Here is a 71,655-nt window from a genome sequence, read left to right on the forward strand (position 1 = left end):
CACCATAGCCTCATGGCAGCTTTGAGAAGCATTGAAAGATTCAGCCTGACAAGGTACTCGAAGAGCACCAAGACTACTCGGCGAATATCTCAAGACTACTCGAAGACTGCTGCATTCGACTATGAAGCGCTCGGGGGCTTGACGGGGATACATCCCCAGTACCCGCAAGGAAGGAAGAAGTCAGACTCCTACTAGGATTCCCTTGTAATCCGACTAGGACTAGTCCCGAGTACTCCTACTAGGACTCCTCCTTGTAATCCGACTAGTACTCTGCCCCCTGGAGTATATAAAGGATGGCAAAGGTACCTAGCTCGGCAGAGTCAGACCTCAAGATCATACCTCAACACACGATCCCTCAGGACCAGAACATACATCAATACAAACCAACACACAGGACGTAGGGTATTACGCGATCTAGCAGCCCAAACCTGTCTAAATCGTGTTCCTTGCGTCACCATTGATTCCTTGATTCTCGATGACCCTTACCGCATAAAAGACCACCTAGGGTACCCCCTAGGCGGGTTGCCAGTCTAAAACACTGACAGCCTTGTATGGCCGAAGGTGTCGAACACCCTTGAGTTGGTCACAAGCAGGAGAAAGACGGACCTACAGACCTGATCTAGTGATTGAAGCTGAAGAACAAGTGAAGATAATTCAGACACATCTCAAGGCCGCTCAGTCACGATAGAAAAATTACTCTGGTAGAAGGAGAAGACCCTTGTAGTTTTATATTGGTGATCATGCATACCTTCGAGTCTCCCTGACTAAACGTGTGCAACGGTTTGGGGTCAAAGGGAAATTGGCTCCCGCTACATTGGCCCCTATGAAATTCTGGAGATATGCGGGCCCGTCACATATCGGATAAAACTTCCCGAGAAGCTTTCAGCCATTCATGACATCTTCCATGTCTCTCAACTTAAGAAGTGTGTTCGAGTCCCGATAGAAATTTTGGGAGCAAGAGCATCTCGAAATCGAGCCTGATTATCCTATGCGGAGTATCCTATCAAGGTCCTCAATCGTAAGGAAAGATACACCCGAAGACAAGTTGTGAGGATGTATAAAATTCATTGGAGTAACCACACAGAAGATGAAGCGACTTGGGAAATGGAGGAATACCTTAATAATTACTTCCACAGTTTTCTTTTCGATCAGGGAGGTAAGGCACGCAAACCACACTAGTTCGTTCTTGTACTCAAATCTCAGAACAAGATTCCTTGGTAGGATGTAACAACCTAGCCTAATTAAACTATGTTTAATATTAAATAAAGCCATTAGAGCACAAAGAAGAACAATTGGCAGTTGTGAAGACAAGTAAAAAGACACTTTTGCCCTCACAAGCTAAACCACTGTTTAAGCCTTAACTCAAATTTTTTTTAAGAACTTAAAAATCTGTCCAACTAAGAGTTGTAGAACTCAACTTTTCTAACAACTTTTATTTTTGGTGTTTTGTCTGAATCCGAGTACAAGACCTTGAAAACCTCGAAATTTGAATGTGTCAATTTAGGAAAAATAGATGAAGTCCCAACTTTGGAGCTCTTTATCTTAAAACTTTACAATATAAACTCAACCTAAACCCTATACCAAAGTTTTAGAGATTCGAGACCTTAACAGCTTTTACTAAGGGAGCAAGGTTGAAATCTACACAGAAAGCTTTCAAAACCCATGTCAAAGTCGACCATTTTGGTCAACTCAGCCCAAGGCCTGCAACCCTTGGCTAAGTCTGGAATCAGTTCGACCAGGCATCTTGATGCGAGCTTATCTCTCAAAAGTTGGATAGAACATCACAAAACCCTTTATAAAAGTTTGAGAACTAAGTTTATACAACAACTTTGTCAATTGGGCTCTGGTCTAATTCGCATCAGAAGCTTTTTAAAATTTGGGCTCAAGTCAGCCAGAAACTCAAAAATCAGCCAAACCGTCATTTTTGCATAAGTCTGAAATTCGGCGTTCCTCCAAACTTTGAAGGTTTGTATCTTCAAATCTCCTATGAACTTGAACTCGGTTCAAATATGAAAGTTGAATTTGCATCTGAGGACTACAACTTTTGTAAAGGGAGTTAATGTTGCACAATCCAAGAATCGGGAGATGTAGGCGCTTGAAGACCGGCGTGGCGAAACGATGCCGCGGATCCGTTCACCGCTTGCCACATGGACGCTGCTCACCGGCGCAGCGCCTCCACCCGGTCTCCGGCCACGACAGGGAGACGCCTCGCGCGCCCCAAGGCCAGTGAGCGCACGGTCGCTCTATCGTCCTACGCAACCCCGCTCCGCCCGAGGGCACGCCCCGCCCTGAGCACGCGCACCCCCGCGAACACCTGCTCGGCGCCGCCGCCTCCACCAACCGCTGCCCAACCACGACCGCCCCACCCCACCTCGCCAGTGACGCGGCCCGGCAAAGCCGATATAGCTGCGCATGCTCGCTCCGCCCAACACCTGCTTGCATCACCTGCCGCGCTCTCGCGTGCCGCACCACTCTCCCTCCTCGGTCCGCCAATGGCGCCGCCACCATTAATGGCCGCCGCAGCGCCCCGACACCCTCTTGTCCCGTCCGCTAGCACCGTGATTCCGCCTCGCTCACCGCTCCGCCCCGGCCCTATAAAGGGACGCCCGGCGCCGCCTGTGCCCCCTTCCCCGCTCACCCTCGAACCTCACCGCACTCCCCTACTCTCACTCTCAGCTCCACCGCACACCCTCTCCGTGAAGCTCCTCCTTCCGCACTACCCCGCACCTCGTCAACACCACCACCAGCTTCGCCGCCACCTCGCGAAGCTCAACTGCTCACCCGTCGCCGCCTCCAGGCCCTAACGCCGCCGGAACACCCGCCGCCCAACGCCATCCCTGCTGCTCGTCGCCCATCGCTGTTCCGCCCCTACCAGACGTTTCCACGCTCCCAACCGCCGCCAATCAACTTCCGATGAGACCCCGCACTGTCGGTGTTTTACACCGGCAACCCGCCTAGGGGTACCCTACGTGGTCTTTTATGCGGTAAGGGTCTTCGAGAATCAAGGCATTAATGGTGACGCAAGGAACACGATTTAGACAGGTTCAGGCCGCTAGATCGCGTAATACCCTACATCCTGTGTTGGTTTGTATTGATGTATGTTCTGGTCCTGAGGGATCTGTTTTGAAGGGGGTCCCTGCCCAGCCTTATATACCCGGGAGGGCAAGGTTACAAGTCTGAGTCCTAATCAGGTACTATTACAGAGTTCTACTCGGTATCGTCCTAGTAGTTTTCCATAAACATACAAGACTAGTCCGAGTAGGATACACCCATCCTTGTTCTGATCACGTCCGAGTACGTCCCATAGTGGGCCGCCCAAGGCCTACTTGTGGGTCCGGGGAGTAGTCCCGACAAGCCCCCGAGTACTTTGTAGTCGTGCGCCATAGTCTTAGGTGCTGCAGGCACTACCCGAGTAGTTTTGCGGACTGAAGTGCCCGAGTACTGTCGCGTGGCTGGAAGGTACTCTTTCTGCAGCTTCGAGTTGTCTTCGTTTCGAGTAGTTTTTATATGGTAGTGCAATGTCAATCGCACTCCATATGGAGTAGCCCCCGAGCCTTAGGTTGAGTCGAAGACTCAGGCCTAGGGTCAAACCAGCTTTTGCCTATTTTACCCTCGAAGATCTTGAAAAAGAAAAAACTGACCAACGGGTACGGTACCCGCAGCCCCCGAGCACTTAGGCGATTCTTGTCGTTGAAGTGGTCATCAATCCGTTGACTGTAGTAGCCGTTGGGTGTTTATGGCGATTAATACGCGATTTGATCTGACCATTGTGCAATTGACGCATCGAATCCGGAGCCGGCGGAGATAAATCTGAAAAAACCCCTTTTCAGTTGTTGTGACGCCGCACAGGCACTTAGATCTGTTTCTTTCCTCCTCCTTTGTGCCTTCGCTCGCTGTGTCGCCGCCGCCGGTGCTGCCACCTCCACCACTGCAGCTTAGATCCGAGTGGAAACCTCTTAACTTGAGGTTGAGTCTTAACGGATGCGCTCCAAGAAGATAGGTAAGAAACCTGAGAAGATCCAAGGCAAGGCTCTGGCGACGAGCAAGGTTAGATCCAAGTAGGGGAAGGAGTTGGTGCTGCCGGCACCGAAGGTGGGGCTGACGAACCAGACAGCTCCGCCGCCGCCTGGGGCAACTTGGCAACACTTAGTGATGAAAGAAGAGGGATTCCAAGCGCTAGTTGACGCCAAGCTCCTTCAACCGAAGGAAATCGTGCAGCGGCGCCCTGCATTTCCCAATGCGTGGCAGTTTGAAGAACATCCGGCGGAAACGGTGATGCTTGCTCACTTCATGGAATGGGGACTGGCCGTGCCTACCTCCGACTTCTTCAGAGGTATTCTCGAGTACTATAATCTTCAGCTCGTCCACTTGAATCCCAATGGAGTACTGCACATGGCTATCATTGTTCATCTGTGCGAAGTTTTCCTAGGAGTACCTCCAAGTCTCGAGCTATTCAGGAAATTGTTCCGTTGCAAGCCTCAGCCGAGTGCCCAGCGGATGGAGGTCTTTGGAGGTGTCGGGTTCCAACTCAGGAACTCGAGTGCATATATTGAGTACAATCTGACCGACTCCCATGGGGATTGGAAGAAAAGGTGGTTCTACGTTGGGAACCATGATCCTCGCATGCCTGTGGTGACTGGTCACGCGCCCAAGCATGCGGAAAATTGGATAAGTGAGCCTGAGGATACCTTGGAACTTGATCTTCAGATGCAGCAAATCACTGAGTTGAAAGCACTCGATCTGACTGGGATCAACGTAGCAGCCAGCTTTCTGAAAAGAAGGGTCCAGCCACTTAAAAAACGCGCTCACCCGGGCAGTGAGTACAAAGGTCTGAAAGATCCTTCACGTATGTCCGAGAGGACATATCTGACGATGATGTGGAGGCGCTGCTGGCGAAATTCTTCAGGAATTATCAGGGAGTACCAGTAATCCCTGCGGCCCTTCGCCAGTATGAATCCTGGTACGAGCCAGAGGTGGTAAGTATTTCCTTCCTGACTTGTTTCCCTTTGACTTGTGATTCTTGTTGCTGACACCGATTTGCTGTTTTAGAAGTCCCGAGTACTTGATGGCTATGTGGCACAGTCGAAAGAAGAGTCAGAGGCCACCGTCGAGGAGTTAGAGGATGAACCTTCTCCCCCTGTCAAGAGGCGCAGAGTAGTCCGCAAGATGGCTGCGCCTAAGTCTGTTGCAACCACTGAAAAGTCTCGGGGTACCACGGTATGTAGTCGATGACTTGTATGTCACTGATGAACTCGAGATGTTTTATTGATGTGGTGAATCATGTCTTGGTTCATGAAGGCTGTAGATGAGACTGTTTTTGAAGAGATAGCCGCGTCCGACCCTGAAGTCGGTGAGGCGGCCGTTGACACATTGCCGGAGAAAGTGCTGTCAACAGCTGTGGTAGCCCCCGAGTTAACCATGCCAACTCCATCAGCTGCCATGCCGCCCACTGCTGATCAGGCGGTTCTGGGGCTGCCTGCTAGAGTAGCAAAGGAGGTGTCACCAGTACTTGCTACTGGCGCCTTGCTGTCAAACGTGATCACCAGCGGTAAGCGATGTCCTTGTCAAATGTAGTCATTTGAGTAGTACTGTAGTCTTGACTTCGGTTTTGTAGGTCTTGGTGAGAAAACGGCACCGGCGGCCATTCCCGCAGCTCCGAGTACTCGGCCACCTATTGCCGAGAAGAAACATGTGCGACTGCCTCCACGTTCAACTCGGTGAGCTCCCTTATCCATTTGAACGATGTTGCATTGTCTGGAAATCATGTAGTAACACTTTGGCGGTGCAGGGATGCAGAGGAAACTATCCCTATAGAAATAGGGGTAGTACCGGACCCTTTGGCCACAACATCTGTTCCTTTTGAGGACATGATTGTTGAAGAAGTTCCCGAGGTTGACCCGGGTCATCTTGGAGCTACGATGTCGATGCTTTAAGACGTGATTCGCTCAGTAGAGGAACCTGCTGCTGCATCAGGCTCGGGAAGTGCCGGCCTGTCCTCATCCTCTGGCGAAGTGCTGGCTGTAGTTGAGAAATCCAAGCAAGCGACTGCTCCAGGTAAATGCCTGTATTTTGTTATTGTAGTTGTAGTCGGTAGCTGATATGGTGAATGTTGTAGGTGCTGCTTTGGGTACAGTTCCTATTGTGGAGAGTACCCAAAGGCCGGTACTCAGCCCGCCTTCTGATTTGGAGCTTCAGAGGGCCATGGATGTGTTCCGGGGCGTCCAGGTAGATATTGCTGATGTTACTGCAGGACCCGAGTAGTCGTGAAGCGTGAAACTTACCACAACGTACTCTGACCTTTTCAGGAAAGAAACCACTAGCTGGAGCAGGAGTGCGCCCGCTTGAGAGAAGCGCTTCGGGTTCATGAAGTCCGGGCGAAATCCTTTGCCGTGGAACGCGCAGATCACGCCGTTCTGCAGGAGAAACTCGAGAGCCGCTATAAATCCTTGAACAAGAAGTATCAAGGTAAGCATTGCGACTACTTTGGGTGTGTCCAACTGTAGTTGGTTGTGGCCTGAGTTCTTTTTGCTTTGTAGAGCTCAAGAAACAGGAGGCGTCTGCAAGGAACCAGGTCATTGATTGGAGGAACGCTCATGACCGAGTGGCAAATGAAGCCGAACATCTTCGAGCCGCGCTCGCTGAAGCAGAAGCTGCATGCGAGCACCAGCGGGACCGAAAGATGCAGAACGGCGTGATGCTTGCCATGGCCATGGTGGCGTGCAGGGATCATGCCCAGACCTTGGGACGACTTCGTGGCGAACTCCAAGAACTGTCTGGAGCGGCCGAAGATTTGGTGAACGCCATAGGCCCCGTGGAAGGCGCAGGGCCGCAATCGCTAGTGGAGCGACTAAGAGCTGCCCCGAGTAAAGTAGCAGGACTTTGCAAGACTATTTGCAAACAGGTGCTTGCAGTTGTGAAGTCCTACTACCCGAGGGAAAACTTGGCGGCGGCTGGTGATGGCGTGGCTCGCAACTGCACAGAGGAGGCCTATGCGCAGTACCTTGAGGAGGCGGAGCCCATTGCAGCCAAGATGTCGGAGTTCGTCTCTTTAGAAGAACTTTGAGCTTTTTGTGTGTATTCTTATTCTTGTACCAAGTATGTTGATACTTCTGAATATCAAGATTTTGGAGTTTAGGGTTCGTTTGTCTTGCGAAAAAAAAGCTGTTGAATCCCGAATTGGTGCAACTCTGCTGTGCCCAACCCTTTGAGGGAGTAGCTCCACCTCGCCTGACCCCGAGTCCTGGGGTCGGATGCACCCGACCCCTCGCGGGTGGAACTCCGCCTCATCCGACCCCGAGTCCTGGGGTCGGAGGCGTCCGACCCCTCGCGGGTGGAACTCCGCCTCACCCGACCTTAGGTCCCAGGATCGGAGTAGTCAGAGCCCCCGTCGTGTAGGCTAAACTTGGCTTGTAGTAGTCCCAAGTATCAAGTAGTCGTAATGCTGTTTGAGTACTCGTCTTTTGAGGGACACGGATGTATTGTACTCGGCTGTCCTTTGTTGCCGTACGGGTGTACTGAGCTCTTTCGTCCGTTGCAGAGGTACGGGTGTACTGTGCTCCTTTGTCTGTTGCAGCATGAGTGCAGCCACATGGGTGGAGTCAGGAGTCATCAGACTCATTGATCACGGGTACACAGTAACTCTTGGGCCGGTGGTAAGTGGAGCTTTCGGCTATAAATAGAGCCATCTGGTGGGTGAGCCAACTCAAGCTCTTGAGTAGCAATGGATTGCCTGCGGTTGCTTCTTTTTGAGTGTAGAGAGCCAGCAAAGAGCGCACCGGTGATAGAAGATTCCTCGTAGATTAAGGCCACCTTGCCTCTACAGGCTCTTGCGCTCGTAGGGATAGCCGCGATGCTAGAAGAATCCTCGTAGGAGGGTTCGTCGCCTGCCTCATCTCGTAGCTACTGATCCAGCGGAGTACGCGCTGGAACTCGCAGCGAGTGATGGGTGATGAGTGCTGCGGTCTTCATCCCGCTCTGAAACATGGTGGAGGTGCGGCCGTAGAGCAGATAGGCTTTGCAAGGCTAGCAAAAGAGCAGCCTTGGTTCCCTCTAGGCGCGTCTTCTCGGTTTTGACGTTGCCGCTGTCCTGGTGATGGCGATAATGGAGTACCTGGACGTGCCTTGGGTAGGACACCAGGGGGTGGTTGCGTTTTGCGCAGCTTCCTTGCGTGTAGGCCCCTCCTGCGGTCGGCAGACCTGAGTGGCCTTGTGACATAGTAAAAGCCTGAGACTTAAATGCAGCCTGCCAGTAGGCAGTTGCTTGTAGTCTTTGTTGAGCTGAGTCCTTGTACTCGTATGTAATTTGATGTACTCTTGTTTCAATAAAGAAGAGTTGTTGTATTGATAGCGCGTTGAAGCGAACACCCCTTGAAGCCGATAGCCGAGTAGTCGTCCTGAGTAGTTGCCTGGAAGTGAGTACTCGAGTGCTGCTACAGGTAATAGCGACAAAGGTGTTCTATATTCCAAGAGTTTGGAACCTTTTCTCCTGAGAGCTCTTGGAGTCTGTAAGATCCAGGTCCTGTAACCTTTGATACGATGTAAGGGCCTTCCCATGGTGAATTGAGTTTGTGCAATCCTGATGTGTCTTGAATACGCTTAAGGACCATATCGCCCAAGTTAAAAGATCTTTCCTTGACGTTGTGATCGTGATAACGCCTTAAACCGTCAAGGTATCTGGCAGATTGCACCAGTGCTGCGCATCTTGCTTCTTCCAAACTGTTGATATCCGTTCGCCGTGTTTCTATGGCAAGCTCTTCGTCATATTGTTCGACGGATGGTGATTGCCACATGATGTCGGCGGGTAGTATGGCTTCTGAGCCATATACCAGGAAGTAAGGTGATAGCCCCGTAGTCTTGCATGGTTGGGTACGTAGGCCCCACAAGGCACTGGGTAACTCTTTGAGCCATCGACCACCTTTGGTGTTGCCGACGTCATGTAGTCGTTTCTTCAGAGCATTGAGTATCATGCCATTGGCACGCTCGACTTGACCGTTGGCTCGCGGATGAGCAACTGAGACATAGCGAACGTTGATGCCGCTGTTCTCGCAATATTCCCGGAAGTCATGATTGTTGAAGTTTGACCCGAGATCGGTGATGATCTTGTTGGGAAAACCATAACGATGTACGATTTCATCCAAGAAGTCGAGAACTCGGTCTGCCTTTGGGCAAGTGACTGGTTTGACCTCGATCCACTTGGTGAATTTGTCAATTGTCACGAGTACTCTGTTGAATCCTCCTGGCGCAGTTGGTAACGGGCCAATCATGTCGAGCCCCAAGCAGGCAAATTGCCATGTTGGAGGTATTGTGACCAGCTTGTAAGCTGGTACATGTTGCTGTTTTGTGAAGAATTGACAACCTTTGCACTTCTGGACTAGTTGCTTGGCATCGGCCACAGCCATGGGCCAGTAGAAACCTGCTCTGAAGGCCTTGCCGACTAGTGTCCTCGAAGAGGCGTGGTTGCCGCAGATTCCTCTGTGTATTTCCTCTAGGATTTTGTGGCCATCTTCTCTGGTAACGCACTTCATGAGTACTCCAGATGATGCGCCTTTCCTATAGAGCTTGTCTCCGACTAGAACGTAATTCTTTACCCGCCGGGAGATTTGCTCAGCTTTATTCTTGTCAGATGGTAGCTGGTGATCTTTGATGTAGTCGATGAAGGGTGTCCTCCAGTCGACTTCTGTCATCATGATCTCTCGAGAACCATCAGTAGTTCAGGCTACTGGCGGTGTAACTTGTTCAGGTATGGATGGCTTGCGTAGCTCGTGTACGAATATTCCTGCTGGAACTTCTGCAAGAGTTGAGCCCAATTTAGATAAGACGTCGGCAGCAACGTTGTTGTCGCGGACGATGTGATGGAACTCCAAGCCGGAGAATTTGTTTTCCAGTTTACGGACTTCTTTGCAGTAAGCATCCATATTGTCCTTGTTGCGGTCCCACTCATCATTGACCTGGTTTATGACGACTAGGGAGTCGCCGTACACCAGTAGTCGTTTGATGCCGAGAGAGATCGCAAGGCGAAGGCCGTGTAGCAGTGCTTCGTACTCAGCTTCGTTATTGGATACTTCCCAAAATATCTGCAGCACGTACTTGAGTTGGTCTCCTTTGGGGGAGATGAGTAAGACGCCTGCGCCGGCTCCTTCAAGTTTGAGGGATCCGTCGAAGTACATGACCCAATGCTCTGGTCAGTCGACTGGAGTAGGAACTTGATTTTCAGTCCACTCGGCTATGAAGTCGACCAAAGCCTGAGACTTGATGGCTATCCTTGGCTTGAAGCTCAAAGTAAGAGCCCCGAGTTGGACTGCCCATTTGAAGATTCTACCCATGGCATCTCTGTTATGGAGAATTTTGCCAAGCGGGAAGTCGGAGATGACTGTGATGTTGTGCTCTTGGAAGTAATGGCGCAGCTTCCGGGAGGTGAGCAGAATAGCATATAGGAGTTTTTGTATCAGTGAATACCGAGTTTTGGAGTCCGAGAGTACTTCGCTGATGAAGTAGACAGGTCGTTGAACCTTGTGGGCGTGGCCCGGTTCAGACCGTTCGACTACCATTGCCGTGCTGACGACATGAGTGGTAGCGGAGATGTATAGGAGCAAGTCCTCGTTCGGCGAGGGAGCGGTGAGTACAGTAGGCTTTGACAGAAAGTCTTTGAGTTGTGTCAATGCCTTATCTGCCTCTTCTGTCCACTTGAACTTGTCCTGGCGTTTGAGAAGCTTGAAGAAGGGTAGTCCTCGTTCTCCAAGTCTCGAGATGAATCGGTTGAGAGCGGCCATGCAGCCTGTGAGTTTCTGCACATCCTTAATGCTGGCTGGAGCCTGCATGTTTGTGATGGCAGATATCTTCTCCGGGTTAGCCTCAATGCCGCGATGGCTAATGATGAACCCAAGGAGTTTGCTGAAAGGTACTCCGAAGACGCACTTAGTAGGATTGAGTTTCCATTGGAAAGCGCGTAGACTGGAGAAAGTTTCCTCCAGTTCGGCAATGAGTTCCTCCCGGTGTCTTGTTTTGACGACGACGTCGTCGACGTAAGCTTCGACATTGCGATGAAGCTGCTTCTCGAAGCACATCTGTATAGCCCTTTGGTAAGTTGCTCCTGCGTTCTTGAGTCCGAAGGACATTGTTGTGTAGCAGAAAGCTCCAAAGGGCGTGATGAATGCTGTTTTGGCTTGATCGTCCTCTTTGAGGTTTATCTGATGATAGCCGGAGTAGCAATCGAGGAAGCATAGCAGGGCGCACCCAGCGGTGGAGTCGACCACTTGATCGATCCTGGGCAACCCGAAAGGATCTTTCGGGCAGTGTTTGTTGAGGTCGGTGTAGTCGACACACATTCTCCATTCGTTGTTTTTCTTGCGAACAAGCACAGGATTGGCGAGCCAGTCAGGATGGAAGACTTCCTTGATGAATCCTGCCGCGAGTAGCTTGGCTAACTCTTTTTTGATGGCATCGCGTCTGTCCTGAGCGAAACGGCGTAGTCGTTGCCGTTGGAGTAGCTTTGGGATCAACATTAAGGGAATGCTCGATCAGTTCCTTGGGCACACCTGGCATGTCGGCCGGCTTCCAAGTGAAGATATCGTGGTTAGCCCGAAGGAAACTGACGAGCGCGAGTTCCTATTTAGGATCCAACCCTGTTTCGATCAGGGCTGTCTTGGAAGGATCTCCGGTCTAAAGGTCGATCGATTTGAAGTCTTGCTCGCTGGCGGGTTTCACCTTTGTGGAGCCCGGCTTGTTTTTCGGGATCTCGAGTTCAGTTGGATGGAGTTTCTTTGAAGCTGTGAAGACTTGTTGCATGGGACTAGGAGTTTGAGTAGTCGCAACGATCTCCACGGCTTCGGTGTCGCACTCGTAGGATCTCCGGAGATCTCCTCGTAGAGTAAGCTAACCTTTGGGACCTGGCATCTTGAGTACCAGGTAGACATAATGTGGTATGGCCATAAACTTTGCTAGTGCCGGCCGCCCGAGTATGGCGTGATAAGAAGTCTCGAAGTCGGCGACCTCAAATCTGATGTACTCGGTGCGGTAATGTTCTTTAGTTCCGAAGGTGACTGGGAGGACAACCTGTCCCAGCGGTATGGCCGCGTTCCCGGGTACAATGCCGTAGAAAGGTGAATCCGTTGGAGCAAGCATGTCCGTGACGTCGAGGCACATTTTCCTTAATGTTTTGGCGAAGATAACATTGAGACCGCTCCCGCCATCGATGAGTACTTTGGTTAACTTTGAACCTGCCACAACTGGATCCAAGACTAGTGGAAAACGGCCGGGTTCTAAAAATTTTGTCCATTGATCCTTTCTGCTGAAAGAAATTGGGACTTCCGACCACTTTAGCGGTGCGGGGTCCGTTGGCTCGATGTCCATGATCTCCCTGAGTACGAGTTTGTTGGCTCCCTTGGATGTTGTGCCAGGGATGCCACCAAAAATGACGTTGACGGTTTTCGAGGCTGGTTGGAAATCGCCGTCTTAATCTTCGTCATTGCGGGCTTTGTTTTTACCCTTGTCTCTGTTTTTGGTGTACTCTTCAGGAGTTGGTGGTGCTGGTAAATCTTGCATAACTTGACGCATGCTGTAACAGTCCAATGCGGAGTGCTTGCTGGTCGGGTGCCATGGGCACTGCTTTTTGAGTAGCTCCGTGAAGGTTGGTCCGTCATCGTTTCTGCGCTGTCCCTTTTTCCTGGAGCTGGTCATGGCAGCAACAGTGTTGTTGGGCTTCCTTTTGCGATTATGATTACCCGTATAGGAATTCCGAGCATTGTTATGGCGATTTTTATCTGTGTCATTGTTGTGGGTGTTGTCGCGTCCGCGGTTATGGTGGGAACCGAACCGTTCGCGTTCTTTGTCTTCTTCATCGGCCCACTGTTGCACCATGAGCTTGAGTTCTTTGACATCGGCTGGCCGTCGGCGACCGAAGTCTTGGTATGTTCGTCGGTCGTAAAGTCCGTTTTGAAAACACTCGATGACGTCTGCTTCGGAGATGTCTACTATGGTAGCCTTCTTTTCGAAGAACCGTCGTAGATAGTCGCGCAGAGTTTCTCCCTCTCTCTGCTTAATTTGTTGTAAGTCAATCTTGTTGCCTGGTCTAGCCATGGAACCAGCGAAATTGTTGGTAAAAGCCTTTGTCAAATCTGCCTAGGAGTCAATGGACTTGGGTTTGAGTGACTCGAGCCAGGTCAATGGTGCGGGTTCCATGCATATGGGAAAATGAATGACTTTGGTGTCGTTGTCGCCTCCGGCTGCTTGGACGGCTAGGGAGTAATAGCGGAGCCATTGAACTGGATCTTGCTTGCCATCGTACTTGGTAATGCCGGTCGGTTTGAACTTTTCGGGTAATTTTGTTTTCATTACCCGGTTTGTGAAAGCGGGAAAGTGGTTGTAGCTGTCGACTTCTCGTTCACGCTGACTGTTAAGGATTTCTCGTAGATCGGTGATGTTGGACATCTCACAGTTTTTCCGAGTAGGGCGAACACTTTTAACCGAGTTGGTGCAGCTGGCTTCACCTACATCCTTCTGTTGTGTAGGAGTTTTATGCTTGCTTGGGCCTCGGCTGTGTTGCCGAGGCTGGTTGACTGCTTCATCGTTTCGTGGGGCGGTATTTTTATCTGCAGCCCTCCTGCTTCCATCTATAATGCGAGGAACGGACGGGATTGGAGATTCTTTGTCAAGCAGCTTGTAAGCTTGTTCTGCGAGTTGTGCAATTAGTCCATTGCCACGCTGCACGAGTTGAGCTGTGGCTGCGTTATCATTGTCTTGAGGCATCAATGTCGTCAAAATGTTGATGGAAGCGATAGCCGCAAGTGGAGTGTTGTGCTCCTAAGCCTGAACTGCGTTGAAAGCCCGTTCAAGATTTGTAATAGGGATATTTGTAGCCATTGACTGTCGACGCTCAGCTCGAGTAGTATTGCGCGCCCTTTGTTGCTTGCGCTGTTCAGAAGTTTCATTGTCGGCTGTAGACTCATCATCAGAGATGTTGTTGACTTGTGCTAGTCGCCCGGGGGTTCTATTCTGGCTAGTTCCCGGGTTGTTAACTGGAGTAATAACAAGTATCTCCCTGTCCGGGTAGTAGCTTTCGGAACTTGATGTAGCAATCTCTGTGTAGCTTCCTTCGTGGTTGGATGTAAGTGTAACGCCTTCTTGATATGGCAAGTTGTCTATATAGGCGATGAGGCGCAAGTCGTAGTCACGATCAAGAAAAGATGGTCGCAATCCCGGCCAATGGACGAATCTGCCTTGTGGCGTCGAAGTTATTACCAACCCTTGAGCTGGACTGCATAATGGTATTTCTGGAGAGTAGGATGAGTCGGAGTCAATGTCCTCATCATGCCCGAGTTCAACTTGGGTTCGAGCCAGAAAATCATGATAGGTTTTTGTCGTGTTGCGAAGTCCGTGCGGGAACCGCTTTGAAGTCGAAACTAATTTGGAAGCTGACTAGGGCTGCCGAATCCGAGGCGAGTCCGACCCTGAGTCCAGGGGTCGACTGAGCCCGACCCTGTGAGGGAGTAGCTCCGCCTCGCCCGACCCTGAGTGGAACTCCGCCTCGCCCGACCCCAACTCCTGGGGTCGGGAGAGCCTAACCCTGTGGGAGGGTAGCTCCGCCTCGCCCGACCCCGAGGCCTGGGGTCAGGAGTGCCTGACCCCGGAGCGAGACGCTGGGGTAGTCCGAGGCGAAGTCAAATCCGACGCGTAGCCGAACTCGAACTTGTTGACTTTGAAATCTTGATTTTTTCTAGTCAGGTTTTCTGGTTTCCTCTACTGAGTGTCGACGATCTGGCGCCAGAACGATGCCGAGCCTTCAGCAACGCAAAGCCAGGATCTGAAAACGAAGGTGGCGCCGGCTTCGATGAAGAAGACGGGCCCAATGATGACTTTCGCCATTGAGTTCGTGCTGAGAAACTCGACGAGTCCCCCTACCTGGCGCGCCAGCTGTCGGTGTTTTAGACCGGCAACCCGCCTAGGGGGTACCCTAGGTGGTCTTTTATGCGGTAAGGGTCGTCGAGAATCAAGGAATCAATGGTGACGCAAGGAACACGATTTAGACAGGTTCGGGCTGCTAGATCGCGTAATACCCTACGTCCTGTGTGTTGGTTTGTATTGATGTATGTTCTAGTCCTGAGGGATCTATCTTGAGGGGGGTCCCTGCCCGGCCTTATATACCTGGGAGGGCAGGGTTACAAGTCTGAGTCCTAGTCGGGTACTATTACAGAGTTCTATTCGGTATCGTCCCGAGTAGTTTTCCATAAACATACAAGAGTAGTTCGAGTAGGATACGCCCATCCTTGTTCTGATCACGTCCGAGTACGTCCCTTAGTGGGTCGTCCAAGGCCTACTCGAGGGTCTGGGGAGTAGTCCCAACACGGATCACAACAGTGAGAAAAACTATGATTATCACATGGCAATCATGAGAGTTATAGCCAGCAAGCATCATGTCCTTCAATGAGACTAGTGACCGGATGTTGGATGAGAATCCGGTCGGTACTTTCAACCCGCACAAGCACTTGCACATAGCCAATCTCTCATCTGGAGTTAAGTTGTAGCTACCAGGGGAAAGGTATTGCTTACCATTAGGAAGTTCTTGCGGGTGGAGCTCTGACCTGATTTGAAGGTCAACCAAATCCTTACGTGATTTTAGTCTGTCCTTTGCCTTGCTTGATAAGCCTAAGAATCTGATGGTGCTATCGAACACATTCTTCTAAAGATGCATTCCATCAATGGCATGGCGCACCGTCAGCTCTCGCCAGTATGGAAAATACTTAAAGAAGATAGACATCTTTTTAAATGGCACGTCTGCGACATCTGTAGTTTCAGTCTGCTTTCTTCCCCTTTTCGAATTATCAACACCACCTAATGACTTCTTACCGAGTTTGAACTTGACCTTCTCGCACATTTCAAATATTATTTTACCCGTAGCCGGTTTTGGAGCAAAATCATTCTCATTGGCGCCATCAAAAAAGTCTTTCATCCTACGGTATTTGAGCGTCTTCAATAAGAAATGCCTGTGCCGCATGAACACTATAGATACACATATGATGTACCATCCCAGCAAACTACGCATGCCATTTTACCTTTTACCTGATCTGTTAGGGCTAATAGGACGGGATAGTCATTGATGGTAACAAAGATAATGGCCCTTAGTGTCAAGTGCTCCTATTTGTACTCATCAAACATACAAACCCCATCTTTCCAAAGCTTCTGCAAATCTTCCATCAATGGCTCAAGGAAAACATCTATGTCGATGCCAGGTTGCATCGGGCCTTATATGAGAATGCTTTGCAAAAGGAACTTTCTCTTGTGACATAGCCTTGGGGGAAGGTTATATATGGTCATCAGCACTAGCCATGTATTATGCGTGCTGCTTCTTTCACCAAACAGATTCATGCCGTCTGTACTCAACGTGAACCGTACATTCTTTTTTCATCTGAAAACTCTGGATGATTTGCATCGAAGTTCCTCCACTAGCGAGCATCGGAAGGATGTCGAAGCTTTCCGTCAGCCTTTACTAGGCGATCAGCATGCCAAGTCATCATTTCAGCGGTCTTTGGGTTTGAGAACAAACTCTTCAGATGGTCCACCACAGGCAAGTACCACATCACCAAGGCAGGGACTCTACGCTGAGTCATCGTGTTAGTACCTATACAAGACTCGTCCTCCACTTGAGCACCAGCACTTTTCTTTGCACCATTCTTCCTCTTATTCCCGATGGAGGAACTGGCACGGTCCTCATAGAAATTGGCATTACTTTTGTAATGGCTAGCATCGCAATTTGAACACTTTTCCAATGTTGCGTACTCATCGCGGTACAACATGCAGTGGTTCCTGCACGCGTGTATTCTTTGCACACGCATCTTCAATGGATTGATAATCTTCTTTGCTTCATATGTGTTTTTTGGCACAAAGTTAGGCTTCAGGAGCAACTTATCTAGCAGAGTAAAGAGATCATTGAAACTATTATCTGACCAACCGAATTTAGCCTTCAGGGTCAGAAGATGAAGGATGAAACTCAACACTGTCCACTCCTTCCAACATCCCACATACATATGGTCCTTTGCTGCCTTCTTAAGTGTCTCAAAATTCTCTAACCCTTCAGCACTCCCTAGCAACACTTTTGGTTCAATGTGGCACAACATGTCCTCCATATCAACATCACATTTCTCGTCCACCTATGGTTCCACACGCGCATCTGTTTGATCACCATTTTGATATCCACGATCATAATCATCATCTATTATAACATGATCATTTTTGTTTGCATCATCACCACCCACTTCATCAAAGCCAGTATCGATGTCTGTGTTGTTGAAATTACCTCCTGCCTCACCATGGTGGGATCAAATTGTGTATCCATCCACAAAACCCCATTTTATCAAATGCCTCTTAATGACATCAGTATCCTCCCATAAAATATTGTTGCTACAGCCAAAACATGGACAACGTATTTTCTTTATCTTGCAAATGCGAGCGTGCTTCTTCGCAGCCTCCACAAACTTTGATACCTCTAACATGAATGTATGCGAATGTCTTCGTATGCCATACATCCATGCTCTATGATCCAACTTTAACAACCTATGACAACAATTCTACATTATATTAACTAATTTAATCAGCTATGGGTCGCAATTCTATAAACTCTATTAAATTATGGATGTAGTAACTAATAAGTAGGAAGAAATATAATAAAAAATAATTCTATATTACCCTAAATAAAACTCAATTAAACCATGTAATAATTAATAAGTAGAAGGAAAAACATCAAACTCAATATATATTAAATTCAATCAAACTCATTAATTAAAATTATGGATGTAATAATTAATAAGTAGGAAAAATATCAAACTCAATTCAATATTACATTAAAATGACAAACGTAGCATTGTAATGGTTATAATATGATCATAGAATTTTATTTAAAAAATAATCCATCTCTAGTTATTTTCTCTCTCTTCCCTCCTCCCTCTTCTAGGTCTAGATCTAGATGACAATCAAATGATGGATAGAAGTTGAAAAAAAAGATTGGAATGGCACAAACTTACCTTTTATAGCCACCTCCTCCAAAGAAAACAAGAGCAAAACCTTCCCCCTTAGATTTGGTATTTTTGGAGCTTTTCCCGACCTCCTCTCCGGCAAGCTCCAAATGGAAGGTTGGAAGAAGCTGTTCACAACTTTATCTGGGCGGCATTTGTGCTAGCGGGCCACCTAACGCACCCGCTAGCACACGGCTTTATCTGGGTGGCATTTGTGCTAGCGGGCCACCTAACGCACCCGCTAGCACAGATGCATCCCATCTGTCGCTCGCCAGCACATCTGTGCTGGCGGGCAATAGCCTGGCGGTCCTGGTCACCTTTGTGTTGGTGGGTGCCAATTTCGTCCACCAGCATGCTAATTTCGACGTGTCAGCGCAAATCGTTTCTGATGTAGTGACCAATAGATTTACAAACATTAATTATGCTTGAGCCAGACATGACCAAACATGTACGGTACACAGCGAACCAACCGTCCTAATATATTGCCTTGCAAATCATGACACACAATGAACTTTGTACAACACATACTGATTATTTGGAGAAGTGCAATGGCTCTTAGGCTCACAGCACGGTTAGCGCAGGTAGGTGTACCGGCAACATTTCAAGGCACGGAATCCTCATGGGCCGACTTCGTGGCAATTCGTGGATCCTGTCGGTACTTGTACCTCATGGCCCAATATAGGTAATTAAACCAGCCAAGAAATGCAACAGCTGTGACAACCCAATAGAACAGGTCAAGGTGGCTGCTGTTCAGGTTTGGCCCCTCCAGCCACCCGTGGGCACTGCTGCTTTGGGTGACCTTGTTCACCAGCTTCACCAGCAGTGTGCCCAGCAGTGAGGACAGACCAATTTGGCACCAGAAGAGTGCTACACCAATGGACTTCATACCATTGGGAGCCTCACTATTGAAGAACTCTAGCAACCCAACAAAGGATGTTGTGTCTGCGACGCCAATCAGGAAGAACTGTGGCGCCAGCCAAAAAAGGGACATCTGGCCACCGGAAGCCACAGTCTCTTTCCTCTGTCTCTCAACGACCGCTGCGATGGCTGGGGCCACAGCTGTGGCTAAAAAGCCCACGCCGACACGCTGCAGGTGACTGATGCCTCCCATATAGCCTGTGCGTCTCCGCAGAAATGGCACGAGGAACCAATCGTAGACCGCGAGCATCAGCATCTGGAATATGGAGGGTATGATGAAGAGCATTGCTGGGTAGATGTGCACCCGCCCCAGCCGCGTGTTGGTTGTCATGCCCTGCTGCACAGTGAAAGCAACTAGCAAAGGGCTTGATACATGGGACACAGTTGAGCTGAAAACGAGAGGAAGCATGCGGAGCACTATCTTAGTCTCCTCTACTTTCGCTGAGCTGCAGACTGACCAGGGCCCATCTCTCCCGGTGTTTATACAGGCTCTGTCCAGACATCTGGTAATAAGATGCATGCATAGATTTGTTCATGAGTTACGATAACCATATATAGCATACAAAAAATAAACTCTACAGCGAGCATAGTTCATTTCAATTATTTGAAGGGAATTTAGATACTAGTTTCTTTTTCATGTTTGAAGAGATAGCTGATGCATAACTAATACTCTTATTGTATAAGGGAGGCACCATCCATGGTTCAAATCCTGGTGCCAAAAAAAAGAATTTGCTTGATGGCAACCTAAAAATTATTGTTAGGACGCCACCAAGATGTAGTGGCACCTAAGATTGGTTTGGCCCTCTTAACAGGTGATAGTTGCAGCTATTGCCACCCACTGGGTTGTGGTCAGCCCCAGTTTACGGTGCGGCCCCATATGTGAAGTCGGATTTCGCGAGTTCCCTTGACCGACTTGGCTGAGTTTTATCCTCAGTTGTAATACCACAAGTGCCTTCTTCCCCTCACCAGCTGAGCTATTTTTAGATAGCTAATGTACATAGTTTTTCTATGGAAACTTCGAACTAAGAAAGAAAAACTTACTTTAGACTATTAGTAGGACGGGGCACTCCTTGAGAATCCACCCCATAGCTATTTTCCTGTGCTTCCTCCATGTTTTCAGGAAGCTCAAGCTTTCTGTTTTTGAATGCCACAACAAAAACCTGGAAGAAACCAGATAGTATCAAAGACGAATCTGATATTTGCAAGGCAGCGATGGCTTTCATACGAGATAGCGTCATGGGATTGGGAACATAGCACGCCTAACCTGGAGAACTCGGGTTAGGGCGCTGCCTTGAGGTACACGATTGCGGTAGAAAGGGAGCCCAGCAGCAGAAACCAGGAACCCTAGCAGGATTAGGAGGGCACTCAGGCCGAATCCAACATCCCATCCTTTGGTGTTCTCAAGCCACACAATGAGAATCAGGCCAGCAATGGATCCGATGGACAGGCAGAAGGTGAACCAGTTGAAGAAGCTTGATTGCTGGCGGGCCTCGGACAGGTCATCGCCATCGAACTGATCTGCACCAAGGGCAGGTATACAGGCGCGCATGACGCCCTCCCCAAGTGCAATGATATACAGGCCTATGTACAGCAGAGCTGACCTCCAGCCATCAACCTCCTTGCAGCTGCTTGGGTCTGCTTCAGCATTGCACTGTGGCGGGTGGAGTGAAGGAAGGTAGGCTTGCAGAGCGAGCAACCCATAGCCCTTCAGAATTGCATGAATGGTTAATCAATACACAGCAGGTACATCAATCTGGAATCGATTTTGGAGATAAAGAATTTGTAATCGTTACATGTCATGTGCTTAACATAGCTAGTGGACCGTATCAGTGATAGATGTCCATTCCTATGGGAGAATTAAGTACACTTCCCTATTCGAATTATTTAGCTGAATAGCACGACTTGCAAGGTATCTATAGTTGAATTATAAGATTATTATTGTCCTCATGTAACAAAATTTCACCTGAAACAGGTATCTATAGTTTTTAGGAACCGCGAGCATATATAGTCGAAGATGACGCAAATTACCAAAATCACTGGTGGCACAGAGAGTAGCATAGTTCTTGAGCAAGTGATGTAGGAGTCCGAGATGAAACCTCCCAAGAGAGCAAATCCACACATGGCACCAATAAAGTTGGTTATTGTGGTTGAAGAATCAGACACTCCAATATGCATTCCTCCGCGCAAATAGGTAACCATATTCTGCAGATTTGGCACGTGCACCAAGAAATTTACCACCACCAGAACTGCAAGAGGAAACAAAAAAAAAAAGACATGCGCCACGCATGTTCATGCATTAATAGACGTACTGAACATAATCTGCCAAAAGTGAAAGCAAGAAAGCCACACCATGGACACACATTTCACAATGCAAGTAGATAGTGTGTGAGGCGGTGGAGCAAACAAGGACTAACAAGATGTCTTGATAAATTAGGGACATACAGTAAAGAAACCATGCAGCTCGAACACCACCATGAACCTTCTTGTCGATCGGCTTTCCCCTCCAGTCCACCAAGCCCGTAGCCGCCATGGTACTATGTTGTGCACACTTCTTGTTCTGGCTATTCTGCTACTGCGGGCTCACAGTCTTTCAAGCACAGCACAGGATTTATAGAACTAACATAAAGGGGTCCCACAAGATTAGTGCTAGTAGCTTGCATTAATAAAATGTCATCATGAGGAGGCTGTACGTGTTATTCTATCCCCAATCTGACGAGGCCAAAATATTAATCTGAGTGATTTCATCAGACCCAATGCAAACCATATAAAGGCTGAACTCAACCCATGGATGGGCAGCGAGGCGCAAGGGAAAGAATAAGCCATTTTGTCATCCTTGGGTTGTCTGCCGGTTTTCAAGTGGGTTTCATCTTTATGAGCTACCCCGCTTTGTCAAGATTCATAATGCCCCATTGCCCCGGGCCATGCCCATGCTTCATACCGAGGGACAGCATAATCAAACAGAGGAGCTCCCATGGTTAACAACAGACTACGCGATCAGTTTTGTAATTGTTTGTCCGTCAAAGGTCGGCAGAATTATTGCCGACGCGCTAAAGACCCTTCGATACGAAAATCGACATTAATACCATTCGTAAGTGCAAACTGTAATATGATACTCCTCAGTTTCAAAACGATACTTTGGCACTTCATCAGTTCATTTTCTTGGCACATACATGTAGAGCTAGTAATAATATATACTTGCCATAAAAGTACTCTTGAAATACTACTAAAACCTCTGTGCACTGTATCTTTAATTTCCACCGTACCATAATTCTCACGTCATTGTTAGATTTGGATTTTTTTTGGTCACATTTGACCTAATATAAGAAACTATTGATGCTTGGTCAAACTTATCGCTAGCTTATAAAAGTACACAATTTCGTATCATAAATCTTCCCGTGTGACACAAGAATGTGACTCCTCCATATGTATAGGCAAATTATGCAGCTCATAATTGGTTACGGTCTTTGTTATGTGATAAACTGCCCACCCAGTTTGGAGCGTCCAATCCGACATGGGTGCTCACATTTAAAGCTAATTATTCTCTCGGTAATAGTAGTACTCAATAGTGAGGCACCTGCAATAACTCCGTCAATCTTGTGGCACGACTTCATCAGGCCGATACACATCAACATTATATAATATAGTGTCACTTGGAAGGCAAGCACATAGGAAAAGATTAGTGACACAATTTTGACATTTGGTTCACTGACACTGACTGATTTGTAACCGAAGCCAGCACGAAACATGAGTAGATCGTCATGTATACTCTCAAAGAAAAGATTGTCAGGTATATGCAATATGTATTGCCGCCGTGACATCGGACGAATACATCCAAAGGCGGTCAACTGTTTAAAGCATATTCGTTCGATGCATCCGAGTCCCCTGACATAAGCTTGTCGAGCAGCCTAGCCCTATCGACTGCAATACTAAATCCAGCATAGTTATTGAAATTAATATCCCGATCTGCTGGCCGGCTGTTGAAGAAATCTTCCACCAATTGCAAGGTATCACGATGACACACAACAGCCACCACTTCAGTTAACACCACACGACCGCACTAATCAAAGCATGTTCTCTGTGGTCAGGTTACGCAGCCTTGCTGATGACACATTCGTGATCCGGCACACACATAATTTGTCCGGCGTGTTATCTCTGTGCAAGAAATACGTGAAGGCAAATTAGGGCCTTTTAGCTTAATTTGTGCCCAGATCTCCATGATCATGTTCTTCGATGTCGACCTTCCTCGTGCTCCACATAACAGTGAAGTGGGGTGAACTGTTTCGTCATTTGAGTGACGAGCAAATGTAAACTGTTTCGTTCTGGCCCTTTGGTCTAACGAAAAGTTAAGTTTTGGAGCTGACTCTATTTAGAGACAAACTGTTGCCTTTTATAGCAATAATAACAAGCCTAATATTCTTCACTAGCTATTCGCTCTTCCTCTTGAAGGAGTTTTGTGGGCATGTCAAACCACAAAATTTGTCAAGCAAAATCTTGTCCGGAGCCCTCCCTGCCAATCTTGTGGCTGCGGCACCGGCGACCTTGATACACCTGAACATTGCTTGGAAAAACTTCTCCGGGGACATCTCGGCATACAAATTTGATCGGTGTTGGAACCTCATGGTGGTCGACTTGTCTTGCAACGGGCTAAGTGGCAAAGGGTTGCCACCAAGGCACCAAATCTCGCCAATTGCCGCTGCCTGCTGGAGACACCAACTTTCTTGGGAGACTTTCCATCTCTGAGAAGTTTGAAATTGGCAGGGAACAAGTTCTTTGGCGAGATACCAGATAGGCTTGGCTTGTTGTGCGGCAAATTGGTTGAACTAGACTTGTCAAGCAGCCAGCTGATCGATCGGAAGCTTACCAGCGACATTTGCAAGCTGCAGATCGCTTGAGCTTCTCGACCTTGGTGATAACAAGCTCTCTGGGGATTTTGTGGTCACCGTCATCAGCAACATGTCGTCCCTCCGTATCCTGAGGCTGCCATTCAACAACATCAAGGGGGCAAATCCATTACCTGCATTGGCGACTGGCTGCCCATTGCTTGAGGTTGAGGAAATCGGCCTTGGGTCCAATGAAATTGACGGGGAGATGATGCCCGACTTGTGCTCGTCATTGCCATGGCTACGGAAGCTCATCCTCCCGAACAATGACCTCAATGGAGTAGCACTCCCATCGCTTGGTCAATGCGCCAATCTAGAGTCGGTCAGTCTCAGCTTCAATCTACTGGTTGGTCCTATTCCTACTGAAATGCTGCTGCTTCTAAAACTGGTTGATTTGGTCAAACAACCTCACCGGTGAGATACCAGACATGTCTTCTTTTGTTCCTGCTCTTTCCAAATATTCCACCAAGCATAGATGACCAATCCATTGAATGATCTTCGGGGAATTTTGTTTTGGATAGAAGTCCAGGGACTGCATTGGAGACACTAGCAACAACTTCACTGGAAGCATTCCTCCATCCATCGCCAGGTGTGTTAACCTGAACTGGCTATCTCTGGCAAGTAGTCACCTCACTGGGAGTATGCCTCCTAGCTTCGGCAACCTTCAGAAGCTTGCCATACTGCAGCTTTACAAGAATTCACTCTCTGGCTCTATCCCGTAAGAGCTTGGCCGCTGTAACAGCCTCATCTGGCTTGGCTTCAACAGCAACTACTTCACCGGTGCAATACCACCACAATTAGCAGTGCCGACGGACTCGTCGCTGGTGAACTATCTCCGGTAAGAGGTATGCATTCCTCCGAAATGAGGGTGGCAACTTTGGCTCTTGGACATCTAGCCAGGGCAAGTGCCTCTTGTCCCTACAACTGGACTCAGCATAGGCCTCACATTTGGTTTCATTATCGGTATTGGTTCATGGATGTTGCTTCCTTTCTAATCTGATGAGAAGAGCTGCCGGTGTCACTCAGTATTTTTCAGGTCTAGCTTTTGGTTTCAGGGTAGGTATTGATGCAGGGATGTCAGTCAAATTACAAGCAGTTACTGCATATCAGTGGTTACTGGTTAGTATTGCCCAAATAGGTTTGTACGGACTTAATGAAGCTAGGCATTACCAAACAGATTCGAATTATTCAACTGATATGATGCAGTAACAACACCATGAACGCATTCCTGACAATTAGCTTTTTTCCATTTGATTGTTTTGACTCCCTAATTTAGTTATTATCAACAACCAATCAAACCCAGACAACATTATTGCAACGAGCAAGAACAGTGGATTGTCTTTATTTTTCCCAATATAACCCACTAAATTATACTGCCCCTACCTAGCGCTCCAGGAACAAAACACATTGGAACACATACTTATTTTCTGGCCTGCTATTTCAAACTCTACCAAAATCAGGAGAATATGAATACCAAGACTCCTTACATGTATAAGCCACCAGTCAACATTCATGACTTACGAGGGAGCACCAAGGTAAGATGCCAGCCTTAGTATGTCGCTGAAGACGCCTCCTGCAGTAACTTCCGCACCTGCTCCTGGGCCTCTCACAATCAGTGGTTGCTCTTTGTATCTCGATGTGGTGAAGGCTATGATGTTGTCAGAGCCAGATAGCTGCGCAAATGGGTGGTCCCTCTTGTAGCGCCGCAACTCTACCTGCCCCTTCTTGTTGACCACATCTACCACTCCAACATACCTCAAAACCTTAATGCAGAAATGGTTCAGTAACTTCATGGAAACAAATATGGCAATTGTACTGGTATGTAAGTGCTAGATTAAATGATGAAGACCAGTCTCATTTTTGCTGAAATGTTAGCATTCAGATATCATATTCATATGTCAAAGTTAATCCTTTATTTTGGCTGTTTAGATTGTGAATTCTACAGTAAAAAAATCCTACACAAACCTTCTGTACCATATCAACCACTAATAAGAAGCCACCCTGATCGGTCTGTAGTGAGTGATAGGCAAGTGGGAAACAAGATGATACACACTTTCCTAGATCCTACGGATGATCTTTTCATGAAAAGAAATGGGAGAGAATACTCACTTCCCCTGCAGCTTCAGCATCATTCCGCTCACTTGCCCAGTCTTGATCAAAGGATGGTAGTTTTTGCATGTATTCATCAGCTGATGTACATGACTGCATTGAAAAATCTAGTTAGAAAATGGAGTAATACAAAGCATAGCTCTAACTTGTCAGGATGGGCCAAAACTTACTCTCAGTGACTCTGGCACAAGACTCCTTACAGGAATATTAGAAAGCTCAAGCCTCAAACCAGATTCCCTTGCAAGGATTATGACCTGCTCCAACAGTATGAGTAATCAACTAATCATCATAACTAATAAGCAATTTTTTCCTCGAACACGCAGAAGAGCTGCGTATCATTGTATTAATAGGAGAAGAAAGAGTCATACAGAGACTCACACACACACAAACCCCACAGACACACGCAATTTAACAAAGGAAAAAAACTATTCATTAACAATTGATCTTTTTATTATATTTTGTTGGCCAACTAATTTGAAAGGAGTAAAGAGGTACACTTGAAGCACATAGTAGGTTGTATACATAAAAAAAAAAGATAAGCCCTTACGTGTTTGGAATTGGATAACCTAAAAAAACCCACATGGTATTGTCTAGAGAAGTAATATATTAGCTTCAAGACAAATGATAATGCAATTGTACACCCTAAAAGATGAACATAAAAGCTCAAGTAGGAGATTTAGTTGAAAAGAATGATATAATTAGAGTTACATGTTGGCTCAAATATAGAAATTAGAGTATAGAAAAACACATGCAGATTAAAAACATAACTATGGGGGAGAAGTGTGCATCCTGAATGAAGGTTTTTGAAATAATGTATATTAGAACAAAGTCTAAATCAGAAAAAGTTAGTTGACTCTTTTCTTCCATACCAAGATTTCTAAACCATAATGTTATTCTAATTTTCCGTCCGTTTCTTTTTATAAGGTTGTTAACTGTTTAAGGATTTAGAGAAGCCTTTAGAAGTGTACTTTGACCATCAAAGTATTATCTTACAATATATCATCAATTGTTACAAAATCAATGTCATATATAGATTTGTAAAAATACAAATCTATTGGTATAACTAGCATACACCAAGTATGCACATAATTTGACTAATTGTTAATCAAAGTTTATAAAGTTTGACCTTTTCAAATCCTAATATACACTATAGAAAGAAATGGAGGTAGTAGAAATATGACTCAAAACCATAAGGAGCCAGAGTAAGCAGATCTATGTGCATCAGTCAGTAACAAGTACAAATTTATGATTTAAAAATTTAAAAGAAAATAAGAAATACCTTTCTGGCAACATCAGTACCAGATAGATCATCTCTTGGATCAGGCTCGGTGTATCCAGCTTCTTTTGCCTCCGTAACAACATCACTAAAGGTTCTTGCTCCTTCGAAGTTATTAAAAATATAACTCAACGTTCCACTGCAATCAAACAGTCAAACATATTAATGACAATAACATACTGACTGAACAGAACTGTGAGGTATGCACAGTAGTAAAGGTTCAATAGGGACTGAACAACAGTAAACAAAATATGTTATCAGGGAAAATCCCTGTGAACCCTTTAAAAGGAAACTACCCTAGCAAATTCCTCCTCTGTGCTCATACAGTCATACTAAACTAAGGATCTAGCGTATCATACAAAATATTGGTAAAGTATATGTCACCATTCCATATGAAGCCCATACTTACCTGAAAATCCCTTCAATACGCAATATCTTGTCACCTGTCTCTAGAAGACCCCGCAGAGTGCTAATGATAGGGAGGCCGGCACCAACAGTTGCTTCATAGAAGTAATGAGTATATGATGCACGTTGAAGAGTTCTAAGCTTCAGATACTGAATGTTCATAAAAATGTGATAGTTAGCCAATAAAGAAATAAACAGCATACAATGCAGCAAAAGTAGTTTCAACTGTCATGGAGGCCAAAGTGCTTTCATTGTACACGAATTAATATCAAATTTAGGTAAAGTGGTGCATAGTGGCTAAGCATCATGGAGACTAAGTTGGGTAACTTAAGTGGTGTTTGTCTTTTCCATACATTTCTTCTAATGCATTTAGAAACTCCTCTCAATTTGAGCAGTCCAGTGAACCTGTAGCAATAGTTCTCTCTACACAATGAAAGTATTTCCACCAATTTGATTTAAGTTTTAATTTCAGCTGTTCTGTTCTGCAACTATGAAACCAGTACCAAACATGAAGGTAAACTTTGCACAAGATGATAGCTTAGCACCTACATTTTACAATGAACATTGGAACTTGCCTTCACTTATCTTTTCATCTAGCTCTGCCTAACTGGTTCCATCTATTAAATCTTCTTAGAGGCCGTAATCATTTAATGACCAAACTAAACTACTGACCAAAATAAATAAACAGAGGGGAACATTTATAGAAAAAAGTCAACAAAATCATTACCCTCTCAAGTGGCCCTGAATTTGCTTTCTTGTTTGGAGTGATGACATGGATTCCTCTCTTGAGCCAATCATAATAGTGAGATGCAACACTAGTGTCTGCTGTGCAATCTACCAAAACTCTGTTAGGGAAGAAGTGATTCTCAGACAAATGATGAACAAACTTGTCAAGATCGGCCGGTTCTGCTTCAGTTTGCAGCTTCTCTTTCCACTGGGTCAAATCGATTCCTCTACAGAAAGAACATACATAAGAAACATAAAGAGAAATATCAAAAACCAGCATCACTAAATAATAGCAGTCAAAGGGATCGTTTGACAAGCGAAGGAAACCAAACATAGCAGATGAGTATTCTGTTGTCATCAATAGGAATTTGGCAAGAGTAAAACTTAACAGAAGTGCTCATATAATGCCCCTCTCAGTAAATCGTTATAGATGAATTCTCATAAGAAAAGAATAATCGCCAAAAATTCAGTTCAGATAAAAATAGAGCTGCCCACGTAAAATGTTAAGAAAAATACAGTTTCAATTTACTTACATATCACTTAAAAGCATTGTCCTTGAACCAGTTATACCCATGACACGCAGGTCAATGTTCATATTTTCCTTCAGGACAGCAGCCTGCAGGATAGTTTAGATTAAGTGTAAAGTACAATATTTAACACCCATCAAAGAGGAAAGCACAAGTGATATAGTGCTTGTCCACAAAACGTAAAGTTTATGATCTAACAAAACATTTTTAATGATCCACTGCAAATATAATATACTAATGAAAAAATGGAAATCAAGTGTAAGAAACATTCTATAGCCTTGTAAGTAACTTAAATAGGTGGATACAATGCACAAGTTGTAAGTGGTGTCACCTCTGACAGCAATATCATGTAACTAAAGTTAAAGCCCATGATGAGGGGAAAAATCAGGCACTCATCCTATGATACGCAGAGTGCCTTCATGCCATACGATTCCCCAACCCAAGATCTAGCAGTTGCAGTGATCCATCAGCGACATCACTGACCACTGATTTCCCTCCACAGAGGGAATGGTGCACACAGAACAGTGGAGATAAGCATTACAAGTGGCCAAGAGGAAGCCATGGATGGCAATGGCTTTTAATATATCACTAGTTTTCACTAGTAGGTACATGAGGACTAGCTGCTCCAGATTCTAAACAGTAAAAAATATATCAAAACCAGATAATTATTGACATAGGTCTAAATATTGACATGGTGTCAAGATAATTGTACTGCAATTCCTAGTTTTCACATTTAATAGAAATGCTCTTTCTTCATGCAATATGGAAACGCAAGGCTTTATACAATTTTATATACCTGGTCCTTCAGCTGGTTAAGCAGTGTGCGACCAATCAACCCAGGTCCTACAATTCCAACAGCCAGTGTGGTTTTGGAGAGGAAGAACCTTGAGTGGGCAGCTCTCAAAGCCCGTACACAGTCTTCTTGCTTCAATACAACTGTAATGTTGTACTCACTGCAACCTTGAGCTATTGCCCTTACATTAATATTAGCCTGGATCCATCATTTTAGGGTATATTAGCCCCCTAGTACCATGAAAAAATACCTCAGGTACCAAATTTAGAAGAATACCTTAGCAAGTGCATCAAAAAGGGTTGCACTGACTCCAGGTGTACTTGCCATCCTCAGGCCAACAGCAGCAAGGATGCTACAATTATGAATGACTTCAACCTGAGAAATAGAAACTAAGCAAATCAAGATTGAGTTCACATACTGAAACACTACTGATTGAGTTCACATACTGAAACACTACTGAACCCTAAATAAGGTACAGCTATTAACCAGAAAGAGAAAGGTGTGCAACACAACTTCTGTCTAGTAGACTCTGACCAGCCTGACCTCTTTTAGAACTGTTTAAGTTCAGTATGACCACATTAGAACTGCCTGAACTTTTATTCCAGTGTATACCTGCTTTCTCAAAAATGTTACTTCTGGCCTCATTCTAATTCTTTAGAATATGGAAGTTTCCACGAAGATTCATAATAAATATTTTACACAGTTCATACTGTCAAGCTACGATATATAACAAAATAGAAACCAGCAAACTTCTGCAAGTATGTATTTGTATGCTTCCCTGACATAAATGTTTCTTTTAATATGCTTTTTTCACATGATTTGTGAACCTTGACCAACATTTTAAGGATTCGAAGGTTTAGGCTAGTGCAGCATAATGCATTCCAATCTAAAAGATATCTGAACTTTCTCAGGATAAATATTATTTTAAAGATCCAGAACAAAATAACAGCCAAGAAGGATAACATTAGTGGTTTATTACATTATCTTAGATAAGCAAATAGTGAAACAACCCAAAAAAATCATGATTCATCTATATACCTTAGATAGCCTCCCTGCTGCCAATGCTTCACGGAACCTAACATGCAAGGCTGCCGACACAGATGCAACTTCCTTTTCTGGAACAGCAAAGCATACGGAGTGTTCACTGCTAGCCTGCAGATATGTTGCAGTCAGCAAGAAGCTTCATTGTTGGCACATAAAGATGACAACATGATATATACCTGCGATATCATGACAACATTCGCTCCAACATCCTTCACAGCACCAAATATGGCACTTGCTGTGCCTGGGACACCAGCCATTCCTGTCCTGAAAAAAAGATTAAGGTAGCATGAAGGAAATACAAGTAACTTGTCCAAATAATTACAAAGCATGTATGTGCATTGTGTTCCTTATGTTAAACCTGTCCCAAGTGTTAACCTTCAAAGATCTTCGCTTAACAGTATGATAAATTGAAATTCATGTTCATTTGGTATCAGAAGATTAATTTATCTTGTAAATAGCAAAAGACACAAAAGTTTCTTCTGAAAGTTCCTACAGAGAATCACACACAGAACACTAAAATAGTTATGCTCTACTCCCTCTGGTTCCAACTGTAGGTCATTTTAGCATTCTTGACTCTTCTCAAAATGTAAATCATCCTAGAACTTCTAGGCACTTTTCATATTTTCTTCCTTCCTTGCCAACTCTCACAAATCACCATTTTGTTTCTTAATCCTTGTGCACAAGGCTAAAATGGCATACATTTGGAATCGGAGGGAGAACATCTATCAGACTTACCCTTCAACATTAACCAGAGCTAGTTTATCTATAGTTGCAAAAGCTTTGACACAAGCATCCAAATCACCATTTTCATTCGCAGGCTGCTGACAGATCATAGTTCCAGGGGCAGAAGTATTGAATATGTTCCTTATAACAATAGGAATATTGTATTTCATCACAGGTATAATGGTACGCGGATGCAAGACATTTGCCCCGAAATACGACTGCATAAGAAAAGAAAAATTATTCAGGTTAGTTAAGAGATATACTGAAGTCAGCACAGATCCAAACATAATAGTGATTTGGGAACCAACTCCTCTCACGACTTTGAGGCCTGAGCAGTGAGCACCAAAAAACCCAAGCACCATGGAGCCTTTAAGCTGATGAAGCATTTAATTGAGAAAAGCCTAGCTTGAAACAGTAACTTCTCCTTCAATAATTAATAATACAGATATTCAGTGGAAGGTGCCCAAAAGCCAAAAGTAAAGAAATTACCATCTCCCAGGCCTCCTGATATGACAATGTGCTTAAGATCACAGCTTCACTAACTGCATTAATGAGAGACTATCATCAGATACATACTCAAAATGGCCCTGACGTAACAATAATAAGGATAGACAAACTTATATCAAGTCTGAAGGTTTGTTATTTGATTAAATACGAGATACAACACGAACATCTTTATGACTTGGTAGCCCCATTGAGCATATGAATACAAGTTTTACAATGTTCCTTATAGTTAGTTTTTCTTGTCAGGTGAAAAACTCCCAATTGATTCCTAAAGTTTGTTCCCTTCAAATTTCTACTATAATACTACAGCAGCTTTACCAATTCTTTCACTGGCATATAAAGCACTTCCACTTCAATGGGTTGTAATCTCGGACTACTAGAATGATTTTACAGAGCAGATTTCAGAAACTACTTTTTTTGGCATATATATAAAAAGTAAACAATTAAGGCCTAAAGGACATGTGTCAGAAAATATACATTTCAGGCCACATATTAAAAGACTAGAATTTCCATCACCTCCAATCCTACAAAACAATGGTGGCCCATGTCGGCGTGACAAAATATGATGGGTTCCAATATGTTGTGCTGGCTGTTGGGCCAGGTTTGGAGATGAAAAAAAAATTCTAAAACCTGTAGTTGTGTCTGGTAACATGTGGCCTTAAATGTATAGTTCATCACTATCCCCTTAAATGTGCAGTTTATATCACACATAACAAAGAACCTGTAATTTTTAAAACTTATTCTTTTACAAATAATCATGTTGACAAATCATTTCTGTGTAGCCTAATAACCTCCTGACTATGCACACTTCTAGTTACCAGAACATCTGGGAAATTCTAGCTGGCAGCATAGACCATGGAATGTATTGAACATGTCATCATTGCATATCATCTATGTTAACATTTGGCATGACAAGAAAACTAAAGATTACTAAATAGTTTAAATTAAAGAAGTGACTCCAGATAGGGTTACCTTTTCTGGGATCTGCACTAAATACCCCATCAACATCGGTCCAGATGGTCACTTGACGAGCCTTAACAAGGGAACCAATTATGGCTGCAGAGAAATCACTTCCATCTCTTTTCAAAGTTGTCGGGATGTTGTCAGGTGTACTCGCAATGAAACCAGTAGCAATTATTGTCTCAGCTGGACCTCGAGCAAACCATTTTTCAAGTCGTTTTTCAGATTCCAAATAGTCAGGATCTACCTGGTTGGATCCTGATGGATTTACAACTAGAATTTCTCTTGTATCCATCCAACTGCAAGGCGTTCCAGACTGCAAATGGTAAGATATTTCAGAATAAGTCACTAATATAGAGGTAAATACTTCTACTACCTCGGTCCTTAAATATATGACGTTTAGGACAAGCTATTTTGAACTAACTAGCTTCTCCTAAACGACAGATATTTAAGAACATAGGGAGTATATATAACTTTTATAAATATATATATACACATCTAATACATTATAGAGGTAAAATTATATTTCACATATGATATTACACAATTCAACAACACTGTCACTCATATTTTTGGAGCAAGAAAGCAATAGCCGTGAAGAAATTGTTCGATAAATCCCTCCTTTAGAATCCAGTGTTGTCAGATGAGTTTAGCATAAGCATATTTGCATGAATTTAGTACTAAAAACAAAAAAAATATCAGTAACCATAGAAAAGTACAGTTTCTCTAATGATGCATTTATCTGGTTTTGTTTAAGGCAGTAGCAGTCATAGAAAATTCAAAGGCGCCTCACTTATGAACATATGTTTGATTAATTGGCCATAGCTCAGCATTTTAAGTGGACTAAGAAATCACTTTTTTAAAAACAATACCCTAGATAAGAGCCCCTATGAGGCTGTGACATTGATACTTTATATTTCAAAATTTTCAAGAGGAATAATGCCCAGAAAAGGATATGAATCGTTAGTATCCCAAGAGGAAAGCTGCATATATTACTATTTCAGGTATGAATGTGAATTAGTTTGCCCTCCCGCAAACAAATGATGCAACAAGAAGCAAGAAATTTTAGTTTTTAAAACTGGTAGTTTTAGGAGGATAGGTGTAATATTCTTCAGAAAAATAGTAATTAAGTGCCACGTAGTTTCTCCAAGCCCTTTTTACAAAATTTCAATTCGTACCTTCTTTATCGCATATGACAACATTTGTGCAGACCATAACTCTCCATGGCCAACAACAAAATCAGAGAATGACTCTGTTGCATGCCCGGCTGCAAAACAGAAGAAAAGAAAGGTAAATATCTCAGCTATGAAGGTATCTCTACTGTCAAATATCATCCTTAATAGAAACCAGGAGTAGTAATAGGTAACCAATTTGCATTAAGCTTAACAGTATTCACACAAAGCCTCTACAAGTGAAAAAAGATCGCAAAGACTAACTTTACTTGCAAAGCACGGCATATCAAATTTTTTTTAAAAAAAAAAGAACTCAAAGGATATTGGTTTAATAGCTTGAACCTATATATATGGCACGAAGCATTGCTTTAAGGTTACTGATGTCTGCATGCAACTGAGACAGGAATCTTGCAAGGTCTTCTCCTGCAAGCAAGTCCTTTGCTGTTCCCATATGCTTTTCAAAAACTTCATCAAGCACAGTGATGTAAGAATCATCCCTTGATTGAGCCTTGTTCACAAGATTGTACATCATGTCGGTGACTTTAGACATTGCAGATACAACAACGAGTTTCCTCTCAGAAGGATCACGAAGGACTATGTCAGCAACATTCTGGATTCTCTGTGAAGTCCCCATGCACGTCCCACCAAATTTATGCACCGACCACATATCACCTTTCGGAAGGTCAGCAGTAGCTTCGGCTTGCTCAACAGAAACAGCTAGGAAGAAGCATAGCAAAGATGCATGTCAAGTCAGGACTAGACAAAGACACCAAAAAGTTATATAAAAATGCAAATTAATAGCTACCAGATAGTAATATCAGTAACCAAACAGTTTATGAAGTTAAACCTGGATGCAATACAAACAAACAAACAATGCCAAGCAAGTGGGGGTAGGCTAGAGCTGAAACCCGACAGGAGCCACTAATCAGAATTGTTGATCATGTACGCTAAAAAAATCTTGGAGACTATCTCATCACAGCCTAATCAAAAGAACACTTTCAACTTCCAAACAAGTTGAAGTTAAAACAAGATGAAATAGAATTTATTATAACATAAGCTGGTCTGTTTCAAAGAAATTTGACTGCACTGCAATAAGTGAAAAACGTGAATGTTATAAGCTATCTGACTCCGGACAGGACTTTCTGTATGTTGTGTTTCTGTCTCCGAAAGGTTGCTATGCACAGTTTGGTTAGTCTTGTGTTGCAAGCTTGTAACCCCAGCTTACACCCTTTTTTTGCAACTACATCTAACATGTTCAGTTTCAACCCAAGGCGGGAAGCAATCCTTTTAACAACAAAAAATTATTGCTCAACAAATGGTAGTGCCAACTGCTAACATCTACTAGGGTGTTCAGTAGAGATTGCTGCTGCAGCTGCAGCAGCCTGAGGCTGAGCTGTGGGCCTGTTGTCCCGTGCAGCTGCAGCTGCTTATGCAGCCAGCACAAACGAACAGCCCGGCATTTCCTGAAGGATGGTGAAGTCAAAACAGTGGCCATGCAAGACTCTACCAGCAGTTGGTGTGAGCAAATTCTTTCCGACATCTCTGTGCGGCGTTCCTGGAAGGCGGCTGATCCTGAATAGAATAGCAGGAGAAGAATGCACATTGTTAAAACTTAAAAGTTTGACAAATTATAAATGCTAACTGTTGACTAACATAACATGAAGCTGAAAATTGCAGGAAGTCTACACTGGTATTTTGAAAAATTGACTACAGACACCATTGGATAAAACTGCAAGAATGGTGCTTTTGTGTGTAAGTGTCGATATACCAAAAACATCAATTCCATTCACAACATACCAAGTACCAACCTTAGAGAGTTCCCAAAGGAGCGGTCTTGAGTTCTCTCACATCGCCAACAGCGCTGAGAAATCGAGTCCCTGCATAACCTCCAATCAGCACTTCCGATTTTTCACAATACAGGTGCACAAACAATATTTGGGAAAATGACAACATCTCAAGCGGAAAGAAAAGAAAAAAGGTGACAGATTGGGGGGAAAGGCGCTTTATAAACAATACACGCGCCATCCTAACTCCAACATGAACACGACTCTGCAAGAGGAGAAAAACAAAATTCCGCAAGACACGCGAGAGAAAAACAGAGGAGGGATTAAAGTGGGGACCCCGGCGGCGTGGAGATGCATTGCGAGGATAGCGGTGAGACGCCACAGAGTGGAAAACAAGCAAGCGGCGGAGATGAGGGGGGGAGGGGGGAGGAGAGGAGTGACCTGTCCGCGGCGGAGGGGTGAAGACGGCGGTGGCGGGCGGTGAAGGCGGCGCCCGGGTGGGGGCCTGCGACGGCGAGGGTCCTCATGACAGCGAAGCGAGCGAGCGGAGGCGTAGTGGAAGGGATTGGAATGGACTTTGGCAGGCTCATAAACCCTGCTTAACCCTACTTACCCGCTTTCTGCTCCGGTCCTCATACTTTTCCGTTTTCAGTAGTAAGTTGCACTTTGACTTCTGCAGAGTCCAGACTACTACAGTTGTCGTCACGCAAACTTTCTAAAATTTATCGTTATATTTTCGATTCTAAATATTATCCAAGACATACACATCATGGAAACTGTGCAGAGAGATATTTTCATACTGCATTGTAAATTAAATAAAAACAAAGCATTAGTACTTCTCTTTTTTTACATATATGTAAAATATAAAAGTAAATAGTTTCTAGACAAATTTTGCATGAATATTTTAAGGTGATGTGCAGGTGCGAAGTTTATATGGATGCAAGAATCAAAAAATTGCATGTACCACTCTAGTCGATCGTATGCGTCTCATAAGAAAAATGCAAGATTAAGGATACAAGTGGCTTAAACCTTGTAGGTGCGTTCCGCATATAGGTCTCTTTTTAGGTGGGTTTTTTAAAAGCTTATATGCAGTTTTGCAAATGAACCCTTATACATTATGATACAGAAGGTTTCTATAACGAAGATATTTATGCTAAATATTGATATCCATGGGTCCTTCTCCTCACTTTTTCCAATAGTCTTTACCTAACAAAAATATAAAATGATAATTGACAAGAAAATGTCATAATAACAAAATCTTATTATTGCAATATTATATTCAAAATTATTTTACATTAGTTTTAGAAGTTTCTAGATGGAATATATATATATATGGTTTCAGTTACTTGGTATAACATATCCAAGTTTGCTATGTGGTAGGATTAAAGGGATCATGACACCTTCCCAAGGGGAGGGGATGAATAGGGTGTTCTAAAAACTTTAAAATTAAGGTTCAAGTATATATAAAAATCTATTTCAATTTATATTTAAATGTGCACTAGATTTTTCTATGCGTTGCAATCTCTACCGCAAAAGAGTTTATACCTTAGGTTTCAATCCTATAAACTACACATGGCAATTCTAGGAAAGGTAAACGTGGAAAGATAAGTGTAAAACGTGATGCAGAAGGTAAATGAGGTAGAGAAGGCAAACTACCTTCACAGGGACACGGCGATTTTTATCGAGGTATCGAAAAGCAAAACTTTCTACTGGTCCTCGTTGTTGAGCCCCCTCTCAAAAGGAATGCCCGCACAAGGGCATAAGCTCCCTGGTTAAGTAAATCCGTAGCTGACGGGCCTTCCCCACACGCAAGTGGGTCTCCGCCTAGCCTCTCCCGGATGCTCCTTGCCGCTCTTCACTTCTGTAAAACACCAAGGACCTCTCCTCCCTTTCACATGCACTGTTGCCCACTCCACAAACACGGTTGGAGGGTCTCGCACAACTTATAAGACCCGAATTTACAACTCTGGGTACACGCAAGCACCGCTAATAAGGAGGTGTGCAAACCTCGCCTAACTCTAGACTAATCCCTAGGCGAGATTTGCACACCTTTTTTGTATCGATGCTTGCACGCATCAAGAATTGTAAATCCGGGACTTATAAGTCTTGTGAGATCCTCCAACCTCGTCTGTGGAGTGGCCGCTAGTGTTTGTGAAAGGGAGGAGAGGCCCTTGGCATTTAGCCAAAACTCTACCAAGTGAAAAGGGGCAAGGAGCATCTGGGAGAGGCTAGGCAGAGACCCACTTGTGTGTCGGGAAGACCCGTCAGCTATCCTACGGAGTTACCTGACTAGGGAGTTCATACCCTTGCGCGGGCATTCCCTTCTTTGGGAGGTGCTCCAACAATGAGGACCAGTGGAAAGCTTTTCTTTCCGATACCTTGGTAAAAATCACCATGTCGCCATGCCGGGAGTTTGTCTTCTCTACCTCATTTAGTTTTTGCATTTCTTATTGCATTTACTTTCCGAGTTTACCTATCCTAGAATTACCATCTGTAGCTTATAGGATTGGAACCTAGGGTGCAAAACTCTTTTGCAATAGAGATAGCAACATATAGAAAAACCTAGTGCACATCTAGATAGAAATTGAAATAGTTTTTTTATATGTGCTTGAAGCTTTAGGGTGCGTTTGGTTCAAGGGACGAAGTGGGACGGAATGAGACGATCCCACTTCATCCCGCGTTTGGTTTGGAGATAGGTAGGACGGGAACATCCCAACAACGGAATATTCCTTCAATATCCGGGATGACCCCGTCCCTCCAAAATGAGCGGACGGGGTCATCCCTCATTGCACCTGTCTCGCTCCGTTCTCCTCCGTCTTCGATCAAGACTAGCAAGCATTGAAGCGGGCGAGCTGCGAATAGGGACCGGCGAGTCAGCTCCGCCGCGGCCAGCGCGCGCGAGCTGGAGCTCCACAGCCGGTGGCGGGGGTGAGCTCGAGCGGTACAGGAAGAAGAGATAAGACTAGGCTGACGGAAGAAGAGATAAGGCTGTGTGGGGGAAGAAGTAAAAAGGAGCGGGTCCCACAACTGACAAGTGGGTTCCATACAAAATTGTACCTAACGGTGTGAAATAACGGTGTGAAATGAGCATCCATACCATCCTTTGCGATCCCTCGTACCAAACAAAAAACTAGGACGAATTTATCCCTCTCAACCAAACACACTCTTAGATTTTACAACACCCAGTTCACCCCTTTTAAGATATCGTAATCCCTTCAGGGACCATCCCAACTCACGTTGTCTCCAAACTAAATACACTTTATTCCTATACGCTTGTACAAACTTGTTACTACCCCGTAAAAATAATTTTTGTACTAGTGTTGCTTTGTCTAGAAGGACCTTTATAAGGGCAATATCCTCTAAAATGTCAATGGGAATTGAACATTTCTCACAAACTTCAATAAAATTTTCTGGGGGACCCAAATCCAACGAACGAAGATTGGTTTGTATGCTCCGGGAGGGAAACGCAAAGGAACCTTCAACTTTCAGCATCGATACAGCCTACACGCACCCAAGTAGGCAAGTAGCCAATCAATGTCGTAAACTCGTAACCTGCTCGCTTGTGGCCTGGTGCGGACACCACGCCATCTGTTTCACCGAGTCGATCGGAGGCGACGCGAGATCGATGGCGCTGTGGGACGCGCTCGCCCCAGCCGGGGCGGTCGCGCAGCTTGTCGGCACGGACGCCGCGGGCCTCGTCTCGGCGACCCTGCAGGCCGTGCGCACGGCGCGCCGGAACCGCAAGGAGGGCCACACGCTGGCGCGGCGCGTGATGACGGTGGGGGACCTGCTGCAGCTTGTGGTGCAGCATGGTTCCTCGTCGGAGACGATGCGGCGACCGGAGGTGAGGAAGGCGCTGGAGGGGCTGGACGGCGCGCTCCGGCGGGCGTACGAGCTCGTGGAGTCGTGCCAGGAGCGCGGCGCCGTGTACGGGTTCGTCATGGCCGGGAGGTAGGCGGAGCAGTTCCGGGACGTGCAGGCCGAGATCGACGCCTACCTCCTTTGTCGGGTCAGCCACATCGACATCACCATCCGTCTCGATCGGATTTTCCGCATGCTTGTCCCTCCGGACTCCTCCCAGCAGGTGAGGTGATTTACCTACTCATGTTATCACTTAGTTTGGCATCTGGTACCAAAATTTATATTACTATCAACTTTTTATACAAAAGATCTATATCTTTTTAAAAGTGATAAGTGATTCTCTATATGAGTTTCAAACTAAAGTGATTCTGTGATTAAAAATGATTCTCCAGGATAGACTCTATGGATAAAGTTATTACGCATGTAAAAAGTGAATGAAAATAAGCTAGAGCCTTCAGCTCCTAACATATTAGTTCATTTTTAAAAAAAAAATCGATCACTTAGCATAATCACTTTTCAAAGTGCCATTTGGTAGAGAAACGCCTCTGGGATTTTCTTTTGAGCTACTCTTGAATGTCTCCCAAAAGGCCCGAACTTATTTTTCTTTCTGCTTGGTCAGTAGGTGTGTGTTGCCATTTGCCAAACCAACTTGTAAGTAAGATGATTCAAGTTTATTCCCGCCTGCCTATGTATTGCCTGCAGAGTCCAAGAGACATCAGTGACAGTCAATCATATTCTGTACCATCATCTCACTTAACATCCCATAACTCTCAAACAAGCGAAAGACATTCGCTAGGCATAAACGCATTATGGTTTTCATTGATATGACACCTACGGTGGGGGGGGGGGGGGGGGGTACTATACCACAAGGTGTAGAGTGGGCTGTGACTCTGTGAAGCAACTTTGGTAACCTATTTATGTTCAGTTTTCTTTGTTTAACTTTTATAAGGCTGGTGAGTTCTTATTTATTAGTAAGAAACTTATGGTCTTCCTCTTAATTTTCATTTCGAATCATTAAATGGAACTCTTATTTCAGGAGTTGGAGGTGGTACCAACCGGTTCTCCCACGAGCCATTTGGAACCTCAAGCTAGGTCAGATGTTTGCAGTGATTTATTTATTTGACATATCATCAACCTAAACCCACTCTACCCTGCATCTGTTCATTTTAGACGAGACTCTGATGACAGAAAGTTGTTTTTATTTTAAGACATCAATTTCTCTAATTAATAATAGTACCAACTGCCATACATCATTAATAGTTGATGTTTACTTTGTCCATTTTGTTGAACATGGAATTGATGGTTTGCAGCTCCGCTTTTTCTACAACACCGCCTGGCAGTCATACCTACTACTTACCTAGCCCATAATTGAGGAATTTTTCAAGCCAACTACATATCTAGAAATGTTAAAAAAATAGTAAAATTGGTACTTTTTTTGTTCCAGGAAAAAGTTTTTTTTGTTCCTCTGCTAATGGTAATGAGGAATCCGAATGTCAACTTCTAAAAGCATTAGAAAGCAACCAGTATTGAACGAAAGAACCAAAGAGAAACTTGACCATGGGAACATCCCCTAATTAACTTCATCTTAAAGGAAGGGAATACCAAACCTTGGCTAGCGAGGAGCTTGCTGAAACTAGCGAGTGCCCTAGTGGCTAGGTAACGCGCTCCACAAGATCGTGGTAGCTATTGGGGGTGGTGTATCGGTTGCTAAGATGCAGCGTCCTTGGAAGGCTGTAGTCGGGCCGTGAACGTCATCTCCATCCACCAATCGAGTTATCCCACGCCCTCTCATCGAAAGATCGGGAATCAACCCTAGCGGGTTCTTATCAGTCAAATATTCCCAATTTGCTCCCGACAGCTACTTGACATGTCCCTGTGTCAGTCCAAACTGTTTCACACCTTTGGCATGTCATTCATTTGCCTATGTCCCATATTCCTCTCGATGGCATTGTAGGTACTACGCAATACCACTACCAAGTGAGATTAGACCAGTAGCACATGAACCAGTTACTTTTGGATATGTGGATCCCACCTTGTTGGCACATTTGACTTGCCATGCAATTGCCTATGTATCATGTTCCCTTACATGACCTTACATGTACTCTTGAAGACCACAAGTCACAAAGCACATGCCTTTCATCTAACACGCATGTAATGACACAAACTACATGGATCATCAATGAAGTTTACAAGTTAGTTTAAAAATTGACACAAACTAAACTGACACAAACTATATCATTTTTTTTGAATTATGAAACTTTCCTTTTTCATATTATCATAAAATATAAACTTTATAGATTGTGTTACGTACAATAATATAGTTGATTTGGATATGGGCTTTTATCAGTGCATTTCGCCCTGTGAAACGGCCCGGCCCAACAACACCTCTTGTCCAACACTGAGAAAACCTGCTACCCCTTCCGTCTGACTCCATCCGCATCGCGCCGCCCCCGTTCGAGTCCACAGCACCACCCACCCCACCGCATCGCATCGTGCCGCATCGCATCCCGCCGGGGAAGGGCTCGCGCCGCCCCCATTCGAGTACGCAGCGCCGCCCTCCTTGATCTCGCACTCCTTGATCTCGCCTGTGGCGAAAATGGTGGAAGTTGAGGCGCCCACCCAGGAGGTCAAGCTATTCGGTCGCTGGTCCTTCGAGGACGTCCAGGTGGCCCCTCTTCTCCTCCCCTCCTCTCCCACCTTCATCTCATCAATGTATCTATGTTGCATGCTGAGGTGGCGTAGGTCTTGGTAATTGGGCTTCCAAGTGATCTGATTTGCTAGATGTGGCGGATTAGAGGGTGGTTTGCCTAGGTTCTCCTTGCACGTCATGACTGTAAAATATTGATTGCCGTTTTTGGTTTTGTGGTTGTCTTGAAATAGGTCTGGTATTCTCACTGAATAAGTTAGGGCTTCATCTTTAATTATATCATCACATAATATCAGGTACCGATATGAATTAATGTCAAATGTTAGATTGGATACGCTTTATATTGCCTTTCTTTACGTTAGGTTTATCCGACTCGCCTCGCTTCCTTTTTGTGCTATCATAGGCACCTAGTTTAGTATCGTGATTATAGAACTTACTTACTTTTTCATCAATGGCCTTGGTTGCTCTTTGGCTGTGCTTGAAATCAGTCGCCCTTTTGCCATATTTTGTTGTGCCAAACCAAATTTGTTGATCAGCCCTAGAGGCTACAAGGTTGTGAGTAGGCAAGTCAAATTCACATGCAGGGTTCAAATTTCATTAGTACATACCTGGATCAATCAGTGAACGTTGAATTGTGTGAAAGGCGCTAGTAATTTCTTTTACTTGGTGACAAATTGATTCCTATGCAGTTTTTAGGTAGTTGTAGTCTCTGTATTCCTGGGTATCCATGGCATGTAGTTTGGTCATTATATCACCATAGGCCTTTGACACCTATAAAATTGTGATTAATTCAATGATAGCGGTTCATAATATGATGATGGCAACAAAAAGATGAGCGAAAGTTATACCGGCTTCCTTACTATCTTGGATGGATAGATGAATGGGTCATGAGTAAAGCTAATGATAGGGTCTTCAAAATCTGATTTATCATCAGTGTTATCCTCCAAGGGGTCATTAAAGTTGAGCTCTACCCAGTGTTACCCTGGGATGAATGGATCTGATTAAAAATTTTGGACAAATATAATTTTTTCCATGTCATGTTGTATTGATAAATTGATCACAAACTCTATTGTTGCAGGCAAGATTCAACTTACTGGATTGAATGGTGCAGGTGTAATTGGATCAATTCCCGTAGGTGGTGCATGCTCCTTCTGTTGCGCAGGTGGTGTATGGTCCTTCTGTTGCACTGAAGAATTAGCTCCGTCCCCATCGACGTCGAGGAGAGGGAGGAGGCGTAAGAAGAGGCAGACGAGTTAGGATCAGGATTGATTAGATGGGGGCTATTTATTTATATAGGGATTTGTACTCAGCTCTTCAAACTCTGTTAGGATCCTCTTCAAACTATATGGATATCCTCTTCAAACTCTTCACGCAGGCTCTACCAAATTAAATATGGCACCCGTTGGCAGGTTGGAGTCTCGGACTGGGTTAGCAGGTTGGAGTCTCGGACTGGGTTGGAGTCTTGGACTGGATGGATTCCTTCATGTTCACGTATATATGGCACACGTCTTATTTTCAGCATGATGTCATCGAAGCAAATGCCAAAGCTGTATTTCACGTGACTAAAACTTGTTTATACATTGACAGTCGGATACATTTTGTTGCCACTGTCATCTGTAATTTTACAACACTAGAACACTGCATTTCGTAATGGAGCACATATTCAAAGATTATAGCAGTGCCTGATCTTTGGCGTCTGGGTCGCCATCATAGGTGTGAATACTATTTGCTTGCCCATACCTCTCGGACTGGGATGGCAGGTTAGAGTCTTGGAGGTGACGGATAGAGTTTTGGAGGCTCTTGATGACTCTATTTACATACGACTGGATGAAACATAACACTCACAGAGAAGAAGAAACGGAAAAATAAACTACACCACATCTCAACAACACACGGGCAGTTAAGCTAGTATTTTGCTCAGTTCTATGAGAAGACTTGCAATACCACCAATCAGTTCTATAAAAAGATAACACTACATCATGCTGACATCACCAATCATTACACAATTCTACCTTGCAGTAGTATTTCAGGCAACAACATGCTTCATTCCACGCAAACTTCAGATAGTAACTTGTAAACATCAAGATGCCTACGAGTACAAGATGAACTGATGAATAAAGGGTCCAGCGATGGCATAGCAGAATTGTTCACCACATAGAAAGCTAACAGCAGTCAGCAATGTCTTAGTAGAGCCTGCCACAGCAATCAGAGGCACCACAGTAGCAATGCTTCACCTTCTCCTTGCCATTCTGGTCAAGGACTTGTCCGACCACCTCATCCTGTCCTGCCAGTCTTGAATATTTCTAGTGGAATTTTGACACCATGCTGACAAAGCAGTGGCAGAACATCGTGCCGGCCGTCCAAAAATGCAGGGTCCACCTGTCATGGCACAAAAGGACACCAAAAGTATTTTTTAACTGTACAAAATACAGATTACAGAAGTAACTTACAATGAGGTTATGCAAAATTGGAATGCAAGGAACCGGCAGAACATATAGAATTGTGTGCTGCTTGCGAAAAAAAGAGAGAAAAGGATCTATTGATGCCAAAATAAAAGAGATGAAACAATATGCATGTTAGAAGTATATTCTTTCTTTTAACAGATGAAACTGAGCTGTAGGACGTGCAAATTTTAACAATCTTACTTGCAAATTTTCAAACAGTTCCCCATAATTCATGGCTTGCCTTCCACCTCTTGTTGGATCGCGGAGCACCTTTCTAAACAATCTTCACCAGATCAAGTACTTTGGTGCCACAAGGCTGGTTGGTTACTGAGAAATGAGTCGGCAATGGCCCAAATGACGTCTCCTCTTCCATCCCATGCTCCTGCGTGTCTTCTTTCAAAATATCATCAAGTAACTTCATTACCCTCTTTGTCTCACCTTGGCTCCTATAAACTTTAAATAAAGTACGATTGCCCTTTGAGCGAAGGGAAGGTAACGATCCATTTGTTCTATCCAAACATGCGTGTTGGTACGCATCTCTGTTGGGAAAGCACTCTTGGCATTCATAGTCCACCTCAAGTAAACACAACAAGGAGGGATGCTCTCTATACGAGCATACTTCATAATGCAGAAAGTATGCGCACACAAAATTCCTTCCCGCTCCAGCTTCATCAACCAACGATGACCCAAAGGTACAAGTCACATGAAAACAACACTTGCAGCCTTGCAATGAAACCTCATACCCCAAACACCCATTCTGCAATGTCACCTCTTTCACCGACCAATTACTTGATTTTTTAATCTGCAAGCTCACTTTCTGGAAAATATTTGGTGTGAAGATTTGCGTAGCACTTTTCTCAAGAACATCAATAGAAATCTTAATGAATTGGATAGAACACAGTGCCTTGGCATTAAGCTCAATTTCATTCTGACGAATGCGTGATAGGCAGAACTTGTAATGCTCCATTAAATCAACTAGGGACATCTTTTGGTCTAAATGGCTGTGAAGCCTTGAGTTTAGACTCTCACTCCTCTGATTGCTTTGCATGCCCAAGAAATGTCTCCCTCTTGTGAACGTCGCAGCCCACTTCCTTCTAAGTTCGTACATCCTGTTTACCCATAGGTTATCTTCTTTGATATTATGGGTACCAAAGACTATCAAATTCACCCTCCTCCATTGCATGGTATATGAACTTTCTGAAATCCTTCATCTTTGAACCACGGAATCATTTCAGCATGTTCTGCTCTATGTGTCAACTGCACAATCTGTGATCTGCATCAGGCATGACAATCTCAATAGCTCTCACCATCGCTGCGTCCCCATCAGTGATCAAGGATTTTGGATGCTTCTGGTGTATCGCCTCCAGTAAAGCCTCAAGCAGCCACACATATGACAAGATACTTTCATCGATAATATATTGCACCCAAAGACAACTGTACTTTGATGATGGTTAACTCCTATAAAAGGGACAAAAGGAAGATTGTACCGGTTCACGCGGTAAGTGCTGTCGAATACAATGACATCTCCAAAAAAAACCATAGTCTATCTGCGACTATGGATCCAACCAAAATAGGTTCTTCAACCTGCCTAGTGCATCAACACCATATGTGAAAAAGAACTCCGGATCTTTCCCTTGCATCTAACACATATGATTCAACACAAATTCTGGGTTGCTTTCTTCAACCTTCCCTTCTTCTACCTTGAAAAGAAATTGTACAAGTCCTGCGAAAGAAATCCAATCTGTCCTGGACCACCGTGGCTCGTCTCCATTATGTCCATGATCTGAAATGGACGCAGCCCACCTAGCCCCAGCTCGATTGCCTCCGCTTTCTAAGGATCATTAAGCCCTCGATGAGACCGCAAAATAAAAGCATGCTCTGGTTTTGCAAGGGCATGTGTATGGACATCCCACTACTAGATTTTAGGGCTATTGCCACGGCCATCATCCCATCAACTCAAATTTCGTTGCAACAGGTAGGGGTTATTGCAACGGTTTTGAGTTTTCGTTGCAACCGGTAGGCGTTATTGCCACCATTTGAAAATACGTTGCAATAGGTATGCGATATTGCCACGTGTGTTTTTCGTTGCAATAATTAATTTTTTTCATTGCAATATCGACGGGTTATTGCCACGAAATACACAATGTTGCAAGACTTTGACATTTTTGCAACGAATTTATCACGTTACCACATAGCCCAAGGCAACAACGGAAAATCTGTTGCAATAGGTCGGTGTTGTCGCAACAAGTTGAAAATGGTTGCGAGTTGCTGAACAAATTGCCACGATTTTTTTACGTTGTTATAAAGTTTTTTTTGCGTTGCAATATGTAAGGGTTATTGCCATGAAATACGTAATATTGCAAGTAGGAAGCAATATTGCAACAAATTTGTTACGTTGCCACATAGCTCATGGCAACAACAAGAAATTTGTTGCAATAGATAGGTGTTGTCACCACGAGTTGAAAAATGGTTGTGAGTTTTATTTCAGAAAAATTAAAAGATGCGCAATGAGAGAATCAAACCAGGGTCTCCAGAGTTTGGACTCGAGCACCTCACCACCACGCTACGCAATAGTTGGGTGATGGATAGGAGCTGAAGTAAAAGAAATAAATTATATGTTAGTTACAGAAATAAATAGTCCATCAGCAACAACCAGACTGGACGGCACGCATAGCGGAGGTGATTCAAGAGCAATTCGGTTTAAAACCGAAGATGCAAACCTACACGTACAAGACACCATACCCATCTACTTATGACTTACTGCCGTTTCCCCATCGGTACAAAGTTCCCGATTTCACCAAGTTTTCGGGGCTGGATGACACCTCAACTGTAGAGCACGTGAACAGATTCATCATCCAATGCGGAGAGGCAGCGGCGCAAGATGCTCTACGGGTGCGCCTTTTCTCGTTGTCCCTATCCAGGTCGGCCTTCCAATGGTTCGCTACACTGCCACCCAACTCAATAATTACGTGGGCTGATCTGGAGAGGCAGTTTCAAAAATACTTCTATGCGGGGGTACATGAGATGAAGCTTTCTGAGTTAACCAGCCTCAGACAGAGAAGTGACGAACCGGTATCCTCGTATGTGCAGAGGTTCAGGGAGATCAGGAACAAATGCTATTCCCTAGCCCTGACTGATGCACAACTGGTCGACATAGCCTTCTAGGGTCTCCTGCCTCATATCAAGGAGAAATATGCTTCGCAGGAGTTTGAGAGCTTGAGCCAAATCGTGCACCGATTGTCGGGTCAGGAAACACGCCCCTTTGATCCGCGAAGGAACTTCCAGAAGAAGGTGGCGTACTTAGAGGAGGCTGAATCCGACGAAGAAACAGAGATCGGCCTGGCGGAATGGGTTAAAGGAAAAAAGCCGATATCGTGTCCGTTTGGGAAAAAGGAGCCGGAAGCATTCGGTTTCGACACATCAAAGGCCGATAAAATTTTCGATCTTCTCCTCCAAGAAGGATAGATCAAGCTCTCACCATACCATACAATCCCATCGGCTGACCAACTGAAGAAGATGAAATATTGCAAGTGGCATAACGCCACCTCCCACGATACAAATGAATGCAAAATCTTCCGACAGCAGATACAATCGGCCATCGAACAAGGCAGGCTCAAATTTGAAGTCCCAACAAAGCCGGTCAATCCGATGAAGATTGACCAGCACCCCTTCCCCACCAACATGGTTGACACGGGGAAGAATTCGCTCCAGACCAAGGTGCTGACATCTGAATCGACTAAGAAAAGCGGCGTCGTGGACCCCAGAAATCAAGCGGCACCCGAAGACGTCAAGGGGAAACGGCGGATGGAGGATAAAGACGACGGATCGGGAGAACCACGCAGGCCCGTCACTTCCCAATTTTTGCTCAACAAATATCAACGGCAACAAGAACGCTCAAGATCCCGGGAAGAGGCGATGCGGTGACATGAAGATCACTGGCGATGCCCATTCTTCATCCACTGCTGGGAAAGCAACCTTAGGTTGCCATCGGCTGATAATTGCCCTGAGTGCAACGGCCCGTATCGCAATAGTCGGCCATTCAGGAGGTCTCGCTCCAGAGATGGAAGGCCAGAGCCGATCAGTAGGAACTGGCGCGAACAAGAAGACCGGCGCCTTCCAGTGCGTGATTGGCTGGGGGGCAGAAGTGACCGATATGACCGGTCAGAAGATAGGCGTGAGCGAAATGATAGGCTGGGGGGCAGATTCGATCGGCGCAGCCAACCGGAAAACAAGGTCAGCGTTCACGATCGGCTAGAAGAGATGGCCGATGCTCGGGTATCAGACGAGAACCCCTTAGGACGCGAACCAGAATGGGAACGCGCCAGGCCACGGACTAAACCTGTGAATCCCAGGTGGTGCCCTAATGGATTGACTAAGTCTCAAAAACAAAGAATTCAACGTCTCCGCCAATGGGAACAACAGGAAGAAGAGCAACAACATACGATGGAAGAGAAAAATGGCAGACCTCAGGTCTGGCGCCCCAGAAGAAATGACAGGGGAGACGATGAATCGGCAGCCGACATCAGCATGGTTTTCATACTGCCGATGGAATTCATGACTCCTGCCGACCGACAGAACATGTCGGCAATAGAAGAGCAGATGGCGCAATTGGCTTTAGAGCCAATGACAGCCACGTTCGAGAAACCCAAAGATGACAAACGACAACACCTAAAGGCATTGTTCCTCAAGGGGCATGTCAACGGCCGACCCATCACCAGATTACTAGTAGACGGAGGAGCTGCTGTTAACATCATGCCATACACCATGTTTCGGAAGCTAGGGAAGAGTGATGACGACCTGACTAGGACAGACATGATGCTCAAGGACTTTGAAGGCAACGTGTCGCCCGCCCGCGGCGCACTCTGCGTTGACCTCACCATCAGCAGTAAGACCCTTCCTACTACTTTCTTTATTATTAATGGCAAAGGGTCCTATAACATGCTACTTGGCCGAGACTGGATACATGCAAATTGCTGCATCCCGTCTACGATGCACCAATGCCTCGTACAGTGGGTCGGCGACAAAATCGAAGTGGTCACCGCCGATTCTGCATACAGCGTCGCGACAGCCGATACGCAGCAATGGAGCTGCGAGAATGTCAAGTGCATATCCGAGAGGATATGGGACACTGATTTCTTGAAGGTGTCCGATTTTGGTCTACAGCCGATCCGAGCAGTCGGCTCCGAAGATTCAGATTAAATGGATCAGTTCGTCCGAGAAGATGGGAAGCTAGGGCACGGGTTCACGTCGGCCGACTCATTAGAAATGATAGATTTGGGCGATGGCACCAAGCCAAGGCTGACGTACATTAGTGCAAATTTGGATCCAGAATACAAATGTAAATTGACAAATTTATTACGAGAGTTTAAAGAATGCTTTGCTTGGGATAACCATGAGATGCCCGGATTAGATCGATCTATTGTCGAGCACCGGTTACCCATAAAGCCGAGATATCGGCCATATCAGCAACCCGCATGGCGGTGTAATCCTAAAATCCTACCCGATATAAAGGCCGAAATAACGAGGCTAATCGAAGCAAAATTTATTCGGCAATGCCATTATGCCGAATGGATCTCCAACATTGTACCGTATACAAGAAGAACGGAAAGCTCCGCGTGTGCGTCGATTTCAGGAATCTCAATCAGGCCACGCCGATGGACGGATACCCAATGCCGACGGCCGATGTGCTAATAGATGCCACCGTGGGGCACAAAGTTATTAGTTTCATGGATGGAAATGCTGGATATAATCAGATACTAATGGCCGAAGAAGACATACCCAAAACGGCCTTCAGATGCCCGGGTCACCTTGGTTTATTTGAGTGGGTGGTAATGACTTTCGGTTTGAAGAACGCCGGCGCTACGTATCAGCGAGCCATGAATTACATATTTCACAAACTTATTGGCATCCTGGTGGAAATTTACATCGACGATGTCGTAATCAAATCAAAGGGACAACAGGAACATCTAACTGATTTGCGGCAGGTACTGGAATGCACGAGGAAACATGGGCTGAAGATGAACCCGAACAAGTGTGCTTTCGGTGTATCCGCGCGGACAGTTATTGGGATTCATGGTTCACGAACGTGGGATAGAAATTAACCGGAAGACCATAGCAGCCATCAATAAAGTTGTGGCACCGCAGAATAAGACTGAGTTGCAGTCCCTAATCGGCAAGGTTAATTTCATCAGACGATTCATATCTAATCTATCCGGGCGTATCCAAGCCTTCACACCATTGTTAAAGTTAAAACCCGACCAAGAGTTTGTATGGGGAGAAGAGCAATGCAAGGCACTAGAAGATATCAAGCAGTACTTGGTCTCGCCACCAGTGTTGGTCCCACCTCAAACTGGTAAGCCGTTCAAACTGTATTTATCAGCCGATGAACGAGCTATCAGGTCGGGTCTGGTCCAGGAGTTTGAGGGAAAGGAACGGGTAATATATTATGCTAGCAGAAGACTTCTGGACGCCGAAACAAGGTATCCCCCAGTAGAGCGGCTATGCCTATGCCTTCACTTCTCATGCACCAAACTCAGGCACTATTTGTTATCAGCAGAGTGTGTAGTCGTATGCAAAGACGACGTGGTAAAATACATGCTGTCGTTGCCGATCTTGAAAGGACGAATCGGAAAATGGATCTTGGCTTTATCGGAATTCGATCTACGATATGAATCGGCAAAGGCCGTCAAAGGTCAGGTTATGGCCGATTTCGTTGCCCAGCACTACGGACCAGAGACCACCGTCGTGGAACCAGTGCCGTGGACCTTATATTTTGATGGTTCGTCATGTGGGGTTGGATCAGGAATCGGCATCGTTTGCATATCGCCTTGGGGGGCAAGCTATGTGTTGACGCCAGATTTTGACACGAGTAAAATCGGCGTTAGAAGAGGAAGAAATTAGAAGATGCGGCGAGACACAGGACGACAACTTGAAATCGGCCGATTGGTGCTACAGTAGATGATCGGCCGATTGGTGCTACAGTCGAGGATCGGCCAATCGACCTTTGGAGCTCCGCCTCGCCCGACCCCTGAGGCCTGGGATCGGATACGCCCGACCCTCTGAGGGAGGATCTCCGCTTCACCTGACCTTAGGTCCCAGGGTCGGAGTAGTCAGAGCCCCCGACATGTGGGTCCTAATCGGCTGTCCCTTGCCGATGAGGTGAATAGAAATCGGCCGATTAGGAGGCCGGAATAATTGGGCCGGTGTGGGCCTAAAGAGGATTATGAAGATAAGGAGGGAATCAGCCCATGAAGAGCGCGATAATCGACCTAGTACGAGTCGTACTTGTGAATATTCGTTTTCTGTTTAAATTTAGGGATAGAGTTTTAATCGGATAAGAAGTCGTTTGTAATAGGCTATAAATAGCCACCCTTGTAGATCTGTAATCATCAACTCAATATAACAAACTACTATTTCCTCGTACTTACTTTCAAGCCGGCGACTTCGCCAATACTTTTTCTTCTTTTTCACGAGTTCGTACGGGTTGGCAGGGCTGCATCAACTTGACCTCCGGCCGATTTTGTAAGTTCCGCTTATCGAGTAAATTCTAAGCTTTGACTTCGGGCACATCGCTGTCGTTTCGTTTAGATTTATTCACCAGTTATCGATATTTACTAGAATTCTAGGTTTTACGTGTCGTTCTGGTTTTATCACTAGTTACCCAGCTAGGAATCGGCAATTTCGGCTCTTCTTGCACTTCGTCATTTAATCTATTGTATTTTATACATAGCCGATTAGATCTGTTCCTAGTGCTGCTACTGTAGCGTTGTTTAGATTACTTCAGTGGTTTTCTTTATCGACGTTGCTTGGTAATCGGTCGCATTATAGCCAATTTCCTCATTACAGCAAATCGGCCGACTCGCTGATAAGCTTTCTCGAAATCGGAACCTTAGCCGATCGCAACCTGTGGGATTTGACACGTTTCTCTCCTTGCCAATCAACAGGTCAGATTGGCTGGCACGCCACGCGAACCGCACCAGGGCGATCACCCGAACAGGAGCTAAGCAGATTCTCCTGGGTCGTGTGTCCGACGCTGGGGATTCGATCAGTCGATTTCTAGCGCCAACACACTTTTGGCACGCTCGGTGGGACCAATACAACCGCCACTATGTCGAAAGCTGCTGAAGTCTCGGAAGATAACGTCATCGAAGTGACAGAAGCAGACCTCAGGGACGACTAGAGGGAAGAATTGGAGAAGCAGACGGCATACTACCGGAAGGCATGTCTGCAATCCTTCAGTCGCACCAGGAGCGGAGAAACTGTCAAAAAAACTCCGTTTCCAACTCCCCGCCAGATCACAATCACCGAGGACTCGGACAAGATGTCCGAGATGGTTCAACAATCTGTCTATCAAGCTTTCATCGATCAATCCCCGGTGATTTCTAATACGGTATACAATGCCGTCATCAGCTCGTTAGCTAGCGGCGTATCTCAAGGGTACCAGGGGCTGGTATATGCTCCACCAATTACGGCTCTGAACAAGAGTTATTCAAATGCACCTTATTCGGCTTCTCAGCCGACCCAAATTCCAGTTGGAGGTTCTGGCGCTTCCTCATCATCGATCCCTATGGGGTCTAATGGCGCGCAATATCTCCAGCAGCGTCCCATTCAGTTGTCCTCCGCGCAGTTTCCGCCTTTGAATCCAGCGCCTTGGGGGTTACACCAGTGATGGCCGCCCAGGATCAACCGGCCAGCCATGGAAGTCCTCAACTCCAGGCATCTTTCCAGGCGGCCGTTAGGCCGATCATGCCACAGTAGCAGCCTGTCACGCCAGAGATGAGCAGGGCGGCGGAAACAACGGAAGTACTTCGGGGCGTTGCGCCGCTCGTGCTGTATGATGAAGCGGGCGGCTCATTCAGACAGTCGACCCCGACTGCGCAGCCGGTTATGACACATTAGACACCGCACGCTTTTACTCATCATCAAGTCATCCCGCCGCCAGTATACCAGCACGTACCAGTTCCCCAGCCGATAGTACACCAGTAACAGCCAGACTGGATAGCGCGCATAGTAGAGGTGATTCAAGAGCAATTCGGTTTAAAACCGAAGGTGCAGACCTACACATACAAGACACCATACGCTCCTACGTAAGACTCGCTGCCGTTTCCCCATCGGTTCCCGATTTCACTAAGTTTTCGGGACTGGACAACACCTCAACTGTGGAACACGTGAACAGATTCATCATCCAATGCGGGGAAGCAGCGGCGCAGGATGCTCTACGGGTGCGCCTTTTCTTGTCATCCCTGTCTGGGTTAGCCTTTTAGTGGTTCACTACATTACCGCCCAACTCGATAATTACGTGGGCTGATCTGGAAAGGCAGTTTCACAAATATTTCTACGCCGGGATACATGAAATGAAGCTGTCCGATTTAACCAGTCTCAGGCAGAGAAGCGACGAGCCGATATCCTCATATGTACAGAGGTTCAGAGAGATCAGGAATAAGTGCTACTCTCTAGCCCTAACTGATGCACAATTGGCCGATATAGCCTTCCAGGGTCTCCTACCCCATATCAAAGAAAAATACGCCTCACAGGAGTTTGAGAGCTTAAGCCAAATCGTCCACCGGTTGTCTGGTCAAGAAGTACGCCCTTTCGATCCACGGAGGAACTTCCAGAAGAAGGTGGCATACTTAGAAGAGGTTGAAACTGAAGAAGACACAGAGATCGGCCTTGCGAAATGGGTTAAAGGGAAGAAGCCGATATCGTGTCCGTTCGGAAAGAAGGAGCCGGAAACGTTCGGATTCGATACATCAAAGGCCGATAAAATCTTCGACCTCCTCCTCCAGGAAGGACAGATCAAGCTCTCGCCGTACCATACGATTCCGTCTGCCGAACAGCTGAAGAAGATGAAATATTGCAAGTGGCATAATGCTACCTCCCATGATACAAATGAATGCAAAATCTTTCGGCAGCAGACACAGTCAGCCATCGAGCAAGGCAAACTCAAATTTGAAGTTCCAACAAAACCGGCCAAGCCAATGAAGATCGACCAGCACCCCTTCCCCACCAACATGGTTGATACGGGGAGAAATTCGCTCCAAACCAAGGTACTAACGTCCGAATCGGCTAAGCAAAACGGCGCCGTGGACCCCAGAAATCAAGCAACACCTGAAGACGTCAAGGGAAAACGACGGATGGAGGATGTGATGATGGAATGGGAGAACCACGTAAGCCCATCACTTCCCAATTTTTGCTCAATAAATACCAACGGCAACATGAACGCTTAAGATCCTGGGAAGAGGCGATGCGGCGACATGAAGATCACTGGCGATGTCCGTTCTTCATCCACTGTTGGGAAAGCAACCTTAGGTTGCCATCGGCCGATAATTGCCCTGAGTGCAACGGCCCGTATCGTAACAATCGGCCGTTCAGAAGGTCTCGCTCCAGAGATGGAAAGCTAGAGCCAATCAGCAGGAACTGGCGCGACCAAGAAGACCGGCGCCCTCCAGTACGTGATCGGCTGGGGGGCAGAAGTGACCGATATGACCGGTCGGAAGGCAGGCGCGAGCGGAACGATAGGCCGGGGGCAGATTTGATCGACATGACCGGCCAGAAAACAAGGTTAGTGTCCACGATTGACTTGAAGAGATGGCTGATGCTCGGGTATCAGACGAGAGTCCTTTAGGACGCGAACCAGAATGGGAGCGCGCCAGGCCACAGACCAAACCAGTGAACCCCAGGTGGTGCCCTAATGGATTGACCAAGTCTCAAAAAAGAAGAATCCAACGTCTCCGCCAGTGGGAACAGCAGGAAGAAGAACAACGGCATACGACAGATGAGAAAAACGGCAGGTCTCAGGTCTGGCACCCCAAAAGAGGCGACAGGGGAGACGACGAATCGACAGCCGACATCGGCATGGTTTTCATACTGCCGATCGAGTTCATGACTCCTGTTGACCGACAGAACATGTCGGCAATAGAAGAGCAGATGACACAATTGGCTTTGGAACCAATGACAGCCACGTTCGAGAAGCCCGAAGATGACAAAGGACAACACCTGAAGGCGTTGTTTCTTAAAGGGCATGTCAACGGCCGACCCATCACCAGATTACTGGTAGACGGAGGAGCTGCAGTTAACATCATGCCATACGCCATGTTCCGGAAGCTAGGGAAGAGCGATGATGACCTGACCAGGACAGATATGATGCTCAAGGACTTCGAAGGCAACGTATCCCCCGCTCGTGGCGCACTCTGCGTTGACCTCACCATCAGTAGTAAGACCCTTCCTACTACTTTCTTTATCATTAATGGCAAAGGGTCCTACAACATGCTACTCGGCCGAGACTGGATACATGCAAATTGCTACATCCCGTCTACAATGCACCAATGCCTCGTGCAATGGGTTGGCAACAATATCGAGGTGGTCACCGCCGATTCGGCATACAGCGTCGCGGCAGCCGACACGCAACAGTGGAGCTGCGAGAACATCAAGTGCATATCCGGAAGAATATGGGACACTGATTTCTTGAAGGTGTCCGATTTTGGCCTGCAGCCGATCCGAGCAGTCGGCTCCGAAGACTCAGACTAAATGGATCAGTTCGCCCGAGAAGATGGGAAGCTGGGACACGGGTTCACGTTGGCCGATTCATTAGAAATGATAGACTTAGGCGATGGCACCAAACCAAGGCCGACATATATTAGTGCAAATTTAGATCCGGAATATAAATGTAAATTGACAAATTTATTAAGGGAATTTAAGGATTGCTTTGCTTGGGAATACCATGAGATGCCCGGATTAGACCGATCTATTTTGAGCATCGGTTACCCATAAAGCCAGGGTATCGGCCGTAACAACAGCCTGCACGGCGGTGTAATCCTAAAATCCTACCAGACATAAAGGACGAAATAACGCGGCTAATTGAAGCGAAATTTATTCGGCAATGCCGTTATGCCGAATGAATCTCCAACATTGTTCCAGTATACAAGAAGAACGGAAAGCTACACGTATGCGTCAATTTTAGGAACCTCAATCAGGCCACACCAATGGACGGATACCCCATGCCGATGGCCGATGTGCTGATAGATGCCGCCGCAGGACACAAGGTTATTAGTTTCATGGATGGAAATGCTGGGTACCATCAGATACTAATGGCCGAAGAGGACATATCCAAAACGGCCTTCAGATGCCCAGGTCACCTTGGTTTATTCGAGTGGTTGGTAATGACTTTCGGTTTGAAGAACGCCGGCGCTACATATCAGAGGGCCATGAATTACATATTTCACAAACTTATCGGCATATTGGTAGAAATTTACATCGACGACGTCGTAGTCATATCAAAAGGACACCAGGAGCACCTGGCTGATTTGCGACAGGTACTGGAATGCACGAAGAAACATGGGCTGAAGATGAACCCGAATAAGTGTGCCTTCGGTGTATCCGCCGGACAATTCTTAGGATTCATGGTTGATGAGCGGGGGATAGAAATCAACCGGAAGACCATAGTAGCCATCAATAAGGTCGTGGCCCCGCAGAATAAAACTGAGTTGCAATCTCTAATCGGCAAGGTGAATTTCATCAGGAGATTCATATCTAATCTGTCTGGGCATATCCAAGCCTTCACACCATTATTAAAGATGAAGCCCGACCAGGAGTTCATATGGGGAGAAGAGCAACGCAAGGCATTAGAAGATATCAAGCAGTACTTGGTCTCACCACCAATATTGGTCCCACCTCAAAATAATAAGCCGTTTAAACTATATTTATCAGCCGATTAACGAGCCATTGGGTTGGCTCTGGTCCAGGAGTTCGAGGGAAGGGAATGAGTAATCTATTATGTCAGCAGAAGACTTCTGGACGCCGAAACAAGATATCCTCCAGTAGAGCGGTTGTGCCTATGCCTTTACTTCTCATGCACCAAACTCAGGCACTATTTGCTATCGGCAGAGTGTGTGGTCGTATGCAAAGACGACGTGGTAAAATACATGCTATCACTGCCGATTTTGAAAGGACGAATCGGAAAGTGGATCTTAGCTTTGTCGGAATTTGATCTTCGATATGAATCGGCAAAGGCCGTCAAGGGTCAAGTCATGGCCGATTTTGTTGCCCAGCACTGCGGACCAGAGGCTACCCTCGTGGAACCAGTACCCTGGACCTTATACTTTGATGGATCGTCATGTGGGGCCAGATCAGGGAACGGCATCGTCCTCATATCGCCTCGGGGGGCAAGCTATGATTTCTCTCTGCCAATAGAAGCATCCGCCACTAACTACCAAGCAGAATATCGAGCTGTGTTGAAAGGGTTATAGTTATTAAGGGAAGTCAAGGCTGATGCTGTCGAAGTTTTTGGGGATTCCATGCTTATCGTGGACCAATTAACAGGGAGGTCCGAATGCAAGGACGATGTGTTAAGGATTTATTACGAGGATTGCCTGCAGCTTCTGAAAGAATTCAAATCTGCGGTTATTAAGCACATCCCAAGGAATCACAATGAAAATACCAAAAGCTCGCCCAACATGCATCTGGGTATCGGCCGATTCAAGGCGCTATGGCTTTAGAGCTCGCGGCCGATGACTGGCGAAGAGAGATCGCCGATTACCTGAAAGATCCATCTAAGAAAGTGGATCGGCGGGTGCGATTTCATGCTACCAAATATGTGTTACTAGAAGACGACTTGTTCTACCGAACAATTGATGGCGTCCTACTCAAGTGTTTAGGCACGGAGGACGCGAAGACTCTGATGGGAGAAATCCACGAAGGAGTGTGTGGAGCCCACCAATCGGCACATAAGATGAAATGGATGATTAGGAATAATGGGTACTACTAGCCGACGATCCTCGAAGATTGCTTCAAATATTATAAAGGATGCCAAGATTGTCAGAAATACGGGAATGTCCAACGTGCGCCCGCATCGGCCATGAATCCCATTATCAAACCATGGCCGTTCAGAGGTTGGGGAATAGACCTCATCGGCCAAATCTATCCTCCGTCAAGCAAAGAGCACAAGTTCATTCTGGTAGCCACAGATTATTTCACCAAATGGGTGGAGGCGATTCCGCTAAAGGCCGTAACATCGGCCGCTATGGTTGACTTCGTAAGGGACCATATCGTCTACCGTTTCGGCATTCCCCAGACCATCACGACCGATCAAGGAACGATGTTTACATCAGGAGAATTCGAAGAGTTCAAGGCCGATATGGGAATCAATTTGTTAAACTCCTCTCCGTACTATGCCCAAGCTAATGGCCAGGCCGAATCTTCCAACAAAGGGATAATTAAGTTAATCAAGAGGAAGATAGAAGAACAGCCGAAAAAATGGCATTTATGTCTGACCGAAGCCCTATGGGCATACAGGATGGCTTGCCATGGGGCCACCAAGATGTCCCCTTATTAGGTGGTATACGGTCACGAGGCGGTACTACCATGGGAATTGAGGACAGGGTTGAGACGCACTTCACTCCAGTATCAGTTGGCGGCCGATGATTACTCCTCACTCATGAAAAGGGAACTTGATGACTTGGTCGGCCAACGATTGAGAGCTTTAATAAGTATTGAAGAAAACAAGAAGAAAGTGGCCAGATGGTATGATAAGAAGGTCAAAGTCAAGCGGTTCTCTCCGGGAGACCTGGTATGGAAGTTAGTGCTGCCGATCGGGTCAAAAGATCCTAAATTCGGTAAGTGGTCCCCTACGTGGGGAGGGCCGTATAAAATCGGCCGATGTGCTCCAGGAAACACTTATATTCTAGAAACAATCGAAGGAGAAGAGTTTACTAGGGCTTTGAACGGAAGGTACTTGAAAAGGTACTACCCTAGTATATGGGTCGGAGCATAAGGATCAACCATGATGAACAAACACACAGCCAATACAAAAGAATCGCCTAAAGAGAAAACATAATCGTCCAAATCGGCCGATATATTATTCGGTACGGACGATGGGTTACACGGCCAACGCGGTACAAGTCGCCCTTAGAACAAAAAATAATTAACCACGCCTCTTCTTAAGTTCTCTCTCAACCCGACCTAGTTCTATCAAAAGACAGATGTGCCGTTCTTCTATATCTTTCATCGCGGCTTCCGCTTCAACTTGACGGGGAAGAGGATGACTCCGGTCCATTGCCGGACGTGATGTTCCTGTTGCTGCATCTTCAAGAGCGATTTGACGAGGAAACGTGTGACTTCTGTTGGCTTGAGGTCGCCTGTGGTCGTTGCCATCAAGGAAGTCCCAGATCCGTTGGACATCGGCAGGAACGTGCTCCTTGAGTTCTTCACGATGAGCCCTGATTAGATCCTTGTCTTCTTGTGACAATGATTCGTCGGAGTACACGAGCCCGATGATTCGTTCGAGTTCAGGACTAAGGCGCCATGGCTGGGAAAAGCAACAATATATATAGCCGCCGAAGATGTGATTCTTTTCAGAAGAATTAAACTGAGAAAGAGGATGATGGCAATCTCTTACCTGATTAACAGAGGAAAAGGAAGAGGATGAAGAAGACATGACTGCAAAGCGCGCCGACGGAAACAAGTCAGGGAAGATAAGGTCGAGTTAAATGGGTGCTCTCAAAATGGAACCGAGGCCGGTATTTATAAGCAAAGAAGGCGTGGATGTTTGGTAAGACGCGTCCCATCAGAAGTAAAAAGGGTAGTAAATAAGGGGGCGCCACGAAGGACGGTCAAGGGAGGCATTAATGTTCGTACAAGACTACCAGTGCTTTTACAGGTTGCCCAGAAGGGCGTTGATAGCCACGATCGCTCGATGCCGGATCTGATCGGCCGAATCCAGGACCCGTTGATCATCCTCCACCGATCCCGGGACTTCTGACATGTGGCGGTAGAGTTTGAGAGCTTCGTGAGCCAGGTGCTGCCTCTCCCGCTTCAGATCGGCGATTACGGAAGGAAGGTCCTGAAGCCTCTTCTCTTCGGCGGTTATTTCTTTGGTTACCTGCTCCATCTCCTTGGCAAGTTCTGCTCTTCGGCGTTTGAGGCGATCTATCGTGCCGACGATTCCAGGGCGAGAATCTTCCAGAAAGTGGATCTGTTGATGCACCTCTTGAGCTTGACGCTTGTACAGATCTTCTTCTTCACGAGTCTTGGTCAGCTTGGTGCAATCGGCCATGTGACGCAGGGCCCTAAAGACCGGAATCCTCATTGACTCGATATACGCAGCCGACGCCAAGGCCTCTTCCGCCTCTTCTGGTACTCGCCCGCTAACGTCACCAAAAAGCTGTCGAATCGGCGAGGCATCTTCTACCAATCGGTCGATGTCCTCTTGAAGAAGGGATCGTATGCCTGCAAGCTTGGCACGGACGTCATCAGGAACGGAGCTCAAAGTAACCTGACGGGAGGCGACTTCCTCATCATCGGAGAGGGTGACCGCAAACGAGAAAAGGCTATTGTTGGGGGTGTCCTGTTCCTGGAAATTAGTAAATCAAAAAGAAAACAAGTCAGCCGATGGTGATAGCAAATTGGCCAATTAAGGGTGGGAAATCTCTTACCTCCTTAAAACGGATTTCTTCAAACTGCGTTTGAGAGACCGTTACCCTTGACTTAGGGGCTGGTACCATTGGTTCGTCAGAGGAAGAAGACTCCACAATAATTGGCGCTCTGCTCGGGCCAGCTTCTTGAAGGATGACCAATGGTTGGTTAGGCGGGGCGCTTAGCATGCCGGCGACCTATGTCAAAATTTCATAAGAGCATCATCCAAATACTAGGAGAACGAGTTGAAGGGTAGTATACCTCGGCAGATGGAGGCGTTGGCGTTTCATCGACCGCTTGGGCTATTGCCGATTGCTGGGGGTCCATGAAGGTGATTTGTGCAGTCTAATATATGAGGAGTCAGTATAGAGATGGCAATCGGGAAGATCGGACAACAAGTTTACCTGCATGGCCTCCACCAATAATGACGCAGCGGCTGCTCCGGCTTCTGTGACGACTTGAATATCTACTTCTCCAGCAGTTGGAAGGGGCGGCGTGGCCAAAGTCTCTGCCGATGTAATCATAGGAGGATCGGCCGGTTCTATACGAGCACGTACTCGGCGACTGGTGTTCTTGACAACCTTCTTCTGCGCCTGCTTCGCTCGACCGGCAATAACGTCCACGGAAGGAGCATGATAGCCGATAAGGGGGAAGGTGGTGTATGGATAACGGTCCTCTATCGGCCGGCCACTCTGGCTGCGTTTTGGGGTAACGCGGTTTTCAGACTGAGCCAACAGCAAGAGTTAGTATATATGTTTAACAACATTAAGAGGAAACAAAAATCAGCCAAGGAAAAGAAGAATACCTCGGCATTCGGATCGATGTTGGCTGGATCCAGGAGGTTGCAGTATGTCGATGCAAAAATACAGAACAGGTACTGTTCCCATTCGGCCCACCATAGCTTGAAAGGCTGAACGGCGAAAGGGGCTACTACCCATTCGTTCAGGTCTATGGTACTGGAGTCTGGGATCCGATCTCGCAGCCGATTATAGTCAAGACCCTTGGTGAGTTCATCTCTAAACTTTGCTCGACCGGTGAAGTATGCCTAAATCGGCAATTGACCCATGCTGAATTGCCGTGCTGCAACGGAGGGGTTGTAGAACTCATAAGTAGGAGCATCCTTCCCCGAGAAGAAGTTGGCCGGTAAGATTCCCGGTTTAATTAATTCATCTGTGAGGTCTTCATCGAATCGGCCAGTAGTCGAGTCAAAGCAGGAAGGGAGCTCAAAGATTGGGTCATCCCTCTGATAAGGGAACCAGCTAGTTGCGTCTTCACTGAAGCCATTATAAAAACACCTGAAGTATTCGGCCACCTTGGTAGCAGAATATGAGCAACCAGAAAAGGCCGATGTTGCTTCGCCGAAAGATGTACATCGGCGTCGGACAGTGGGATTCTCTGCCGATTCAATGTTGGGGAATGTCATGTGCTCCACTCGCTGCTGAGAAATCTTGCTCATGTACAGGTTAAGCCATAAGTTGATAAACCACCAGGGCCCGCCGGGGTTTCCAATCGGCTCCCCTTGGGATAATTTAACGCTGATTTGGTGAAGCATGTGATAGGCTGCCCCCAATAGGTGCTTTCCAAGGGGAACAGAGGCCCCTGACAATAATGCCTCAGCCAGAGCTTGAGTGTTGGTGGACGGACCAGCTGCCCTCCCACAGAAGAGATGTTTCTCGAGCCACATCATCAGGAAAGCCGTGTGCTCTCTGTTCTCGACTGATCTAGCCCTTTTGTTGCATCTGATGAATCCCTTCAATCCGCCGATTCCCCTTGTGTCCAGCCGATGGGATGTCGTGGCCAAAAGGCGAAAAGGTGTGTCCGGGGAGGAAATGTCAAGGCCAGTCAGCAAGACCACATCGGCCAAGGTGGGTGTCATGGGTCTGTGTCCAAAGAGGAATGCATTGAGGGCATCGGACCAGAAGTAGGAGGCTGCCATCACTAGTGGCTCGTTCCTTTCCATTTGGGACAAAGATAGATCGATGCACTGGTCGATTTTGCGCTCATCCCATTGGACCCTCTTAGAGGCGGCTATCCGCTGGTACCATTCCCTCCAGCTGGGGGTTTCATTCGGCCATGACCTGAAAGTACCCGACCAATGATCTAGGTCCATAATTGATTGCTTAAAAGGGATCCTATGGGTTTCCAAATTGATTAAGTCGGTTGGATCTGGGTTTCCCATGGGACAAAGGCAGATAAGGCTAGGGGTTACTGTGAGGCGAATGGTAATGCAATGCCTAACCATCTAAAAAAGGAAAAAGGGGGTACAGAAGTAAGAATAGATCTAAAGTAAATGCATTACTGTTAAGGAAAATTTCGGTAATGACCTCTGGGATGAAGCTCATCGTAATCGGCGGGATCACCGGTGGAGCTGCAGATGATGAAGCCGCCAGTGGGATTTCGGTTGAAACCCCAGCTTCCACTGATAGAGTTTCTTCTCCCGTCGATGGAGCCGCCGCCGATGCTGCAGGAACCTCCACCGGTGGGGCCATTTCCGGAGCTTCGGGCGTTGGTGAAGTGTCTGAAGATTCCGCCATTGGAGGAGTAGGAAGGAATGTGGATGGAAGGAGACGCCAGAAAACTGGAGGACTAAGGAAGGTGTCGGAGGGAGAAGAAGGCACGTGCGCTAAAGAAGAAAGACGTGAGCTCGTAAGGGAAGTACGGGATGTGCTGATATTTAAAGGAGGTCTGAGAAGGGGTAAAAGTGGAATTTTTACCGCGTCGGCATTTCGATTTTTTCGGGAGGAGTGGTTGTCGTGGGCGCCCGTTTCGAAAAGATTGTAATCATCAGGCTGAAGACCGCAAAATGGAAGGATATTTTCAATGCGCTTGTTTCGGAAGGGAAGTTGAAAAGAATTTCGAAGTAAAGACTATGTTTTACTCCGAAACTGGGGGGTATGTGTTGATGCCAGATTTTGACACGAGTAAAATCGGCGTTAGAAGAGGAAGAAATTAGAAGATGCGGCGAGACACAGGGGCGACGACTGGAAATCGGCCGATTGGTGCTACAGTCGAGGATCGGCCGATGGGTGCTACAGTCGAGGATCGGCCAATCGACCTTTGGAGCTCCGCCTCGCCCGACCCCTGAGGCCTGGGATCGGATACGCCCAACCCTCCGAGGGAGGATCTCTGCTTCACGCGACCTTAGGTCCCAGGATCGGAGTAGTAAGAGCCCCCGACATGTGGGTCCTAATCGGCTGTCCCTTGCCGATGAGGTGAATAGAAATCGGCCGATTAGGAGGCCGGAATAATTGGGCCAGTGTGGGCCTAAAGAGGATTATGAAGATAAGGAGGGAATCAGCCCATGAAGAGCGCGATAATCGACCTAGTACGAGTCGTACTTGTGAATATTCGTTTTCTGTTTAAATTTAGGGATAGAGTTTTAATCGGATAAGAAGTCGTTTGTAACAGGCTATAAATAGCCACCCTTGTAGATCTGTAATCATCAACTCAATACAACAAACTACTATTTCCTCGTACTTACTTTCAAGCCGGCGACTTCGCCAATACTTTTTCTTCTTTTTCACGAGTTTGTACGGGTTGGCAGGGCTGCATCAACTTGACCTCCGGCCGATTTTGTAAGTTCTGCTTATCGAGTAAATTCTAAGCTTTGACTTCGGGCGCATCGCTGTCGTTTTGTTTAGATTTATTCACCAGTTATCGATATTTACTAGAATTCTAGGTTTTACCTGTCGTTCTGGTTTTATCACCAGTTACCCAGCTAGGAATCGGCAATTTCAGCTCTTCTTGCACTTCGTCATTTAATCTATTGTATTTTATACATAGCCGATTAGATCTGTTCCTAGTGCTACTACTGTAGTGTTGTTTAGATTACTTCAGTGGTTTTCTTTATCGACGTTGCTTGGTAATCGGTCGCATTATAGCCAATTTCCTCATTACAGCAAATCGGCCGACTCGCTGATAAGCTTTCTCAAGATCGGAACCTTAGCCGATCGCAACCTCTGGGATTTGACACGTTTCTCTCCTTGCCAATCAACAGGTCAGATTGGCTGGCACGCCGCGCGAACCGTACCAGGGCGATCACCCGAACAGGAGCTAAGCAGATTCTCCTGGGTCGTGTGTCCGACGTTGGGGATTCGATCAGTCGATTTCTAGCGCCAACACTATGATTTCTCTCTGCCGATAGAAGCATCCGCCACTAACAACCAAGCAGAGTACCGAGCCGTGTTAAAGGGATTACAATTGTTGAGGGAGATTAAGGCCGATGCCGTCGAGATTTTTGGGGATTCCATGCTTATCGTGGACCAATTGACAGGAAGGTCCGAATGCAAGGATGACGTATTAAGTATTTATTACGAGGATTGCCTTCAACTTCTGAAAGAATTCAAGTCTGCGGTTATTGAGCACATCCCTAGGAATCATAACGAGGACGCCAACAGGCTTGCCCAACACGCGTCCGGATATCAGCCGATTCAGGACGCTATGGCTCTAGAGCTCGCGGCCGACGACTGGCGAAAAGAGATCGCCGATTACCTGAAAGATCCGTCTAAGAAAGTGGATCGACGGATACGATTTCAAGCCACAAAATATGTGTTACTAGAAGACGACTTGTTCTACCGGACGATTGATGGCGTTCTACTCAAATGCCTAGGAACAGAGGAAGCGAAGGTGCTGATGGGAGAAATCCACGAAGGAGTGTGTGGAGCCCACCAATCAACACATAAGATGAAATGGATGATTAGGAATAATGGGTACTACTGGCTGACAATCCTCGAAGACTGCTTCAAATATTATAAAGGATGCCAGGATTGTCAGAAATACGGGAATGTACAACGTGCGCCCGCATCAGCCATGAATCCTATTATCAAACCGTGGCCGTTCAGAGGCTGGGGAATAGACCTCATCGGACAAGTCTATCCTCCGTCAAGCAAAGGACATAAATTCATTCTAGTAGCCACAGATTATTTCACCAAATGGGTGGAGGCGATTCCGTTAAAGGCCGTAACATCGGCCGCCATGGTTGATTTCGTAAGGGACCATATTGTCTACCGTTTCGGCATCCCTCAGACTATCACAACCGATCAAGGAACGATGTTTACATTGGGAGAATTCGAAGAGTTCACGGCCGATATGGGAATCAAACTGCTAAACTCTTCTCCGTACTATGCCCAAGCTAATGGTCAGGCCGAATCTTCCAATAAAGGGTTAATTAAGTTAATCAAGAGGAAGATAGAAGAACAGCCCAAAACGTGGCATTTATGTCTGACCGAAGCTCTATGGGCATACAGGATGGCCTGCCACGGAGCCACCAAGATGTCTCCTTATCAGTTGGTGTACGGTCACGAGGCAGTACTGCCGTGGGAATTGAGGACAGGATTGAGACGCACGTTACTCCAGGATTAGCTGACGGTCGATGATTACTCCTCACTCATGAAAAGGGAGCTTGATGACTTGGCAGGCCAACGATTGAGAGCTTTGATCAGTATCAAGGAAAACAAGAAGAAAGTGGCCAGATGGTATGACAAGAAGGTCAAAGTCAAGCAGTTCTCTCCGGGGGACTTGGTATGGAAGTTAGTGCTGCCGATTGGGTCAAAGGATCCTAAATTCGGTAAGTGGTCTCCCACGTGGGAAGGGCCGTATAAAATCGGCCGATGTGCCCCGGGAAATGCTTACATTTTGGAAACGATCGAGGGAGAAGAGTTTACCAGGGCTTTGAACGGGAGATACTTGAAAAGGTATTACCCTAGTATATGGGTCGGAGCATAAGGATCGACCGCAGAATATGATAAACAAACACACAGCCGATACAAAAGCAAATCGCCTAAAGAGAAAATATAATCGTCCAAATCGGCCGATTTATCATTCGGTACGGATGATGGGTTACACGGCCGACGCAGTACAAGTCGCCCTTAGAACAAAAAATAATCAACCACGCTTTTTCTTAAGTTCTCTCTCAACCCGGCCTAGTTCTATCAAAAGACGGATGCTTCGTTCTTCTATGTCTTTCATCGCGGCCTCCGCTTCAACTTGACAAGGAAGAGGATGACTCCGGTCCATTGCCGAGTGCGATGTCCCTGCCGCGACATCTCCAAGGACAACCGGACGAGGAAGCGGGTGGCTCCTGTCAACTTGAGGGTGCCTGGAGTCGTTACCGTCGATGAAGTCCCAGATCCGTTGGACGTCGGCGGGGATGTGATCCTTAAGTTCTTCACGGTGAGCCCTAATTAGGTCCTTGTCTTCTTGCGACAATGGTTCGTCAGAATACACGAGCCTGATGGCTCGTTCGAGTTCAGGACTAAGGCGCCGTGGCTGGAAAATGAGACAACAGACAACCGCCTAAGATGAGGTGTTTTAGAAGAATCAAACCATGGTGGAGGCAGATCTCTTACCTGGTCGACAAAGGAAAAAGAAGAAGACGAAGAAGACATGACCGCAGAATGCGCCGACAGAAACAAGTCAGGGGAAGAGAGAACCAAGTCAAACAGGTGCTTTCAAGAGCGAAACCAAGGCTTGTATTTATAAGTGGAGAAGGCGTGGATGTTTGGTAAGACGTGTCCCATCGAAAGTAAAAAAAAAGGCAATAAATGAGAGAGCGCCGCGAAGGACGGTCAAAAGAGGCATTAATGTTCGTACAAAACGACCAGTACTTTTACAGATCGCCCAGAAGGGCATTGATGGCCGCAATCGCTCGACGTCGGATCTGATCAGCCGAATCCAGGACCCGTTGGTCATCCTCTGCCGACCCCGGGACTTCTGACATGTGGCGGTGGAGTCTAAGGGCTTCGTGGGCCAGATGCTGCCTCTCCTGCTTTAAATCGGCGATGATGGAGGGGAGCTCTTGAAGCCTCTTCTCTTTAATGGCTATTTCCTGGGTTACTTGCTCCATCTCCTTGGCGAAATCTGCTCTCCGGCGTTTGAGGCGGTCTATCGTGCCGACGAGGCTAGGGCAGGAGTCCTCGAGAAAGTGAATTCGTTGATGTACCTCCTGAGCCTGACGCTTGTATGAATCTTCTTCTTCACGAGTCTTGGTCAGTTTGGCGCGATCGGCCATGTGACGCAGAGCCCTGAAGACCGGGATCCGTATTGACTCAATGTAAGCGGTTGGCGCCAAGGCTTCTTCTGCTTCCTCTGGGACTCGCCTGCTGACGTCACCAAAGAGCTGCCGAATCGGCGAAGCATCCTCCACCAATCGGCCGATGTCCTCTTGAAGAAGGGATCGTATGTTTTCGAGTTTGGTGCGGACATCATCAGGGACAGAGCTCAAAGTAACCTGACGGGAAGCTACTTCCTCGTCATCAGAAAGCGCGACCGCAAATGAGAAGAGGCTATTATTAGGGGTGTCCTATTCCTGTAAAATGGTAAATGAAAAGAGAACAAGTCAGCCGATGGTGGTAACAAATCGGCCAATAAAGGTTAGGAGATCTCTTACTTTTTTAAAACGGATTTCTTCCATCTGCATTTGCGAGACCGACACCCTCGACTCTGGGACTAGCACCATTGGTTCGTCGGAACAAGAAGTCTCAACGACAATCAGCGCCATTGGAGAGAAGAAGGGATCTTTGTGGTGATTTTTTTCCATCCAAGCTTTGTTTGTGCTTAGTATTGGCTTGTAACCAGACATGGTGAAGGAATCCAATGATCTATTTTGTGCCATCTTGTTCCATCTAGTTTGGATTTGCGATTCCCAGTTGTGTTCTTCGCGTTCTTCGTTTCTTCCCATTCACCCCTTTCACATTTTTGTTTGATTCGTGATTTTTGGAGCATTTTGAGTCAAACCGATTGTTTGGAGATAAACTAGGATGTGAGTTGAACCTTTCCACCAAAGGGATTTGATTGAAACCTTATGAGTTCATAGATCGGGGCGATTCAAATTTCAGGTTGAAAAAATGGTGTGCTTCACTAGATTTGGAATTTCCTTTGATTAACTAATCTTTTAGGGATGATTTCTTATAATTAGCTTCTCTACATCCTTGTGATGCTATGGTTCAAATTTCGTGATTTTTGGAGGTCGTTTGGTCGAGTTTCGGATTTTTCTTCTCTCCGCACGAAGTCTGAATATATGGGATTCCGGAATATTCCAGAAGTAATTCCGGAAATTTCCGGACCTCTGGAAGTTCTCGAAGGTTTCTCCGGAAATCTCCAAAAATTCGGATTTTTCCGAAGGTTTGTCCGGATTTTGCCGCATTGTGGTGTTATTTTTCAAAGCCCTTCTTCCGAGACTCATTTGGACTCTTTCTTGCTTCTGCTATTGCTATTTTGGGTTCCTAGTATCATTCCTAGGTCCATTAGCTCGTGCATAGCTAAGTGGACTTGATTTTGCTAGAAGAAAAAGTTGTGAGATTTTAGCCGAAATTCTTGGAGAAAATTTGAATCGGCTCCCATTCACCCCCCCTCTGGTCGCCTTTCCGGTCCTTCAATTGGCATCCAGAAAACAGAGGATTTCGCATTCCAAGGTGGAGTCGACTATCTGATCTATGCGTGGCAAAGGAAAGTGGTCCTTAGGACACGCCTTGTTCAGGCCAGTATAGTCGACGCACATTCTCCATTTCCCATTTTTCTTTTTTACAAGAACTGGGTTGGCGAGCCAGTCGGAGTGGTACACCTCCTTGATGAAACTTGCTGCTAGGAGCTTGGCGATCCCTCGCCAATGGCCCTGCGCCTCTCATCGTTGAAACGATGTAGCCATTGCTTGATGGGCTTCGAACCCAGAGCGATGCGAAGTGCGTGCATGGCGACCTCTCTCGAGATTCTAGGCATGTCAGCTGGCTTCCATGCGAAGACATCCCGGTTGGCGTATAGGAAGTCGACGACCTCGCCTTCCTATTTGGTTGGGTGCTCGGTCGCGATCCGCACCATCTTGGTTGGGTCAACTGGTCGATATCCATCGCCATAGTCTCGTCGATCGGGCTGAACGCACTCACGGCGGTCGGGTTGTTGTAATCGGGCATGGCTGGAACTACCTCCTTTTGGATCTCCTTGAGCTCTTTGGAGTTGGCGAGACTGGTGGCGTGCTCAAGGTTCTCCCGGTCGCATGAGTAGGCATGCGGGAAGGGACTGCTCACGGTGATGGTGCCATTCAGGCCAGGCATCTTTAGCTTGAGGTAGGTGTAGTTCGGGACTTCCATGTGTTGACGCCAAAAATCGGACGATGACTCCCGCATCGGACACACGACCCGGGAGAATCTGCTTAGCTCCTGTTCGGGTTATCGCCCTGGTGTGCGGATCACATCGGCCTGATCGGTCGGTTGCCTCAAACTTCGAAATGATCATCTTCTCATTGTCAGTTGAATAGTCAAACTGACTGGCACGCCCGCGCATACCACGCGCGTCGATTTGGATTCTGCACTGGAGTTAAGCAGATCTCCTAAGTCCTCATGTGCTGATGCAGGGTCCACCACCGTCAGGATTTTGCGTCAACACATTTTGGCACGCCTAGCGGGACCGATCAAACTATAATATTGATGTTGGAAGCCGATAAAATATGTCTATCGGCTACATGTTATTCAGAGGAATTTGATGCTAGATTAATTATGGAGGAGACCGTTATAACATCGACACCATCATTTCTTACTGCTGATGTTATATATTGGCTAGTTCAAGGGAAACAAGCATCGGCTGGGCACATAGTAGCCGATGGAGTTTTTTATTTATCGGCCAGTTCAAAGGAAAGCAAGCATCAGCTGGCCGATGGAAAGAGCCGATGGAAAATATTTTTTTTCAAAGAAAGCAAGTATCGGCAGGTATAGTGGCCGATGGAATATCGAAGAGAAATAAATAAAAGAGGGAAAAAAAGGGCAGCCGATAGGAGAAGCTTTGGCCGACGGATGGGAAATAAATAAAAGAAGGAAAAAAGGGCAGCCGATAGGAGAAGCTCAGGCCGATGGACAGGAAAAGAACAAATCGGACGATGGGCAAAGGAACGAATGAAAGCAGTCGGCCGATGGGCAAAGTAATTAAAAAAACGGAAAAGCTACCGTCAGGCCGTCCGGACGGACGGACGCTCCCACCGTTCTATTCTTATCTGTTTCTACCATTTTTTTCCTCCCCATCCCCTTTCTTCTTCAACCTTCCATCCCGACGTATTCCTCATCCATCTCGGCGGCGGCACGCTCCCCCACCACGGCGTCCTCCTCGTCCACCCTGGCGGCGGCGCGCTCCTCCACTCCGGGAACCTTATCCCCCACCCTGGCGGCGCCCCTCCCCCCACTCCGGCGTCCTCAACCAACCGGGAGCACCCAACGCCCTGGATCCGGTGGCCCTCTCGCCGACCCTGGCGAGATCCGAGTGGGGAAGGATCGGGCAGCGGCCATGGTGGACGACCTTCGGCGGCAGGCTAGTTGTTGTGGATCTGAGTGTTGCAATAGGTACCTCATGGTGTTGCAATAGTTATTTTTGGATGTTGCAACGGTGGCTTTTGATGTTTCATTTGTTTTGCACCGGATCCGGTGGCCCTCTCCCCGACCCCGACGAGATCCGAGCGGGGAAGGATCGGGCGGCAGCCATGGTGGACAACCT

At 46.3% G+C, this 71,655-nt stretch overlaps 2 protein-coding genes and 2 long non-coding RNA genes across 4 annotated transcripts; 1 reads left to right on the forward strand and 3 right to left on the reverse strand.

Annotated features, from left to right (window-relative positions):
* Nucleotides 1–18,451: 18,451 nt before the first annotated feature.
* On the reverse strand, nucleotides 18,452–21,519 carry LOC117861319 (protein NRT1/ PTR FAMILY 4.6). Its single transcript, XM_034744851.2, has 5 exons — nucleotides 21,363–21,519; nucleotides 20,949–21,166; nucleotides 20,185–20,625; nucleotides 19,962–20,080; nucleotides 18,452–19,423 (listed from the first exon to the last, which is right to left on the reverse strand). Exons 1-5 carry the CDS (start codon nucleotides 21,448–21,450, stop codon nucleotides 18,604–18,606), a joined length of 1,686 nt encoding a protein of 561 aa, XP_034600742.1. The 5' UTR covers nucleotides 21,451–21,519; the 3' UTR covers nucleotides 18,452–18,603.
* A 3,506-nt stretch (nucleotides 21,520–25,025) lies between these two features.
* Nucleotides 25,026–36,422, reverse strand: LOC117860486 (bifunctional aspartokinase/homoserine dehydrogenase 1, chloroplastic). Its single transcript, XM_034743792.2, has 19 exons — nucleotides 36,265–36,422; nucleotides 35,848–35,916; nucleotides 35,547–35,611; nucleotides 34,382–34,756; nucleotides 34,046–34,134; nucleotides 32,880–33,183; nucleotides 31,893–31,945; nucleotides 31,416–31,621; nucleotides 30,857–30,944; nucleotides 30,675–30,788; nucleotides 29,913–30,011; nucleotides 29,640–29,834; nucleotides 28,850–28,932; nucleotides 28,318–28,543; nucleotides 27,595–27,740; nucleotides 27,189–27,324; nucleotides 26,080–26,163; nucleotides 25,910–26,002; nucleotides 25,026–25,563 (listed from the first exon to the last, which is right to left on the reverse strand). Exons 1-19 carry the CDS (start codon nucleotides 36,411–36,413, stop codon nucleotides 25,318–25,320), a joined length of 2,820 nt encoding a protein of 939 aa, XP_034599683.1. The 5' UTR covers nucleotides 36,414–36,422; the 3' UTR covers nucleotides 25,026–25,317.
* Nucleotides 36,423–39,767: 3,345 nt separating this feature from the next.
* Nucleotides 39,768–44,009, forward strand: LOC117860488 (uncharacterized). The gene is made up of 2 exons (XR_011898620.1): nucleotides 39,768–39,907; nucleotides 40,721–44,009. It is a non-coding gene; the product is annotated as an uncharacterized lncRNA (long non-coding RNA).
* LOC117860490 (uncharacterized) lies at nucleotides 39,902–43,566 on the reverse strand. The gene is made up of 5 exons (XR_004641500.2): nucleotides 43,426–43,566; nucleotides 43,180–43,313; nucleotides 42,940–43,102; nucleotides 42,773–42,876; nucleotides 39,902–40,380 (listed from the first exon to the last, which is right to left on the reverse strand). It is a non-coding gene; the product is annotated as an uncharacterized lncRNA (long non-coding RNA).
* Nucleotides 44,010–71,655: the final 27,646 nt, after the last annotated feature.

The sequence above is a fragment of the Setaria viridis genome, chromosome 6 (genome assembly GCF_005286985.2).
Source record: "Setaria viridis chromosome 6, Setaria_viridis_v4.0, whole genome shotgun sequence".
NCBI lineage: Eukaryota > Viridiplantae > Streptophyta > Magnoliopsida > Poales > Poaceae > Setaria > Setaria viridis.

What these genes read in the sequence shown, in the direction of transcription:
- LOC117861319 (XM_034744851.2), bottom strand. Translation starts at nt 21,450, where the DNA reads ATGGCGGCTACGGGCTTGGTGGACTGGAGGGGAAAGCCGATCGACAAG. An exon ending in AGCTGCATGGTTTCTTTACT is followed by an intron (nt 21,167 to 21,362) that starts GTATGTCCCTAA and finishes TTCCTCTTGCAG; the next exon opens with TTCTGGTGGTGGTAAATTTC. An exon ending in CGTCCTACTAATAGTCTAAA is followed by an intron (nt 19,424 to 19,961) that starts GTAAGTTTTTCT and finishes TCTTATTACCAG; the next exon opens with ATGTCTGGACAGAGCCTGTA.
- LOC117860486 (XM_034743792.2), bottom strand. Translation starts at nt 36,413, where the DNA reads ATGAGCCTGCCAAAGTCCATTCCAATCCCTTCCACTACGCCTCCGCTC. An exon ending in CAGCAGGGAGGCTATCTAAG is followed by an intron (nt 30,012 to 30,674) that starts GTATATAGATGA and finishes TCTATTTCTCAG; the next exon opens with GTTGAAGTCATTCATAATTG. An exon ending in TTTTTGATGCACTTGCTAAG is followed by an intron (nt 29,835 to 29,912) that starts GTATTCTTCTAA and finishes TGATGGATCCAG; the next exon opens with GCTAATATTAATGTAAGGGC.